This window comes from Juglans microcarpa x Juglans regia, chromosome 8D (genome assembly GCF_004785595.1).
Source record: "Juglans microcarpa x Juglans regia isolate MS1-56 chromosome 8D, Jm3101_v1.0, whole genome shotgun sequence".
In the NCBI taxonomy this organism is placed as follows: domain Eukaryota; kingdom Viridiplantae; phylum Streptophyta; class Magnoliopsida; order Fagales; family Juglandaceae; genus Juglans; species Juglans microcarpa x Juglans regia.
In genome coordinates this window covers 19,599,249-19,671,337 of record NC_054608.1, presented here as the reverse complement: position 1 = coordinate 19,671,337, position 72,089 = coordinate 19,599,249, and the positions used below count along the sequence as shown (strand labels likewise).

General features: G+C 35.5%; 1 protein-coding gene, 1 long non-coding RNA gene and 1 pseudogene across 2 annotated transcripts; all 3 read left to right on the top strand.

Moving 5' to 3' along the window:
- Positions 1–13,057: 13,057 nt before the first annotated feature.
- LOC121241890 lies at positions 13,058–16,715 on the top strand. The gene is made up of 3 exons (XR_005935833.1): positions 13,058–13,219; positions 14,602–14,607; positions 16,557–16,715. It is a non-coding gene; the product is annotated as an uncharacterized LOC121241890 (long non-coding RNA).
- Positions 16,716–43,255: 26,540 nt separating this feature from the next.
- LOC121242262 lies at positions 43,256–47,271 on the top strand. Its single transcript, XM_041140152.1, has 4 exons — positions 43,256–43,372; positions 43,569–43,709; positions 45,668–45,929; positions 47,124–47,271. Exons 1-4 carry the CDS (start codon positions 43,256–43,258, stop codon positions 47,261–47,263), a joined length of 660 nt encoding a protein of 219 aa, XP_040996086.1. The 3' UTR covers positions 47,264–47,271.
- A 9,487-nt stretch (positions 47,272–56,758) lies between these two features.
- On the top strand, positions 56,759–70,070 carry LOC121242260 (annotated as a pseudogene).
- Positions 70,071–72,089: the final 2,019 nt, after the last annotated feature.

The window sequence follows — 72,089 nt, the reverse complement described above, 5'->3', positions numbered from 1 at the left end:
CGCTATATCTTCCTATTTCCATTATGGGATTGGTAGGGGCTGCAAATTCCCAGCGGATCTTTGGTGTTCCGTTTTTACTTGCCAACACTTGGGACACCTATCGATGAAATAAGCTATGCCCGCTTCATCCCTTCCCACCAAAACGTTTTATTTAGATCTTTGTACATCTTTTACTTCTTGGATGTACCAAGTAAGGTGTTGCATAGACTTTGGCGAGAATCTTTTTCTTGATCCCCGAATCTGCAAAGATCACTCTACGATCCTTATACAGTAGTGTTGCCTAGATAACTAACACAAGAGGGGGGGTGAATTGGATTGTATTTAAAAATCTGAAATTATAAACCAAATACACAATATAAAATATGAACAAAATACGAAGCAATAGTAAATATAAAGAGTAAGGGTAAGAGGAAGCAAACTCAGTATTTTTGACGACGTTCAGCCCCACTGCTTACGTCCTCGTCTCAAGCTACCACTTGAGGATTCCCAAATTTACTATTCAACCACATTCAGATGGAGATAGAAACCTATTACATCTTTATGCACTACCGCTACAAAGAATCCGTGTAGAACACCCTCTACACTTACAATCACTTTACACTTGGTGATTCAACTATTCCCTGTGTAGAACACTTTCTATACACACAAAGGTTATTGTAACGACCATGATTTTTAAGTTAAGGATTTTAAATTATTTTATTTTTATTGTTTATATTATTAATACCATTATTATTACTAATTTTAGTTCTTAATTTATTTCCTTTAAAAACCTTTAGATTTTTCAGCCATTGTTTCCATTTCCATTCCTCGAACGATCTCTTCGATTTTCAAACGTTACATAGTAAGAACCGAATTCTTCAATTTATATTCCATATTCTCTGCAATTTCAGCAATGCAGCAAATACCCTACCTCCTTTATTCTTTGTTTACATCCTTTTGCATCAAGCAAGATTTCTCTTGATCTCATCCATCGTGCTACAGATAAAAATATATATATTTTGTCCGTGCTCGACATCTTTTTCCTCTGGTGGTAAGCCTCATTGGTTTGTTCTTTTCTCTTCCTTTGTTCTGTTTTTTTTTTTTCGTGTCTAACAAACAAGTATTTTGCTCACCTTAGTGTTGCTCCACCATGCCTTCAGAAGAGGTAGATCTCTGTCCAGCCGTCGTTACATCGCTTGCCTTCCTCTCGCACAAAGTCGCTTTGTACACGGTGAACCTTCCAGCTTTTCCTTCTCTCGGTTTAGAGAAAGTCAATTTATGACTTTAGATAAGTGCTAATCACTATTCTTATGACTAAGTTTACGTTAATGTCCTTGGTGTAAGGCTTATCCTTGTTTCTTTTTTCAGAAAATTCCATCCTTGGACTTATCTCTTATAGTAAAAGTTATGCATAGTTTTTATATTTAGAGAAAGTCAATTTATGTATAACTTATTCTTTCCTAGTTGCTTTTTCTTCTCTGTCATTGGACAAGATGTGTACAAAAAGGTGTCTATAAGGTATCATATGTACAGAGAGGTAGATGGTTTTAACTGATTTTACAAATTTTCCCTTATAAACAATACATTTTTAATTGACGTTAGATGTCTCTAGAAGCCTCATGGACTGACAAAACATGTTGGTCTGCAGAATTCTTTTATGTTTTCAGCTTTCGAGAGCATATGACAAACAGGTTTAACTTGTACGTGAGTTTGGGCTTTCGACTGGATTTAATTTAAGCTTAAGTATTTTATTATCAATTTCAGCATAAGATAATAATAGGTTAAAGGTTAACAAAACATTTTAAATTGTTTAAGTTTATGATTTTTCCACTATTTGTTTTGATAGATTTAAATATAAATTGCTACTGGGTTATGATTTAGAAGCATAGATAATTATTTGAATTTAAAATAATAATAGTATTTGTTTTAGACGTAACCAAATAGTTATAAAAGTTATTATTCACTATAGTGTGAGTTCAATTATTAAATGAAACGTCAAAATATGATTCCTAGAATTTTTAGTGACGTATAGTATTTCTTATAGGCAACAAGATACGAGGAGATTATTTGGTATCAATATAGGTAAGTAATTTGATTACAAATTAGGATTAGCATATAGTTAGAATATAACTATTAAAGCCAGTTCTTTGATAGCCATTCTTTTTATGTACCAAGCATGTTACAATCTATATAAGCATATCAATCATCATAGCATATGATCATGTTAACTTTCCGCATCATGCTCAGGTTCAACATTTTATAGTTATTTATATTATTATGAATGTCATGCATATCACATTGCATAAGAAACATAAGTTACCTTAACTTCAAGTGTAAGATAAGATAAGATAAGATCGGTTAATCAGATGACCTTTCAGTTCAGTATTCACTGTGGATGTGAAAGCCACAAACTCATACCGTGGTCCATTGTAGTATGTCAGTATACTACTCTGCGGCTCCCCTTGCTGCAGTGGGATGTGGGGCCCGTGCACAACCTTGCACACAAGGTTAAGTGTGTGGGCTAGTTAGATTAGTCAGTTAATTCAGATAAATCATGCATAGAATGAGCATGAGCATGAGCATGATATGACATGGATTTTATTCAGTATGAAAATTTTATTAAAGCCTTTTAATTATTATGTTTACGTTGTGGTGAGTATTACAGAGTCTACGACTCATTTTAATTTTGTTTCATTTTTTTCACCACTAGGTGAGAAGAATGAGGACTACGAGTAGGCGGGCCAAGTTTAGAAGGAGCGAAGTAATGAAACTGAGACTATATTTATGATTTCTTTTAATTTAATTGGTTTGGAAACTTGGATATGACTATGTTTTTTGGGAAATGGTTTAACTTAAGTTTTCTTTTGGAATGAACAATGTTTTATTTTTTTTAAATTATGCAAGTCTCTTACCTAGCTTTAGTTACGTAAGTACGTGACATTCCTAACCCTAGGAAAGGGGATGTTACAACTCATTGGGTAACCGAATGGCATTGGCCCAATTCAAAAGAACGAACACCTCATAGTTTCAAAGCCCTATTGCACAACATACAATGAGGCTTTATGGGATAATTGGAGGGACATCAATTAATTCCACTGAAAGGGCCCAACGACATCTCGTACAAAAGTCTCATCGCACAATGTGTGATAAGACTTCACGGGATAGTTGGAAGGGTTTTAATACCACTATAAGGGATCCCAGGGTGCCACCATGGGTCTAGGTCATGATGGACGACAAATCACTCCACTCAAGGCTCAAGTCTCTCCGACCCGATAGGGTTCATGCCGGTTTGTTAAAGACAAGAATGCCCGCCTGCTTATCCTAGGACAATTAGGATATTCACTCATTCAAAATAAGTAAATAGCCTGAATGTTTCGGGATTCAAATTTCAAATAATGGGCGAAGCAGTTAATCTGGGTGATTGTAAGCAGTCAAAAGCTCTATTTATATAATCTAGGCACGCTAATGAAACTTTCGAATAAATTGGCTCTAAGAAGATTCCTATCGTTACAGACTTATGCATCGGAAGCGCACCACTAAACCCCCAAAGCCACCTTACTTTTTAGTTGCAGGAGATCAAGAGTGCGTAGCAGTGAAACACATCCTTAACATTACTCGTTTGACATTTATGTCTCGAGTAATAGTAAATATAATCATAAAATACGCAAGCATCGTGAAGGTGGTTTGAAGAAGAGTGAGGTCCACTATTAAAAAATTAATTTTTTTGTGTCCCATATTTATTAACTTTTTTTTAAACAGATTACGTGGCGTTTACACAAACCACGACTGCAAATATAATTTCTCTTATCTCGCGAGTCCTTTGCTTACCTTTCCTTGCCCAAAATTTTGCATACTCCCATTCGTTATCCACTAATCTTTTTCTAATCATTCGCTTTCCTGTCAACGCTTTTGCCTGGGTCTTTGTTCGTGAACCTTTTGCTTGACTGAACCTGAACTATTCGATAGAATTGTACAAATGTCTAAGGCCTCATTTGTGAACACATCTCATCTCATATCAAAATTACTCATAATTTCTTTTTCAAACATCACTCAAATACAAATATTTTTCAATTTTAAATTTTTAACTTTTTCATCTAATCATTACATTATTACAATTTTTCCAAACTTTCAAACAAAATACAAAAAGCAATTCAAAATTTTTAAATTAAAAAACAAAAATTATATTAAAAAAAATTATATTATAACAATATTTTAACTTTATAATATTTTTATTTAATGTTTTTTCTTTTTTTTTTCTAAAATCTATAAAACATCTTAACTCAAATAATTTCACTACTATTCATAAATTTCTCATTACATCTGATTCACCAGACAAACCCTTAGTGCTTGTTTGGAAATAGATCTCATCTTAAAATTCTCATCTTATCACATCTCCTTTCCAAACATAATTTAAATCCAAACATTTTCAAACTAATCATTACAACATTTTTAAGCTAATTATTATAATTTTCCCAAACTTTCAAACAAAAAAAAAATCAACTTATTCAATTTTTCAAACAAATAAAATATTATAAAACTATATTCTAACAATATTTTAATTTTATAATATTTTTTATTCAACTTTTCTTCTCTCCTTTCTCAAAACCTAAAAAATACTAAACTCAAACATCTATCTTACTACTATTCACAAAATTCTCATTTCATCTCACTCCCCAAAAGAACCCGCATGCGTGGGATGTTCATTTCTTCTAAGGGCATAGTTCTTACAATGAGGAAGTATACAATCATCAAACATAATGGATTGTCTCCAAACGATTCGAAAACGTAAACTTTTATGCAGAATCACGTAAGTTTTTATCTCTCTTGTTTTACTTTTTATATGTTTTATTTATTATTTAATTTATGAATAAATATTTGAATACTATGTCAAGACAATTATATTGTTTGAACTCTGGCCATACTCAAAAATTACATTAACTAAGAAGTAAACTATCTCTATCCTTTTGTCTAGCATCCAACTAGGAATCACCGACGGCCTAGGGGCGAGCGATGCTTGTGTACAAAGCATTCTCCGTCAGATTTTAGAGTAATGAAGATGTTGGAAGAGAGAGTCGCTCTTATGTCTCACGCGATTCCTGAATATAAAGATTAGAAATTATTCATCAAGAATAATGCTAAATATAATTATATGTTATACAAGTGTCATGCATTCATTAAAAACAAATAATTTATTATTAATTTTTTTTATTTAAATCTCATATTTATTCACTTTTTAAAAAAATAGTGTACGAAGCTTACGTATTTTATGATTACAAATATCATTTCTCTTTCTTTAAAGCCTTGTTTGGATAGTGTGATGAAATGATATTATAAGTGAATAATAATGAAATTATTTATGAATAGTAGTACTAAATTAGTTTAGATAGTTAAGATGTTTTATAGAGTTTTGAGAAATAAAAGAGAAAAGTTGAATAAAAATATTATCAAAGTGAAAATATTGTTGGAGTAGAATCTTTTAATATAATTTTTGTTTTAAAATTGAAAAAAGTTGAATTATTTTTTATATTTTGTTTAAAAATTTAAAAGGTTGTAATAATTAAATAATAATTAAATTAAAAAATTAAAATTAAAAAATATTTATATCTATTATGTTAAAATATTAAGAGGAAAAAAAGATAGCGATTGATAGCTAGAGTCCCAGATGATAAAATTGGAAGAGGGAAATTGACAGTTATAAATTGAGAGCAGCCTCCAACTGTATTCTTCACTGAAGTTTATACAGTTTTGCAGGTGGCAGTGGAAAACGTACATTAATGCGACAGCGCCACTGATGAAAGATCAGTCACCGAAGAGTGAATTACAGTATGGAAAACTCCGATCTGATGAAAGATCAGTCGCCGAAGAGTGAATTACAGTATGGAAAACTCCGATCTGTACCGACAGTACTCTATCTGATCCATGTCTGAAACTTTCTTTCCATGGCCACTCATGAATCCTCTCCAAACTCAAAACGTTTTAAAAGCTTGAAGTTTACGGTTAAATATTAAAATAGCTCAGCTTTGATCAAATTAATTATTTTTTCGTTATTCAACTGTTAAAAATATTTGGATTGAGTATTTGACACCGTGCATCGATCATAGTTTTAAAATATTTAAAATGAATAATTATATATATATATATTTTTTCGAGAAAGACGTTTTTGACACGTACAGAGGCTTTTTAATTAAGAGTTTGATATTTTTTTAAATAAAAAATTTTATAGGGATTTTTAATTCTGAAATCGCATATTTTGTTACTGCCTTGTAAGAGACTATCTACTCTAAAGCCGGTCTAACTTCAACTCTACACACTAGCTGATGTGACAGGCCCGGTTTAAGTAAACGGTCAAGAAACTCGAAAACTCCCCCCTACGCAATCGTCTCCATCACAAACTCCCCATCTTTGTGCCCTAGCTCCGAAATCTCCTGTAATGCTCATCTTTGTGGTGTGACTTTTTATAAAATAATTTTAGAAAAGACGACGGGAATTACCGTTCGATTTAAAACTTTTTACTTCCATACCCAAGGTGCAAGACTACATTATAAAATAAAATGTACTTTAAGAATAAAAGGGGTTAACAATGGAAAACATCAATCTTACAATAAAATAAAAGCGCCTCTCATGCCTAGACTTCCGTGCTCTTCCCCTTAGGCCATATCTGTCCTGACACGTACTGCTCATTCAATCCCTGTGGGGGGAGGGGCATACATAAAACTAAAATGAGTCGATGACTCATAAGCTTTACTTCATACAGTTAAAATATAATAACATAGGTTTTCATTTATGCATTCATCATTCCATACATACTATACGTACGTGCATACATGTGTTCGTTTGAAAACATTACTGGACGAGATTTTTCTTTAAAAAGGGTTTTCTTTTCGTGAAATGTATCTCCCATCAGTGCCTTCATTTCTTCAAGAGTTCAATGCATTTATGCATTCATACATGATTTCTTATCACTTTCATTGGCCGGTACACATTGTTACGTCCCGTGTGTTGGGGTTAGCAGTGTTTTGGACTCGGACTTCGCCCGTGGCCACGGGTTGAGAATCTTTTTTCCTTCAGGGGGCAGCACTGAGTGCATTACTAGTACTACTTATCCGGCATTGCAATCTGCCAAGTCCTTCGGTACCATTTCCATTCATTCATATGGCCGTTACATATTTTTATGCATTAAACGTTCAGTCCTTCCATTCAGTCCATTCATTTCAGTCATTTCATTCAGTTCAGTCCTTTCCTTTTCAGTCCTTTTTATTTAGCAGTTCATTCATGGAAAAACATCATTTAAAAGCTAGAGTTTAAACATCATCTTTCATGGCATTCATCAAACATTAGTTCATAGGGACGTTTAAAACACTTTCTTCGCGTCAGTCAAAGCATCAGTTAAAGCTCGAGACACAAGCCTCAACATTTTTTTTCGTGAAAAATACATACAATAGATACTTCGTATAATCATCCATTCACATGCATACAATTAATACTTTGGTTGCGTAAGAAGGGGTTGCCAAGAAGGGCTGTACATACGTATACCTTTGAATACTTATACTTAGCACATTTTTCGTAAAACATCTTTCGTGTCGTTTCGTAAGGCATCGTAAAGGAAAAACATTTCGTTTTCATTTCGTATATTTTAGAGAAAACTCTAGAAGAGTATGAACGTAATACTTACCTGGACTCCATGTTACTTTCATATCATGCAATCCATTCATGTGCGTGTCAGATGGCAACCTACATGCATACACATAACCTTGACATCATTCTCTATCTAATGCATAAGCAACTTAAACTAGAAATAGAGCTAAACTTCACTTGGAACACTCTCATTCTATCTCGTACTCTTACGTGCCCTTTACTATGCTAAAACCTTCGGGATCTACTTACGGTCACTATCACTTCCAGACTCAAGGTCTTACCTCGAATGCTCATCCACTAAAGTGAACTCATGATTCACCTTAGGATTAAAACACTAAGACCATCGTCTTACTCTTCCTGTTGACTACATTCTGATGCATGATTCAGATTGATGGAATCACCTATCCCAATCCTAGACAATACACCCGTCACTGCCTTCATGCATCTTAGCCCACACTAAATCCTCATTCCCATCCATACACGCTACACGGCTCTAATCCAACTCTGAGGCTTAAGCATCGTGTAACCATGCTTAGGACAGATTACCCATTACATATGGTGAATTCGTCCGGCACATGTGTCTCACTAGATTATACATGTACCTTACTCCTTTATTACCTAAGATCAACATATAACACGTTGATCACATGCTCATACGGACAAGCATCATACTCCGATACCAACCTTCTCTTAACCCGGCTAGCATGACTCTTCATGCTATCCGTCCCTTTTTACAGTTCATCCCAACACTTAACACGACAAGACTCCATTCATAACTACACCTTACATCACGTCATAGCTCTAGATAACTCTCAAGCTACACTGTGACCTTGTCACGTCACCTGACATCCTGCTACGTCATTTCTACGCCAACTCCTAACTCATCATGAGTACGGTCCCTCACGTACTCTTGTCACATCGTGACATCTCGTCACATTCCTGCTACGCCATTCTTACACTAACTCCTCACCCATCACAAGCACGACTTCTGGTAACCATGTCACTTCGTGGCATTCCCCAGTCATGCTTCTGCTACGCACTCTTACACTTGTTTTATCGCTTCACACATACTCCCAACCATAAGTCAAATAAGGTGACACCTGTCAGCTAAGACTACAGGCTACATCACAGCTACTTCAGGATACTGTTCCACAATTCCCGACATTACTCACCATGCTTTACACCCATCAATTACGCAATCATCCTTATCTTCGCGACACGCCACATGGTGTATCGCTTCGCCTCATGGAGTACACTCCACGTGTACTCCCTTCACACACGCTATGCCACATCACCACTATGGCATATACGCCATATGGTGTATCACTCCACCACATGGAGTGCACTCCACGTGTACACACAGGTTATGTCACCACTACAACATGCACGTCATATGGTGCATCACTCCACCACATGGAGTACACTCCACGTGTACTCTCTTCACACATGCTATGCCACATCACCACTATGACATACACGCCATATGGTGCATCACTCCACCTTCATACATGCGATGCCACATCACCACTATGGCATACACGCCATATGATGCATCATTCCACCACATGGAGTACACTCTACGTGTACTCCTTTCACACACGCTACGCCACACAGAGTACACTCCACGTGTACTCTTCCCCATCCACACTTCACAACACAATCCACAACACTACACAACACAGTTCCCAACTACGCCCAACACTTCCCATATACAACACATCACATCACCATATTACACAGCGAACTCCACAATTACTAACAGTATAGTCTACAACCTAACCAACCAACTAACATAAATAACTAGGGATAGAGGGTTATACCATTGTGGGGGTTAACCTGTGCGTTGCTCGCTGACCGTCACAGTTGATGATGTAGGAATGGTTGTAACTGGCGGCTAACCCACGTACGGTGGCTGTCCACCATGTATGGTGGTTGTCCACCACGTAAAGTAGCCGTTTGGGCTCAAGGTTAGGCTAGGGGAGGTCAAGGGAGGCTGTGGGTGGCCTCATGGTGGCTGCTGTGGCGGAACACGGCAGAGTCGTCGGTTTCTAAGGGGAACCCGTGCGTCCCAAAGCATGGAAATGGATGGGGAGCTTGGCTGGTCGTGGCTGGCCATGGAGGAGCTTAGGAGGTTGCTGGTGGAGCTATGGTGGCGAGGTGGAGGCAGCACGGCAGCCTACAGTGGTGCATCTAGACCATGGGTGAGGGAGAGTTCGTGAGAGAGTAGGAAAAGCTAGGTGGCTCGGGTGGACATAGGGGTGGCTAGGGGAGGTCGTATGTGGGAGGAGAAGCCTCTGGTGGTGGTGCGGTGGCCGTGGGAGGAGGAGCTCAACCGTGGGTATGGAGAACACGTGCGTGGAGGAGCTGCATACGTGCGGTCTAAAGAGAGCCTACCAACTTCGGGTCAAGGGGAGAAGGAAGGGGGAGCTCGTGGTGGTGCTCGATGGCCTAGGTGGCCACGTACGGCTGCGCAAGGAGGAGATAAATGGGTGAAATCCATTTTGGTTTGATTACCGTAGGGAGAGAGAGAGGGCTGCATGGGGTTCATCGATGGTGGGAAGGTGCTCGCCGGCATGAGAGGAGGCCGTTGGTGGTGGCGGTGAGGCTGGGACGTGCATGGTGGTGCCAGACTGGGTTGGGTGTTGGGTTATTGAAGTGTTGGATTATTAAAGTGTTGGGTTATTGAAGTATTGAAGTGTTGGGTTATTAAATTGTTGGGTGTTAGGTTATTGAAGTGTTACAGTGTTAGGTTATTAAAGTGTTGGGGGTTGGGTTATTAAAGTGTTGGGTTATTGAAGTGTTGGGTGTTGGGTGTTGGGTTATTGAAGTGTTGGGTTATTGAAGTATTTGGTTATTGAAATATTGATTTTGCCATTATTTAGTGGTTGTTCAAATGCATCATGTGTGTGGAATTGTTTCGATAATTCTTGCTCAATGTTTCATTTAGATAACCTATAGCCTCGAGTCAATCATCATGTGTTGTTGATGAGTTGCAAATCGAAGCACCAACTTGTTGTTGCAGGTTGAAAACTCCATTGAAGACCTCACATACTAACAAAAATTATGGAAGGAAATTTTACGCCTGCCCGAAGTATAACACGGTAAAGCATATTTTTTTAATCATAATTTTGCAGTACTTTTTAACTTGTCATATTTAACGTTTGTCGAATTGACAATTCCTATGCAGGGAGAAGCAAGGTGTCAATTCTTTATATGGGTAGATATACTTCAATTGGTAAAGGAGAAAATACGCACAAGAAAGATTGCAGTTCGAAAATGGGAGGACGATTTACTATTGCGTGAGTATGAAGTTCAGAAAATGAAAGATAAACTAGTTGAGGGAGAGAATGTCCTTTACAAGCAAGAGAAGAAAATTGGAAAGCAGCTCGTAGAGAATAGATGTGAACATATATTATTATGTATTTATTGGGTGTTATCAGTTGTAATAATTTTTGGTTGCCTTGGACGATCAATGTATTTTGAAGAAGTAAATTGTAGATGGATGGTACGGATTAATGTATATTAATTGTACTATTTGTATTAATGTTAAGGCCTGTGTTGGAAATATATTGTTAATTGTACTATTTTGGATCTGCTTTGCGATGACACATATATTGTTAATCAAGGCTAAAATACATCACAACACCCAATATACATCAAAATACATCATAGTCTTCCAAAATCCATAAAAATACAAAACATACCCAAACTACGTCAAAATACATCATAGTCTTCCAACATCCATAAAAATACAAAACAATACCCACACTACATCAAAACACATCACAATCTTCCAAAATCTATAAAAATACATCACATTCATCCAAAATTCATCAAAATACATCACAGTCTTCCAAAATCCATAAAAATACATCTTCGTACCCAAACTATATCAAAATACATCACAGTCTTTCAAAATCCATAAAAATACATCACAATCTTCCTGGAGCAGCTACTCATTGCCCGATGGCATTAGTTGTGTGACAGTATTGCACTGTGTTAAAACCACAAATCATCCTTGGTTGTACTGGGTATCTGCTCCTAATATCAAGTAAAAAAAATCGTCATTAAAAAGTGGTTATGATTGCAGTGGGAAGCAATATAGAATTAATACACATAAAATTTTTTTACCTCAACACTTTCTGGAGCTTCTGACACCTCACAATCCTGGTTCGTATCATCAAATATTTTTCTGCGTGTCTAAATAAATTTCAAATACAAAAATATAGAAATATGCATCCAGTGGGAAGCAATGCACATAACAAATGCTTGTCAAAAATTTATTACTTGTTTCTTCTTTCGCTTCATCGCAGCCTTCTAAACAGGCAGAACCTTCCTTTTTGTTGGCGGCCTCCATTTCCTTCTGACAACGTATGGGCTTAATATTTTCTTACTCTTGTCCGTGACAACAGTCTCTGTTACCTCGTTGAACCGGACTCAAGTGTTAATCCTTTAAATTGCTTCTCAAAATCATCCAATTGGCGAATGAATGCAGTAACATGGGCATCACTTGACAATACTCAGGTAGCTAATTTCACACATCGTTTCACCACAAACTCATACCTCCGTGAATCCGCATTTTGCCGCATGTCATCGTAGCTACTTTTTACCACTATGTATCTCCTATTTAAGTCCTTCCTCCATCGATCCAAGATATACTTATCTGGTAGCTCATGAATCTTATTCATCTAACAAACGTTCAATGCATACCTACAGACGATCCGTCTCATCTCAAACAATGCACATGTGCATTTCACATCAATCTCCTCATCGTTAAAGTAAAATGTGTACTTTATGCTCTTGACATGGTCATCATCTGTCATTATTTCATGTAAAACATCATAGGTGGAAATGCAACCCTTCTTACTGATAAGTATGCAGTTACATAAAATTATACCCCATACCTCTCTTTGGACCTCTTTAAATTTTGCGTTCGTATATACCGCTTGAAACTGCTTTTCAATGCGGAACGTGGATGAACATGAGATGGTTTGGTTGGAGGAATTGAAATCAGCTGTCATCTCGACCTCCACCTTCTTCCTAAGCGCATTGTCAAATTGATCGATGAATTCTTTCAACGTCGTACCAGAATGCACGAACCCATCGAAGAAAGCATTCATGCTCTCAGAACGCTGTGTTGTGCTCATGGCAGCCCAAAAAACTCCCTTAAGGTAAATCGGTACCTAGAACGACTTCTTATTGTACAACCCTTGTAGCTATGCATTTTCATCTAGCTCATACTTCTGAATAAGTTGCCCCCACTTCTCCTCAAACTCATCACATGTCCATGAATCATATAGGGCACTCTGGATGACAATCTTCAACCTTGCGTGGAAGGTAGCGTGAGATCCCAATTTCTCAGGCAGCTTTCACATTATATGCCATAAACAATATCTATGACAAGAGTCTGGGAAGACCAACGCAATAGCAGCCTTCATTGCTATTAGAGCCTGACCATTCATGCACTCCAACCATATTTGAAACAACCACACAAAAGTACTTGTGTCCTCGCTTGAAATCAAGCCAGCCCCTAACAGTATAGACTGCCCATGATGATTTACACCAACAAATGGAGCAAACGACATACTATATCTATTTGTTAGGTGTGACGCCCTGACTCCCACGTACAGAAACGCGAGAATTGTGACGACGGGATGATGACAACACGGTCATGCATCCCAACAATAGTGTCAAGTGTGTGTACATGCAACAATGTATAATAAACAACGCAGCGGATAAATTAAGTAAGTCAACTAAGTACCAGAATTTTTAATACCAATTTACATAAGCAAAACGTTTAAAAAGAGTTATACAGTTATCCCAAGATAAAATATAATACAAGTCAAATACAAATACGAGTGATCCCAAATCACCCTTGAGCGGAGCCGAATCCTCAGGCTCACCCTCAGCTTCATATCGAAATCTGCATTACCATAAAACGGTACTGCAGGTAAGTATATTCCAAAATCCTTCGAGATAAAAACACATTAATGCAACCAACAAACAAATCCCAAACCTCATTTTTTTCGAAAATGATTATTTTCCAACACACGCCAAAAACCTCATTTGACCATAAACACACCATAAATAATATCCATCATTTTTCTAGAAAATATGCTCGTAACCATTAAATCATGAACCGAAAACAAAATCATTTATCGGACACTGTAGGTGGGCATCGTAGGCGGGACTCTACTACCATCCCTGCTTACCACCATTCCTACCGCATGCACCGTAGGCGGGAATCAAAGGCGGGATACCACCATCCCTACCGCTTGCACCTAGGTGGGAATCACATGCGGGACTATACCACCATCCCTGCTTACCACCATCCCTACAATTCCTTTTCACACAAGAGGTACTTATCAGAGCACTGTAGAAGGGAATCACAGGCAGGACTCTACCACCATCCCTGCTTACCACCATCCCTACCGGGTGCACCGTAGGCGGGACTATACCACCATCCCTGCTTACCACCATCTCTACAGTCGCTTTTCCTTATTCTCAAACCAGTCAATCCAATCATTTCAAACATACTTAAAATCATTTCTCACATGAAAACCCAGTTTTCAAATAAACACATGAACATGAATGCAATTACACGAAAACCCAGTTTCATTTACAAACATGATCATGCATGCAAACATGCAATGTACATGAAACGTCTCATTACCCAACAACCAACAATTCACAACACAGTCCCAAAACACAAACAATTCCATCCGACCCCCTACTCCTCGGACTCAGTCCGGCATAACCAACCAGTTCACCGTAAAATAAGTTAGTGCAAAATTACATTTAAATCACAAAAGTTATTTGAGAAAATACTTACAGTGCTATATAATAATTTCTGAAAGATCACAGAGGTGCAAGAAGTGGCAACACAGCTACAGAACAGTGCAAAATGCACTGTGGCCGTGGGTCTCAAAAACTCACTTTCGAACGAGGACAAACCAAGACCCGAAATTGATAGGGTAGGGCTTAGAGATGTCGGTGAAGCTAATGGTGGTGGTGGCTGGCCGTGGGTGGCAGCGTAGAAGGTGGTTAAAGGCTAAAATACCCAAAATGGAAATGTTGATGAATGTGCTTCACTGGTGGTAAATTGGGGCTGAGGATGGGTGCATTAGGTTGCTATGAGGTCGATGATGAAGTGGTGAAGAAATGGTGGCCGGAGGTAGCGCGACAGCACGCTGGAGAAAACGGAGGCCGCGGCTTTAAGCTGATCGTGGGAGCAAATGGTGGCGCGAGAGTGGATGAGATTGGAGGGTGGTGGTTGCCAGCAGGTGGGGAAGGGAAGGAGAGGGGCGGTGAGGCACACGATGGCGTGCGGCGGTGGCTGGGTGGAGGAGAAGAAACGCATGGGGAGAGAGAAAGAGAGGGGCTTTGCATGCTGGAAGAGCAGCGAAGAGAAATGGAAAGAAAGAAAAAAGAAGAAAAGAAAAAGGGGAAAAAGAAAAGTGAGGGAAAAGAAATGAGGTCCAATCCTCACATCTTAGGTCACAAATATGATCCAACGAAAATAATTTCAAAACAACAAATAAAATAAAATAATTTAAACGTAATGATAAAATGAAAATAAAATAATTAAATCCAACAATAAATTAATTTAAATGCATAACAATAATTAATATTAAGGAAACCTATCAAATTATATTTTCACAAATTAAAAATCATAAAAATAAACCCACTAAAAATTTGACAATTTTAAAACAAGAGAATAAATTTTTGAATTAATAAAAATAATCATTCAATAAAAATACACTAAAATACGGGGTGTTACATTAGGTATGTCATATTGAATAGGGCTGCAACCCGACCAAATCGCTTGGTATATGGGCCCGATCCAACCCGACCCGCATGCTTTGTTGCGGGGACGCAGCCCGACCCGACCCGATATCGGGCCAACCCGTTCTTAATGTTTGAAAGAAAAAGGTTGCAACAAATGTACGCTCCAACAAGGAGCAAACAAGTCAGAAGCTATTGAAAGGGAAAAAATGCAATATCAGGTGAAGAACATCAAGTCAGAGAGCAAAATGAAGAAATCCAAAATCAAAATGAAGAAGAGGAAGATGAAGAGGAGGGAGGGTTTGTAACGATTGTTGGGTTCACGGAGGAAAACCCAACTAGAAGAGCAACGGTTGGAGCTGGAGATTGGGATTCTCATCCTTCTTCATATTCCTCCTCTTTTTCTTCACCTTATCTTCAACCTTGGTACGAGAATGCCAAGGTAGTACTGGATTTATCCTTTAATAATTCATTATATTATAGTAATTTCTCTATAGTTTAATGGTGTTCTTCTTGTTTCAATATCGGGCCCGTCCCACTTTGTACATAACAGAAAGTACCACATACCTGGAATTTTCCTTGTCATGACTCATTTGATCTCTAAATTATAAAGGCATGCTGAAGAGTGGAGATCAGAACCGAACCCCCTTAGTTGCAGAGATTACCCACTTTACTCATCACAGTCACTTCTCTACCGGCCACCCTAAACAATGATCTTTTGGGTTTTCTTGGCCCTCTTTCTACATGCGCCGGCACCATTGTGGTGTACCTACTCTGCATCTGTCTCTTCTGGTACGTAAAGAATTCCAAGAACGAGCCGCAATGTCTAGTTTGTAGGTCCAAGCTCGAGTCCCCGTTCTTCAATGCCGCATCCATGACCATCTCGTGCTGCTTCAGCTTATCGCTGTAATTTATTCTTCCTCTACAATCACGTATCGATCTTCAGTGGTGGATCTGAGTTTTTTCGAATCGTTTTTGCAGAAGAAGTAGCGGAAGACCTTGGAAGTTCGTTTTGACAGTGACATTAATTGGGTTGAGATTTAGCGGGTTGGATGGGTCTAATCCGAGTATCAATACAAACTGGGTTTTTCCGTTCGGTTCGGGTCGGGTCGGGTCAATCGGACGGGACGGTTGAACGGTTTGTTGCACAGGCCTAGTATTGAAGGTGATAACATCTCTGAAATACTCATACGCTACCCTATTACGTGCGTTAGCCCAGAACACATTTCTCAGTCTCAGCTCGTCATCCACATCAATCACATAAACAAAACCATCATTCTGCAACCTCATCCTCTTGAAGTACTCAGTGAGTGCTTTGCCACCACCTTTATCCAGCCTTAATTGTCGAGCTTTGTCAATAAAATTTTGATAGTCTTTTTCTTGAAACTGCAGATTCTCGAACCCCCCGTATCAACAACAAGTGCTCCAAAATTCTTGTTCATTTGAATACCTGCTTTGTCATTCAAATAAAGCATCCTCTAACTGTATTCATCTAAATACTTGTGCGATCTAAAGAATCTAGACTTTTGTGGGCTGACAATACTATGATTATAGGCAATCTCAACAGTGGTCACCACCCAAGTACCCTCCACCAAGTGAGCATTTATCCTTGCCTTACAATCCGTTTTAATAGTTGGATGTGGCCTCGAGATATTACTATGGCTAGGATGATACTTGCTGCCACGTGCACACCCAATCGTCAAATACTTCACCCTCTCATTAGCCTTTCTCTTCGTCCTTTGTTTAATAACAGCAAAATCTTTTTGCTTAGCATATCGCATGTAATAGGCCATAAGCTTGTGATCAGTGGCAAACTTCATACCAGGTTTGGGCTCCTCCTCAACTCGATCATGATCAGAATTTTCTTCATTTATCTCCTCGGCTTCTGTCTCTACGTCTAATGAAGCACCTCCAACATTATTTTCACTTTCAGATATAAATGGCACAATCTCCGGATTACTTGTGGTCTTTTCAAAACTTGTCAAGTCTTCTCCGGTACTCGATGGGGTGCATGGCATTTGTTGAAGAAGTCCCGAACCCTCCGCATCAGTCGACAGGAACATTGTTGAAAAATATGGCATTGGTGGGGGCTGCAGTGAGGCACAGTGTTAGAACGGGTAACAACGCACACATCCAAAAAATAAAATATTATAAAGGAATCTACCTGGTTCGTTTGTTGAACACGACCTGACTCTTCCGCATTAGTCAACGGAGGGTAGATGAGCGTTGTTGGAAACAATGGCATTTGTGGGCCTATAATCCGACTCGGTGTTAGAACGGGTATCAATGCACATAAGGAAAAAATTTGAAAGGTTAGAAAGGAATCTACCTAGATTGTTTGTTGAAGATGACCCGACTCCTCCACATTATTTGACGGAGGGTAGATGAACATTGTTGGAAAATGTGACATTGGTGAGGGCTGCAATCAGGCATGGTGTTAGAATGAGTAACAATGCACGCATCCAAAAAAATAAAATATTATAAAGGAATCTACCTGGTTCGTTTGTTGAACACAACCCGACTCCTCCGCATTAGACGACAGAGAGTAGATGAACGTTGTTGGAAACAATGGCATTGGTGGGGCCTGTAATCCGACTTGGTGCTAGAACAGGTAACAATGTACTTAAGGAAAAAATTTGAAAGGTTAGAAAGGAATCTACCTAGATCGTTTGTTGAAGATGACCTGACTCCTCTGCATTAGTCGACAGAAGGTAGATGAACGTTGTTGGAAAATTTGGGGGCTGCAATCAGGCACAGTGTTAGAACAAGTAACAATGCACGCTTCGAAAAATATAATGTCAGAAAGGAATCTACCTGGTTCATTTTTTGAACATGGCCCGACTCCTCCACATTACTCGACGGAAGATAGATGAACGTTGTTGAAAAATGTGGCATTGGTGGGGGCTATACTCGGCCATGATGTTATAACGGGTAACAATGAACTTAAGGGAAAAAATTGAAAATTGAAAATGGAATGTACCTGGCTACCCCATGTGTATGTATATGAATTCGGATATGCATTTGGATGAATCATAAATGGCGGGTAGTAAGCATTTCTTGGATAGAGAGAGACCTACAATACACAAATAAAAATACATTAACTATTGGAATCGAGACACCTTCCTTTTGTGAATGACCAATATATCATACCTAAGTCGGTGGAACTAGTGTAGAAGGGTTGGGTGGCCTTCTATCTTCCTCTTTGTCCATCATGCTATTTCAACTGTGTTTTTAGATCAACATTACAAGAAAAAAACCCTTAGTCCATTATCATAATATTAAATCGACATTACAAGAAAAAAACCATTAGTTACTGCTACATTTGTGACTTTTCTATACTCTGTAGCATAGCTTATTGTTATGTTATTTTTGTAAGCTTTAGTTGGTTTTCTTAGTGTGTCAGATTTCGGCTGTTGGAATCAATCGTGCCTTAAGATTTGCCTCTGACTTGTGCATTTTATATTGAACATTGTTAGTTTAATTATTTTGGGAGTTTTAAGGTTGGAAAATTGTGTTTAAAACTAACCTCTAGTTTACTTTGAACTTTGCAATTCAGTTAGTACCTTAGCCCATTTAGCATAACATGGTATTTGATTTTCTTTTGAGTATTGCATATCATTTTCACTTGCTAAATTAACTAAATGTAAATTGAAAGTTGCTTGGAAAACTCTTTAATACCCTAGAACAAGCTTTCAAGATTTAGGAGCATTGCATACCTTGCAAGAATAGCACAATGCAGACGACGGAAGGCAAGCGGCAGAAGGCAGACGGCACACGGATGACGGCAGATGGCACAAGGACGATGGCAGAAGAGCGGTAGGAACCAAGCGGGAGGGACGAGGTTGCAGGAACCAAGCAGGAGAGAGAAATTTCCAATTTCCAATTTCATTTTTGTGTAATTTCTTCTTTGTGGGCACTGATGAACCTTGTATGATGGTTTATTTGAGCCATATATTTACTAGGGACCTTAGTGATAACTTATTTGAGCCATCACAAGCTCCAACATGGTTCTCAACCTTTTCATCACTCACCACACTGTAAGTCTTCAATCTTTCACAAATGAAAATTCTACAAACTTCCTCAATATTAATGGTATAGGTTCATAAGAATATTCTAAAATAAAGAGAAATTAATTGTTAGTTTGATAACTCATGATACTCGAATTCATTTCTCAGGAAATTGAGAGATAACAAATTTAGTGACACATTGGACATGCCTGAGGAGATCAGCCAACAACTGAAGCTTGTTGATTTACAAAACAACGACATTTCTTATCTTGTACCAGTGGGCACTAAATACTATAATTCCTTAATGTGAGTGAATTCATGGCCTTAATTAAATGTTCAATTCGAAAATAAATATGTTGTGTATTTTCCTCTGACCATCAACATTCTTTGTCAATTTGATGTACTTTAGACTAAAAGGAAACCCAGTGTGTAACGACTCTGCTATGTTGGATACTAATTACTACCAGCAAAATCACCAACCACCAAAGCCCTATTCTACTCACTACAACACAATTTGTCTTTTGTGACAGAGGAAACTGTCACAAAAAATTACCAAATTGTTACTAAAGATATTTGGTGACAGTTTGTCAACACGATCGTCACCTAATGTGCGTCATGGAAAATAATTGGTGACGGTTTACCATTGAATCATCACTAAAAGTATTTTTAGTGACGGTTGGAGGTGTTCCATTTGGTGTAACGTTCGAATGTCCAATTGAATGTTCGAGCGGCAACCCAACCAATTGGAGTTCGAATGACAGAAGTTGACATTCGTTGATTCTAGTTCGAACGTATCATATTTACGTTTGAACGTTTATACGTCCGAACGTTAATTTCAATAAACATTTGAATTTCCGTTTGAACATTAACGGACCAATGTTCAAACGTAACAGGTTTAACGTTCACACATTATTTCGAATGTTAACGAACAAGCATTCGAACTCAAGTGGTACATTCAGAGGTTTATTCAAACGTTAATCGTTTAATCATTCGAACATTTTATTCTTTTGAGGGTGAATACGTTCGAACGTTGATGCCTACGTTCGAATGTTACTATATAATTTTGTGCATTCACGTTCGAACATTGTGAACCAATGTTCGAATGTTTTAATTTACATTCGAACGTACAGATCAAAAATAATATTTTTATAAAATTTAAAAACATATCAATTGTATCATATTACATACCATCAATTAACAACTAATAATGTCTTATAAAATTTTAAAATTAGATATTAAAATTAGTTATATACCCTGATAAAATTGATAAAATTCATTTCTTCTTCTTTCCCCGCCCATCGCGATTCTGTTGTAACGACATAACACGCTCCATTTGCACCATCATCTCCAGCTGCACTTGCTCTTGGACTTCACTGCATTTCTTTCCTCCTGATCTCTCTGTTGGTCCTGCAAACGCGTCTTTAAATGAGACTGTCGCTCTAAGAGAGACTCTAACTCTTGCTGTCTCGACCTCATATTCTCATTCTCACGCCGTGTAACTTTTAAATCTTTGTTAAGAATATTAATTTGTGAAGTAGATAAGGTTGAGGAGGATGAACATCTATGCTTGAAATATCATCCCAAACCTCTTGCCATACTAGACTACGGCCCAAGCACTTGCTTGAATATGTCTATGTCAGTAGGACAGGATTCCCCAGAAGCTTACTGCATCTGCATCATTTTTTCCTACATTTTGAAAGAAAATACATCGTTAAAAAGATACATCGTTAAAAAGTAACGTATTAAAAGAAATAAAAATAAAAAATAAATTATCCACATGTTGTATAATTTATTTAACAAAATTAACATTGCTTACATAATTATCTGCAGCACCAGGATCCATCCACTCACTACACTCATTAGTGTGAGTAGCAGCATAGACATGAATGAGAGAAAAGTTTTCAGGATCATCACATTTCTAACAAAACGACATTAACAATTTTAAAAAGATAATGTTAGTACTTATTAAATAAAAGAATATCAGAAAAATAAATGAATTCTATAATTTTTTAATTACCATTTTTTCAGCAAGACAGTGGAATGACTTTGAACCAGCACGATGGTGGATAGTTAGAGCCGATCTATTATGTGCATTTGTAGAACTCAAGTGCTACACAATTAATTAAGAATGTTAATTGTAATATGTATACATATAATATAAAGAATGACTATGAATGTAAATAATTAAAAGATATAAATGTAAAATACTTTGATAATCTGGAGATGTGAAAAGATCACAGTATTTTCTCCAATCATTTAACTTCATCTGTTGGAAAGGGGACTGCGCAGCCTCTTCCAACGTCTCAAACTTCTTGAAGTGGTCATGACATCGTCCTTTGTGACGTCAGAATAGTGTAGCCATCAACCCATTCACGGTTCTCAAATCCTCGCTATGGCCAAAGTCGAGGTCGAATTCATCCTAATAAGTGAATCTGGTAAAAAATATGATATACTAAACTAGGTGAAAAAAATATACTCTCAAAGTAAACTCACCAGCACACGACTTCAAATGTGCTCCTTAATCTCATTCGGAACATCTTGCCATGAGTGCACATAAAATGGAGCATAAGGTCGAACTACTATTCCAATATAGGAGGACAGCACTGCTGCACTATCATCTACTCCTCCAGTGGAATTATCAGGAATGATGATCTTGAGTTTTCCATGCCCTCTATTTTTCTCAAGAGAGATGCCACGTGTATAGCCATAACCGCGACGTGCAGATGCATCAACTATATGATAATAGTATAATTATAGTTATATAGTTATTGAGACAAAAGTATTAACTGTATAATTAATTATCAATGACAATATTTCCTTACTGGTTGGTGTCGACTGGCTGTTGGCCTTTTACGTGTTAACTTGATCTTTAGGAGAAGATTTCTCAGGTGGGGAGTCCTCAATCGGTTTAGGACTTGGACTTGGCGGAGACACATTTCTTCGTTGTCGTTTTGGTGGCATCCTTGAAAATGATTAATTATATAAAAAAAATTAATTAGAAGAAATTATGAAAGTATAATATTTTTTAGTCACCTATATGAATAAAATATTTAGTATTTTTATTCTTCATTTTCGAATGTATTTGCCGTGCTTGTTTCAGAAGCTCCCTCAATAACATATTCATCATCATCAACCTCTTCTTCGTCCTCCTTATCCACCTCCTGCCCGGATTTTGATTCATTTTTATCTTTTGACTCTTCTTTTTCTTCTTCCTCCACACTTATTTGAATCGAATGATCATTTAATGCAAACGGGTGGAGATTGACGGGTGGGAAATCATCTCTACACAAGGAGAGCAACTCGAGTGCACTGAGGTCAACAAACAAGTTAATAGCCTCTCCATTTTCCTGGTATGCCTCTACAATCGGAGTGTCATCTTCATCTCTATTATTCTCGTAATCTGCACTCGATCCTGCTTCATATATATTTCGAGGGACAAATTTTTGTACGACTCACCAAGTTATCTCTCCACTATCTTCATCAGCACTTTTCACTGGATTAATCAAGTAATAGACTTAGGTAGCTTCACAAGCCAATACGAGTGGATCATTTTCGTACCATTTAGATGCAGTATTGATACTCGTAAAGTGATTATCCCTATGTATCGAAACCCGACCATAGCCTAGATCTCACCAATCACATTTAAAGACATGTTATAGACCCACCCAGATATTTCAATCCAATAATATCACGTATGACATCATAATAGTCAATATCATCTGCTTCATGACTCCCATCAACCAACACACCAGAGTTTTGAGTCTTTCTATTACGTTCACGGTCCACAGTATGGAATCTATAATCTCGAATCGTGCATGTAGTGTATTGAAGTGCTCTATTTGAGGGACCACAAGCCAATGCATACAATTCAAGAGAAATTGATCGGAGATCACGAGCACGTTGTTCCAAAATCTAACAATTGAAATAGTATATATTTATTAAAAGTTACCCAAAGTTAAAAGTTTCAAAATGTAACATATATATAATTTTAGTTCATACACGTTCTTCAAACCATCTGGGAAATTCGTCCTCGTGTCTTGCCTATATATTCTCTATGCTTCCATCTTACGTTTGTCCATATGCTCACTGTATATAAGTGTAAAAGAAGTATATTTTGAGCATAACAGTTATAGTTAAACTTCAAGAAAACTAGAATTATTCGAAGCATGTAACGACATACCTGAGATAGTCATCAATCTCCCGGCAATTATTTATCACATATTACCTAACTTTACCCAACTCTCCATCAATTAAATCATAACCCGATTATGCACCCAAAGGTCGTACATTCTGGAAAAACACTGATAGCTCACGAGGAGGAGGAGCAGAAAGATCAGCATTTCACTCTTGACGATTAAATCGAGTCTCAACACCACGAAGATATAGAGAGCAAAATATTAACCATTCATCGTGTATATAGGTCTCTGCTATTGAACCCTCATCTCTGGCTTTATTCCCAACAGTGTGCTTCAGTCAACCCAAATATCTTTCAACTGAATACATCCAACGAAACTGCACCAGTCCACCCAATAGTACCTCCTGAGGTAAATGTATAGCTAAATGGACCATGACATAAAAAAATGATGCTGGAAAGATCTGCTCAAATTTACATAGTATAGTAGCAATGTCTTCTTCCAGTTTTCACAACATATCTCGATTTACTAACCGAGAGCACAAATACTTAAAAAACATACAGAGTTTCGATATGGCAACACGTACATTAGATGTTAGCTTCCCACGAATTTCCACAGGTAATAACTTCTGTAAAAATACGTGATAGTCACAACTTTTCAATCCACTGATTTTCCAATTATCAGGGCTTACACATCTACCAATATTTAAAGTATAACCATCTAACAACTTCATACCTTGCAATCATTTGCAGAAGTCCATCCTCTCCTCCCTCGTCATCGTAAAACATGCATGCGGCATGACCACCCTATTGCCTTCCACCCGCAAATGTAGATTATGTTTAATTCCCATTCTCTCAAGATCTTTCCTCGTCTTGATCGTGTTCTTCATCGTTTTGTTAATGTTTATCAATATACCCAGTATATTATCACAGATATTCTTCTCTATGTGCATTACATCCAAACTATGTCGCAACATGCAGGATGACCAATACGACAAGTCAAAAAAATACTACGCTTTGTCCAATTCAATTCTGTTGCGCCTCGTTTTCTCTTGTTCTTTTCCCAACCTTTGCCAAAATTGTTCGCTGTAACATGTACCAGTTGTTCCACTATCTCTTCCCCAAACAACTCATTGGTGCAATTATGTCCTCTACTCTCCCATCAAACTTAGCACATTCTCTTCTCCATGCATGATTTGCTAGTAGATAACGTCGTTGACCTATGAAACACAACTTCTAAGAATATTTCAACCGCTCACTAGCAATTTCTTTATTACACGTCGAACATGCTAACTTTCCTTGCATACTCCAATTGGAAAGATTCCCATATGCTAGAAATTCATTTATCGTCCACATTACCGTAACATGCATCTGAAAAGATGTTGACGTGGATGCATCATAAGTGCTGACGCCTGTTTCTCATAACTCTTTCAGCTCTTCAATCAACGGCTACATGAATACGTCAATGTCATTCTGAGGTGATCTTGATCCGAGGATAAGTAAAGTTAACAAAAAGTCGGGCGCCTTCATGCACCTCCATGGTGGAAGATTGTATGAAATCAACACTACGGGCCAAGTGCTATAACTTGTACTCATATTCTCAAAAAAGTTGAATCCATCAGTTGTGAATCCTAGGTGCACGTTCCGAGCTTCAATCCCAAACTCTAGATATTGATTATCGAAAGATTTCGACGCAAATGAGTCAGCCAAGTGCCTCATATATGTGTCATCCTTAACTCCTTTCTCCTCGTGCCATCTCATATTGTGAGCTGTTTTCTTACACATATATAGTTTTTGCAACTTAGGTCTCAAGCGAAAATACTACAACACCTTAACTGACATGCTTTTCTTACCCTTCCACCTCGACTCTCCTCATACAGGACATGCTTGTTTCTCCTTGTTTTCCTTCCAAAACGAAACACAATCATTCTTGCATGCATGTATGAACTTGTACTCAAATCCTAATCCCTTTCTCAACTGTTTCGCTTCATAAAAGTTCTTAGGCAATGCAAACCCTTCGGGAAGCACCTCGAAAAATAAGTCCAATACCATGTTTATTGCTTTCTTCGACATCCCACACAATGACTTAATGTGAAGCAATCGCACAATAAACGACATTTTGGAATGTTTTGTACAACCTGAATAAAGCTCGCGCTTTGCATCTTCCTACATTGCAGTGACATTTTCACAATCAGTCCCTCGACCACTTGAGGCATTGTCGTCAACCTCATCCATAAACATCCGAACTCCAATGTCACCCAACATCTCTTCCATCTCATCCTACTCATAATCATCATCCATGTGCCGCAAATAATTTGGATGATCGACCAATATATCGGCTGACAGTTCATATGGCTCACCATGCAGTACCCATCGGGTATACCCCAGATCCATACCGGTCACAAATATATGACTTTCAACTTCATCCAACCCTATCGCACACATATTTTTATACCCTCAACAAGGACACTTAATGTAACCACGACTATCAACAGAGACCCGTGCAAAATCAATGAAAGGTTATTACTCCACACGCATAGGATACGTAATCATTTCCAAGTCAATCGCCTAGATGCATTCAACTTTTATCCATTTCTAAAAACATCTATCTATTAATAACACATACATAGAAAATTCACATGCATGTCATGCTCCAATTCTCATTGCTTTTTTTTATAAGGTAGTTGGTCTTATCCTATTCGAGATTATATTATCCATATTGCACAAATCTCGTCACTCTACTACTTTCTACATTAGTAGAAATTTTGGCAGTACCTCCCCGTAGTTCTCCAAATTTACATGTTCAAATAGAGGGATTGTGACCCTACGAACTGTATACCCGAAGAACAGTAGAGGAAGATACCAAAACTTCATATTAAACGTGGAGAGTATGAGTAACAAAAATGTACAATATAGATAAGATAATTTCAAACTGTCCACACTAGACAATTCAAGAATTAGTGGACAAACAAATTTACAGTAATTCCCAAACGGGACTAAGGTTATTTATGCAATGTTACATCATATCTATCAAAAAATACTACAAACAATATCTTTATGTTGTTTGAATTAATAATGTCAAACAAATACTAGTGCATGTTATATTGTTAAACTAGAGAGAAATGGAAGAATATGTTCACAAGTTTCCTATCATGAGTAGATAACGAGGGAGAATGATTTTAAAAAAATGTCTAAATTTTAGTCTAACTACTTAACTGTCATAAACTCTTCGGCCTTGACAACTCTCAAGGTCGGAGAGATTACGACAATCAAGCAATTAGACTAAAATTTAATCAATCATTTACTATTATTATTCCTAAATTATATTTTTAATTGTTATTATATATCTTAGGACATTGTTAATTGATACCTATGTAATTTGAATTGTTATTATATAATTTTAAACGCTATTATATAATTTTAATTATTATCATTCCTAAATTATAATTTTAATTGTTATACTTAATTGAGTGAGTTATTTATTTATATAGACAATAAATATATAATTTCTAAATAAGCATTTATTTGATCCTTATTTATTTACTCTCTAGTTTATTTTAGATAAGTATATTTATTTATTCCAACTCTCTACTTATTTGATAGGTTCAAGACTTTTTCTTGAAGATTACTTTACTTTCTTTATATATATATATATATATATATATATATATATATATTTATATATCTATTTAATAATAAAATGGTTTGGAACCTCACAATGGTAAGAATATTTAATAAGTAATTATTAATTATAGTTATTATATTTATATTATACTTTATATATAGTTAGGTTACATACTTTTTTTTTCTTTTTTTTTTAAATTAAGTTTTATACCATACTTATAATTTGCATAATAATCATATTCTAACTAAATTATTACAACTCTTAACAAAAAAGGCTATTGATCATCACAAAAAATAAAATTATTCTTTTATTTATATTGGACTAGTACAGGTAGCTATAAAGCCACTCACTCGAAATGGCTTAAATACCTCAGTATTGCTTTGTTTAAGAGACGGAAGACATTATAACTTTCATGATTCATTACTTGGAATTGTAGAATCCAGCTTGTTCCAAGGACCTGTCTATTTTAATTGTTATCCCAATTATTCTTTATCATTATTTGATGGTAATATTTTACACGCCTTAACACTAAATATTAAGACAAATGGCTATCAAATGATGAAAGGGTCACATGCTTTAACAGTAGTTTATAGGATTCATTATAAATTAATGAAAACAACATTAGAACCATAAGCTCTAATTACTAGCCCTAAAGGATATACATTATTATTACAATCTAGTACACAAAATTCTAGTATACAAATTCCTAAACAAATCAATTGGAATCAAGTCACACTTCTTAATGAATGGCAATTAGAGAATATTACCTCAACACCCAAGATAGAAAATAATTCTAAAGATAATCTCGAATATATAGATAAAAAAACGGATGGGGCGGTTCAAATAGCTTTTCAGCCTTTTACAAGATCTTTCTCACATTATTCCTCTCCAGCACCCTCTAGTTATCATACACCCAGATCTATTCTTACATCAATTTCTAGAAATAAATCCCAAAATTTTGACACCAGATCTTTTGATACTAGATCCCAAAATCTTGACACCTAGATTCGACGGATCATTCCTGGAAACATTATTGATACACCAGTATATGATATTAGCCATCCTGATAGAGCATCTACCTCCCATAATTCTGAAAAAGAACCCTTTTCTCGGACGTATTCTCAAGTAGTTGGAGATGATGCCCAAATATATACTCTGAATAAAGAAGAATTTAAAATTAACAAAGAATATCTCAAATAAGATTATATGAAAAAAGAAAATAGTCATAAAAGAATAATATTTTTTTCAACCTTTACAAAAATAGAAAGAGATTATATTCAAGAAAAATATTACGAAGATTTAGAAAAAATACAGATCAATATACCTTTCTTTACATGGTTTGAGATATATAAATCAAACCAATTATCTACCATAAACAGGACTACTAATCAACGGATTAAAGGAGAAAATAACCAAATTATTTATGAAGAATATCCCCCTTCTGAAGCCATCAAGTACAATCAGAGGAATACTCAAATTTTAGCTACACCAATAAAAAAACATAATATTGCAAATACTGAAAAAAAACCTTGATAATATAATACAACAAAACAATTATACTAATTTAAATTTAAAAATCATAGGTAAGCAATTAGAAATGATTGAAACCCAAATATCTCCTATAAAACCCACTATTAAAGAAATAGAAGAAACTCTCTTATTTGTTCCCCACGAAATTCCTTCCCATTTAAAATCGATTTTTTCCAAAACAAAAATGATTTATTGGAACAGATCTCTAGTAAATTAGAAAAATTAACTATTAGTAACACTGCTACTACCTCAAAACAACCACATATTAATGTATTAAGCAAAATAGACTCACTCGTAATATCTGACTCTGAAATTAGTAATATTGAAAACCAATTTAAAAATTTAAATCTACAGATAAACAATATTAGAGGAGATCATGTTAATAATTTTTCGGCTAGAGATTCAAAACAGCATGTCTCTATTACTCGTAATTGGTAACCCAGACCTATTCCATCGGATATGCAATTCGAGGAAAAAGAACATATAGTAAGATCAGCCTTCGCACCAGATGTATTATACGAATGGAATATAGACGGATTATCTGAATATGAAATACTAAATCATTTTCAAAAAATGATTATGGTAGCCAACGTCTATAAAAGTAACAGAAAAACTGATCATCAGGTAGCACACATTATTGTTACAGGATTTACTGGCCAACTAAAGGGTTGGTGGGATCATTATCTTTCATATGATGTAAGGTCACGTATATTAACAGCTTATAAATACGATGAAAATATGCAAATAATTAAAACAGAAAATGATTTACCCCTAGAAGATGTTGTCAACACATTAATATATGCATTAACTAAACACTTTGTTGGTGATCCCGTTCAATTTAAAGAAAGAACTAGTGATTTATTGATTAATCTTAAATGTCCTCAATTATCTGATTTCCGTTGGTATAAAGATGTATTTCTAACTTAAGTTATGATAAAAAATGATTGCCAACAGCCATACTGGAAGGAAAAGTTCATAGCCGGACTTCCATATTACTTTGCCCAAAAGGTACGAGAATCATTATTAAGATCAGACGGTTCTATTGATTTTCATAATCTCACATATGGTGATATAATAAGTAAGATTAACAGAACTGGATTAACTATGTGCAACGATTTAAGATTAAAAAAGTAAATGGAGAAAGAAAAGAAGTTTGCTAGAAAAGAATTAGGTACATTTTGTGAACAATTTGGTTATACTCCTTTATTAGCCCCCTCAAGAAGACACAAAAAGGGAAAAAGTGTTTATAAGAATTATTCAAATAAAAAATGAAAATACAAAAAACCTTATAAAAAGACAAAAGACAAACCAATATATAATAAGCCACTAAAAAGTCCTAAAAAGAATAATAAAAAGAAAAATCAGATTGTTTGTTATAAATGCGAAAAAGTAGGACATTATAAATCAAACTGTAAAATCAAACAACAAATTAATGAATTAGATATATCCGAAACATTAAAAGACAAATTAATGGACATTTTTATAATACATTCAAGTGATGATGAGGATAGTTCTTCAGAAGAAGAAGAAATTTATCAATTAAAAGAATTAAGTTTTTCAAAACAATCTTCCGATAGTGAATTAGAAGAAGATGAAGTACATATTTGTAATTGTCTAAATAAGGATAATTGTATTTGTAACAAAACCATCAATGTACTTTCAAAACAAGAAGACATTATACTAGAATTAATAGACAAAATCAACAACCCTCAAGAAAGAAAAGATTATTTAGAAAAATTAAAAGATATATTTAATAATCAAAATACTACAATAACTTCATCCTCAACACCTTATAATTTTTCAGAAATAATAGGTAGATTTAAAACTGAGAAACAGAAAATTACGATTCAAGATATACAACAAGAAATCAATGAGATAAAACAAGAAATTAGAAATTTAAAATCATCCAATCTTAAATTAGAAGTTTCAAATGAACAACTATTACAAGAAATTATATTATTAAAAATAGAGAAAAATGGGAAAAATCTTCATGAAGAAAAACATAATATTGAACAGGGAGAATGTTCAACATTAGATGAAATGGACAATTTCATTAATATTCTTAATAAGATAAATTTTCAAAAATGTTATGTTGAAGTAACAGTTTCAATTAATCAAGAATTCTCTTTTACTACAATTGCCCTATTAGATACAGGAGAGGACCTAAATTGTATACAAGAGGGATTAATACCTTCTAAATATTTTGAAAAAACAAAAGAAACATTATCCCAAGCCAATGGAACAAAATTGAATATAAATTATAAATTATCCAATGCACATATCTGTAATAATGGACTTCGCTTTAAAACAACATTCATTTTAGTAAAAAATATTAATACTAAAGTAATCTTAGGAAATCCCTTTCTTGCACTACTTTACCCTTTCTCTGTAACAGAAGAAAGAATTTCTACTAAAATACTTGGATAAGAGATAAAATTTAAATTCATATTTCCCCCGGTACCAAAAGAAATTAACTCTTTAAAGAAAATTTCATTAACCAAATAAATTAATTTTTTAACAAAAAATAGAATTAGAAGAAAGGAAAACCAAATAAACTTCTTAAAACAAGAATTAAAATATAAAAGAATTCGAGAATAGTTAAAAGACCCATTATTAACCCAAAAAATTGATAATTTCAATTGAAAATTAAATATGCTTTAACCTACCCAATGCCTTTTGGAACAGAAAACAACACATAGTAGAATTACCCTATGAAAAAGAATTTTCTGAGAAAAACATTCCAACCAAGGCTAGACCTATCCAAATGAATAACGAATTACTAGAATATTGTAAAAAAGAAATTAATGATTTAAAAACAAAAGGATTAATAAGGAAAAGTATGTCACTATGGAGTTGTGATGCCTTTTATGTCAAAAAACAGACAGAATTAGAAAGAGGAGTTCCTCGTTTAGTAATAAATTATAACCTTTAAATAAGGTACTACAATGGATTAGATAATCAATTCCTAATAAAAAATATTTATTATCCCGATTATATAATGCTACAGTATTCTCAAAATTCGACATGAAAAGTGGGTTTTGACAAATGCAAATCGCTGAAAAAAATCGATATAAAACAGCTTTCACAGTCCCCTTTGGACATTTTGAATGGAATGTTATGCCATTTGGATTAAAAAATGCCCCTAGTGAATTTCAAAATATTATGAACGAAATATTTACTCCATTCACTTATTTTTCAATAGTATATATAGATGATGTATTAATATTTTCCTCATCTATTGAACAACATTGGAAATATTTAAATATTTTTGTTTAAGTTATCAAACAAAATGGATTAGTTGTTTCCTCATCAAAAAGAAAACTATTTCAAGAAAAAATTAGATTCCTTGGACATGAAATTTATCAAGAAACTATTACACCAATTAGTAGAGCAATAGAATTTGCTGATAAATTTTCAGATGAAATAAAAGAAAAAAATCAATTACAGAGATTTCTAGGAAGTCTCAACTATGTTACAGATTTTTACCAATCTCTCAGACCATTATGTAAACCATTATTTAAAAGATTAAAAAAGAATCCACCTGCTTGGACAGAAAAACATACTAATATCATAAAACAAATTAAAGCCCATATTAAGAAATTACCATGCTTAGGGCTTCCATCTCCTCATACTTTTAAAATTGTTGAAACAGATACCTCTGATATTGGATACGGAGGAATTATGAAACAAAAATTATCATCCAACTCGGAACAGATAGTTCGATTCCATTCAGGATGTTGGAATCCTACTCAAAAGAATTATAGTACTATTAAAAAAGAAATTTTAGCTATTGTATTATGTATTTCTAAATTTCAAGATGATTTGTTGAATCAAAAATTTTTACTTAGAATAGATTGCAAATCAGCCAAGGAAGTTTTAATTAAAGATGTGAAAAACCTGGCTGCTAAGCAAATATTTGGCAGATGGTAAGCTATATTAAGTATTTTTTATTTTGATATTGAGCATATTAAAGGAGAATCTAATTCTCTTCCTGATTTTCTATCCCGAGAATTCTTACAGGAAAAATCATGTCATCTTTAAAGTCCAAATCCTCATACGCACGGCCGCCATCTCCTCCCTATCCTTCATCTTGTCCTTCTGCAACTCCAAGACCTTATACGGTATTGGGGTCATTACCACAAAATATTAGACCCTCTTACAATCCATTTTTCCCATTATCCTCTCCAAAATTACCAACCTATTCCAAAACTGTTTCTCCTTCTTCTCTTTCTCCTTCCCAAATTATTAATCCCCCATTATTATCTCAACCTTCTTCATCTCCTATTATTATCAAATCTCATTGGCATCCAGTCTTTCCTATTGAATCTGAAATTCAACATCTGTCTGACCCTCAGAAATTACTTGATGCATTTCTCCTACCAGACTGACATTATGTTCCACAAAACATTAAGAAAACCCAGCATTTTTATGAATTTATATTAGTAGATACTGACTCAATTATTCTCTCAGAAATTCCTTGTTCCCTTCAAACTCAACCTTCTCCACCAGCGTCTCCAATTATTGATTTTCATAAAGTCACTATCAAACAAGTTCTCACCTTGGAACAATGGGGAAAAAATCCCTATTTAACAAGAAAATTCTCTCATCCCTATGATCCTCCTTATTATGATTATTACGATTACCAGCATGCATGGACAAAAATGTTTTTAAAAGAAAACAAAAATTTGCATCATTCATGGTTCCTTCATTTTGATAAACTACAGGAAATTAAAACACTCCAGAAATGGTTCTCACTATGGTGGGAATATTATGGACCCGAGCCTCTTCTCCTTCCTCTTCCCCTTCAGGAAAGTCTCCAAAATTTCATTTCACAAAATGACAGCCCACCAGCATTAAACCATTGCTCACCCCTCTTGCTCTTCTTTCTCAAAACAAAATTAAATTGGATTATGAAATGGGAATATGTTATCAAACCTCATCCCTCTCTCAAAACCATTATGTTCCTAGCCCGTCAAGTTTCCATCAAATGGTGGAAAAAATACAATTATGATCATGTATTGAAGATGTTTTCAAAAGTTACCAAAGCTCCGGAAGTCCTAGTCCAACGGAGCAGATTTCAAGCACAATTAGCATCCATTACAAACAAGAAGGATTTGAAAAAACTAGCTGAAGTGATGTCACAAATATCAGCCAGTGACGATGAAGAAGAAGCACAGCCCTGATTATCTCTACTACAACAATCCGCATTATCACCAGCCCATCAGGCCTCTCTTTCTCAACAGGTCTCTCAATTTCAGGGCAACCAAACTACATCTCCTTCTCAAGATTATTCACCTTACCATCCAGTACAACTGATGGATTCTCAAGATCCGTTTGAACTAGAATTAGCAAATTATGATCCTCAGAATATGTGACTCCAAAAAATTATTATCTGACTAACCAGCATGACATGCAGAAATTGTCAAAATATTATCCCTCTAGAAAGTTATTCATGACAGATTATTGCCCAGCAAAGTGACAAATAATTTTGTACAAGATTACGTGTTCTGTACTATGTTTGTTTTTAGCATCAGCTGACACTGTTCTTGTCTTTAATGTCGGCCGGTACTGTGTTTGTCTTTAGCGTCGGCTGATACTGTTCTTATAACGGCCTGTACTGTTCATGTATTATTAGAGTTACTGTTTTAGTGTCTATATAAATGGGTTCACGAGGCAAGAAGGGCATTCAGAATTTCTAACCTGAAATCCCTTCCTCTCTCGTCCAAACCTCTCCAGTCTAGTCTTGTCCTCCTCTCTTTGTAAATCTTTCAATCGTCCTTCCCTCATGTCTTCAGCTCCCAACTCATTTGAGAATTAATCTCCTTGTAAGTATTATATTCTTAATGAAGAAGTTTATTTCATATCTCTTTTATTCAATATTTATTTCCTCATGCATATGGTCGGTTATACCGCATGCCTTCATTGCTATCATGCATATGGCCGGTCTTACTGCTTTTAATTTTTATTAATACATTTTCTTTTATTAATATCTTATTATTCTACCTGGGATATACGCATTTGGTATCAAAGCCATTGGTGATAGTATTGTTATTACTATTTCACTTATTGTTCTTACTATCTTATTTTTCCTGACATTTACGATGGATTTCTATTATGCTCATAGTATTGGCTTTCGCGATTTGTATGAGTTAAAATGCACAAAATATAATTTATGAATGGAACTACAAATCTTGATGGATAATATAAAAGATCTTAAAAGACAACAACAATTAATGAGGTAAAATTATACATTAATGATGTCTAAATATCATGTATATCAAAGTAGACAATCTGCGATAGAATACTATGAAGCTGACTGCACTTTCTTAAGAAACGAAATTAATAGCATAAGAAACCATCTGAAAATACTTGCTTTATAAAAAAAAAAAAAAAGTAAGGAATCACTGATACAAATTTTACAAAGATAACCCATAACTAGAGAGAAAAATGTATATTGGGAAGCTTGTGTTGGTAAGCCAAGAAAAACCGATGGTCAGCCCATTCAAGCCAGAAGGCTCTAAGGGTGGTCCTGGTGCTGTTCCCTCAAGTTCTTAATCTACTTATTTCTCCTTGGAAATAGGAAATTTTTGTTTAAAATCTGTCTCAATGAATTCTTTATTCAAACCTAATGAATCTACCATTAGCATCCCTATAGAATCTGATAATATTAACCAAGAAGACTACAGTATATTAGATATAGAAAGAAATCTACAAGACTGGACAATTCCTGATGTTCCAAAAAATCAATTATACAAAATCTCAACTTCTTCTTCTAAATTATCATTCCTTACAAATTATACAATTAAAACAGTAGAGAAAAACAATTAGTTTAAATAATGACTATGAATCATTACAACTATTAACAAAAAAGGCTATTGATCATCATAAAAAATAAAATTATTCTTTTATTCATATTGGACTAGCACAAGTAGCTATAAAGCTACTCATTCGAAATGGCTTAAATATCTCAATATTGCTTTGTTTAAGAGACGGAAGACATTATAACTTTCATGATTCATTACTTGGAATGGTAGAATCCAGCTTGTTCCAAGGACCGGTGTATTTTAATTGTTATCCCAATTATTCTTTATCATTATTTTATGGTAATATTTTACACGCCTTAACACTAAATATTAAGACAAATGGCTATCAAATGATGAAAGGGTCACATGCTTTAACAGTAGTTTATAGGATTCATTATAAATTAATGAGAACAACATTAGAACCACAAGCTCTAATTACTAGCCCTAAAGGATATACATTATTATTACAATCTAGTACACAAAATTCTAGTATACAAATTCCTAAACAAATCAATTGGAATTAAGTCACACTTCCTAATGAATGGCAATTAGAGAATATTACCCCAACACCTAAGATAGAAAATAATTCTAAAGATAATCTAGAATATATAGATCAAAAAACGGATGGGACGGTTCAAATAGCTTTTCAGCCTTTTAGAAGATCTTTCTCACATTATTCCTCTCCAGCACCCTCCAGTTATCATACACCCAGATCTATTCTTACATCAATTTCTAGAAATAAATCCCAAAATTTTGACACCAGATCTTTTGATACTAGATCCCAAAATCTTGACACCCAGATTTGAGGGATCATTCCTGGAAACATTATTGATACACCAGTATAAGCTATTAGCCATCCTGATAGAGCATCTACCTCCTATAATCCTGAAAAAGAACCCTCTTCTCTGACGTATTCTCAAGTAGTTAGAGATGATGCCCAAATATATACCCTGAATAAAGAAGAATTTAAAATTAACAAAGAATATCTTAAACAAGATTATATGAAAAAATAAAATAGTCATAAAAGAATAACATTTTTCTCAACCTTTACAAAAATAGAAAGAGATTATATTCAAGAAAAATATTACGAAGAATTAGAAAAAATACAGATCAACATACCTTTTTTTACATGGTTTGAGATATATAAATCAAACCAATTATCTACCATAAACAGGACTACTAATCAATGGATTAAAGGAGAAAAAAACCAAATTATTTATGAAGAATATCTCCATTTTGAAGCCATCAAGTACAATCAGAGAAATACTCAAATTTTAGCTACACCAATAAAAAAACATAATATTACAAATACTGAAAAAAAAAACCTTGATAATATAATACAACAAAACAATTATACTAATTTATAATTAAAAATCATGGGTAAGCAATTAGAAATGATTGAAACCCAAATATCTCCTATAAAACCCACTATTAAAGAAATAGAAGAAACTCCCTTATTTGTTCCCCACGAAATTCCTTCCCATTTAAAATCGATTTTTTCCAAAAACAAAAATTATTTATTGGAACAGATCTCTAGTAAATTAGAAAAATTAACTATTAGTAACACTGCTACCACCTCAAAACAACCACATATTAAGGTATTAAGCAAAATAGACTCACCCGTAATATCTGACTCTGAAATTAGTAATATTGAAAACCAATTTAAAAATCTAGATCTACAGATAAACAAGATTAGAGGAGATCATGTTAATAATTTTTCGGCTAGAGATTCAAAACAGCATGTCTCTATTACTCGTAATTGGTATCTCAGACCTACTCCACCGGATATGCAATTCGAGGAAAGAGAAAATATAGTAAGATCAGCCTTTGTACCAGATGTATTATACGAATGGAATATAGACGGATTATCTGAATATGAAATACTAAATCATTTTCAAGAAATGATTATGGTAGCCAACGTCTATAAAAGTAACAGAAAAACTGATCATCAGGTAGCACACATTATTGTTACAGGATTTACTAGCCAACTAAAGGGTTGGTGGGATCATTATCTTTCAAATGATGAAAGGTCACGTATATTAACAGCTTATAAATATGATAAAAATATGCAAATAATTAAAACAGAAAATGATTTACCCCTAGAAGATGTTGTCAACACATTAATATATGCATTAACTAAACACTTTGTTGGTGATCCCGTTCAATTTAAAGAAAGAACTAGTGATTTATTGATTAATCTTAAATGCCCTCAATTATCTGATTTCCATTGGTATAAAGATGTATTTCTAACTAAAGTTATGATCAGAAATGATTGCCAACAGCCATACTGGAAGGAAAAGTTCATAGCCGGACTTCCATATTACTTCGCCCAAAAGGTACGAGAATCATTATTAAGATCAGACGGTACTATTGATTTTCATAATCTCACATATGGTGATATAATAAGTAAGATTAACAGAACTGGATTAACTATATGCAACGATTTAATATTAAAAAAGCAAATGGAGAAAGAAAATAAGTTTGCTAGAAAAGAATTAGGTACTTTTTGTGAACAATTTGGTTATACTCCTTTATTAGCCCCCTCAAGAAGACACAAAAAGGGAAAAAGAGTTTATAAGAATTATTCCAATAAAAAATAAAAATACAGAAAACCTTATAGAAAGACAAAAGACAAACCAATATATAATAAGCCACTAAAAAGTCCTAAAAAAACTAATAAAAAGAAAAAGCAGATTGTTTGTTATAAATGCGGAAAAGTATGACATTATAAATCAAACTGTAAAGTCAAACAACAAATTAATGATTTAGATATATCCGAAATATTAAAAGACAAATTAATGGACATTTTTGTAATACATTCAAGTGAAGATGAGGATAGGTCTTCAGAAGAAGAAGAAATTTATCAATTAAAAGAATCAAGTTTTTCAAAACAATCTTCCGATAGTGAATTAGAAGAAGATGAAGTACATATTTGTAATTGTCTAAATAAGGATAATTGCATTTGTAACAAAACCATCAATGTACTTTCAAAACAAGAAGACATTATACTATAATTAATAGACAAAATCAACAACCCTCAAGAAAGAAAATATTTTTTAGAAAAATTAAAGGATACATTTAATAATCAAAATACTATAATAACTTCATCCTCAACACCTTACAATTTTTCAGAAATAATAGGTAGATTTAAAACTGACAGACAAAAAATTACGATTCAAGATATACAACAAGAAATCAATGAGATAAAACAAGAAATTAGAAATTTAAAAACATCCAATCTTAAATTAGAAGTTTCATTAATTATAGTTATTATATTTATATTATACTTTATATATAGTTAAGTTAAATACTTTTTTTTCTTTTTTTTAAAATTAAGTTTTATACGATACTTATAATTTGCATAATAATCATATTCTAACTAAATTAGTATGAATATATTATATATACTTATTAAATATTAAATATTAATTTTCATATTAAATGTATATTAAATTTTTTTAATCTTTACTTAAATTAAGTTCCTAAACTTATAATTTTCTTGTTAAAAAATAAATTCAAAAAACACCAAAAAATATTATATAAAAAAATTCATATAATTTCACAAATAAAACACAATATATTTCTAACCATATAAACATATTCAATAAAATTCCACAAACAATAATCACAATATTTCAAATTTATATCATAGCATATTCATAATATTCTCACAACAATATTTCTACACATATTAATTCAGCAATGAGCACCATAAACTCACAAACAATAATCACAATATTTCAAGAGTAAGTATAAAATTACAACACAATGTATAAACATATTTCTAAAATACAACAAAATGTATAAACATATTGCTAAAGTTTAGAAATATACTTCGCGCTCACAATATCCTCTTACAAATCAAAAGCTTTCAACTTGCCAAAACAACCAATCCTTCAAAAAAATACAACAATAACTTATTAGAAGCATATATATATAAAAAGAACACGAGATAAATATCATAAAATTCAAAAAAATATAAAAGAAAAATAGTTTTTTCTTACCAAAATCAATGGAACTATAGTTCCAAAATATTAACCCTCTCTCACTCTACTCTTTCTCACCCTAACCCTCTCTTACTCTAACTCTCTCTCTCTAACCCACGACCCTCTCTCACTCAACTCTCTCTAACCCATGACCCTCTCCCACCGTCTCTCTCTCTCGGTTATTTGCGCGCAAGGGAGAAGTAGCAAAAATCAGTCTGCTTCCTCTCGTGCGTGTATTCATGCAAAAACTAAATCATTGGATGTAACATTCGAACGTTAAAGATGTAACGTTCAAACATTAAAATATCCTACCCAATTTTCAGATGACGCCCGAACGTTAAAAGAATTCAGCAAAATTTTCTGCAGATAACGTTCAGAGTTTAAATATACACGTTCGAATGTATCTTCCAATGAAAGAGCCCGAAATTTAGCGGAAAATTTGCCGTACTTTTATTTTCATATTTGAATGTATGAAAATTTGATGTTCGAACGTTTATAAATTCTCTGTAAATTTCATCGACTAACGTTCAAATGAAAAATTTTAACGTCTGAACGTTTCAGATCATCACAGAGGTGCTAAAATCGAATGGAAAACTTCTCGCATTTTTCTTTTCATATTCAAACGTATTATAATATAACGTTCGAACGTCAATCGATTTCCTCTCATATATCTCAATTCATGTTTGCACGTTAAACTGAAACGTTCGAATATGGAAGATCATCACAAATCTGAGGAAATCGAGCGGGAAAATACCCGCATTTTTTTAACGTTTGAACGTTACTTTTGGACGTTATTCAGTATTTAGTATTTATTAATATAATAGTTATATATATATATGTATTTTTCTAGATACTCATAATATTTTTCTTGAATATAATCTCTTTTTATTTTTGAAAAGTTGAGAAAAATACTAACCTTTTGTGACTATTTTCTTCTTTCATATAATCTTATTTGAGATATTCTTTGTTAATTTTAAATTATTGTTTATTTAAGGTGTATATTTGGGCAGCATCTCCAATCACTTGTAAATATGTTGGAGAAAAATGTTCATTTTCAGGATTATAAGAGGTGGATGCCAGAGTGAGTAATCTTGAGAAGGAGAGACGACATTTGAAAAGTAATGATCCCACCAGCCTTTTAGTTGGCCAATTGGCCGCCTATAATAATAATATGTGATATAACAATAATATAACAAAATAATCGCACATGAATTTGATACCAAATACGTAAATCCCAACTAATAAATAGCTACTAATAATATTATATGATGATAATAATAATAATAATAATAATAATAGGCGGTATAACCAGCCATATGCATGAAAGCATGTAAAATAGGCGATATAACCGACCATATGCAATACTAATATATGTTAATGTTGTTAGTAATATTCTAACTCATACTCAATAAAATATGGTCTACGAAAAGATTATAAGAATGATTGTATGTCTTGTTATGAATGCATATAATCCTTTACTTATACTGTGAATTGTTTTTCCATTATATATATAGTATTAGTGTATAGTATTAGTATATATCTAATAGTATTAGGATAATGTTATATATTATAACATTATACCATATAATATATTAGTATAGTGTTAGTTTAATATTATATGTTATATACTAATAGCATTACTATATATTATTACTATACTATATAGCAATACTATATATTATTTTATTAGTATTATATATTATGTAATTACTATTTTAATATTAGTACTATGTACTAATATAGTAATACTAATATTAATATTAGAGAGCTAACCGAGACTTAGGATTTGCTAATGGCAAAAATGACATAATTAATTGTATTAGTATATAGTATTAGTATATATGATATTTAAACATCATTATATATGATACGAAAAGACAATCGTTTCTTAGGAAATTGCAATCAGCTTCCCATTCCTCTATTACCGCTTATCTACTTTGATATATATGATATTTAGACATTTTGGAATGTATAGTCTTATCTTATTAATTATTGTTTTCTCTTAAGATGTTTTATATTATTCATCAAATGTTCTAATTCAAGCCTTAAATTATAATCTAGACATTTTAATGAATTAGAATTATTATATATAGTTATTATTGTATTAGACTATAATATATATAATACTTAATATATTATGTTATATACCATAACATTATACCGTATAATATATTAGTATAGTATTAGTTTAATATTATATGTTATATACTAATAGCATTACTATATAGTATTACAATACTAACAACAACAATATACTATATATAGTAGATAGTATTATATATAGTGTATATATAATATTATATATATATAGTATAGTATATAAAATATTATATATATAATACACTGTATTCTATATATATAGAATATATACTATAAAATATAATATTTTATATACTATTATATTGTATATTATATATATAACGTATATCTCTTTTCTTTAATTTTTATTTCCTCATGCATATGGTCAGTTATACCGCCTGCCTACTTTGCTATCATGCATATGACCGGTCTTACCGCCTTTAATTCTTATTAATACATTATTATTTTGTTAATACCTTATTATTTTGTTAATATACGTTATATATATAATATACAATATAATATAGTATATAAAATATTATATATATATATATAATACAATGTATTCTAATATTAATATATTTTTGGGAATTAAATCGATTAATGTTCGAATGTTTCGTGTATTTAAGCCCAAAACCAAAACGGGAAACATCATTCTCAAAACTAAACTGTTATCTCTCTATTGTTGCACGCCACCGTCAAACCGTCGCCTCGCCGTCAAACCCCATAACAACCGTCACAAAAAGGTAGGCATCCTTCTTTTGTCCTCTTACTTGTTTTTTTGTTTTTAAGATTTAATAGAATTTTGTGTAAACTGATAGTTAGTGGTGGCCAAATTTTTAACTCCATTTTTCGGCCACCACGGGTTGCCATTGGCCCAATGGTCACCGTAGAAAAGTTTCTTGAAGTGTATACTTCATTTCTATGGTGGCATTTGGCTGCTTAGACCTGTGGTATATGATTTTCGATAATGGCTGAGTCGACTCAACCATTCTGTGTCGAAATGTTCAAACGTTCGAACATATGACATTACAATTGCATAGCCCTCCCACATTCGAACGTATCTTTTCTACATTTGAATATTACTTTTTGATGCACTTCCGTTCAAACATACAACTTTTTAATTTATCTGTCATTTTGCCTTTCACGTTGCAGAAATCAATAATTTACGTTCGAACGTAAAAAACATACGTGCAAACGTAAAAACATACGTTCGAACTAAAATACATACGTTCAAATCTAAAAAACATAGGTGCGAACGTAAAAACATACGTTCGAACTAAAAAAAAAATCGTTTGAACTAGAAAAATATACGTTCGAACGTAACTTATTAACGTTCGAACGTAAAAATCATACGGTCAAACTGGAAGGCATTATGTTCGAATGCAACTGAATTCAAAATTCTTATTAGTTATGCCCTTAACGTTCAAACGTGTATATTATATTATGTTCAAACGTTAATATAATTTTTATCTAATAAATGTGCATCTTTAGATAAAACGTTCAAACATATGTTATATTATGTTTGAACATTAATGTGGAGCAGTTTAAAATTAATACGAAAGATATATCAATAGCACTAATAATTTTTTTTCCTTTTTTATTTTCAGGATATGGCTCATCCTTTGCATACCTGGAAATGAGGGAGGGAAGGCGCCACTTCGGACACTGCTCGGATTGGGGCTAGTACTGTTATGGTGGAGCGAGAGGTCCTGATCAATGAGTTCGACGAGCTCAGATGGGAGCAGATGAACCTCGGAGATGTGTTCATCAATAGAGGCTGGGGAAATATCTGCACATTGAGGGGGAAGGTATAAACCTCGATGGTTCGGGAGTTCTATATGGGGATGTGCTCCATGTGATCGCCGAGCTACTCGGGATTCGTCGAGTATTTGAGATATCGACTACAACTGACTCTTAGACTGGCAACACAGCCGTCGTTCACATATCTACATTTGCACACGGCACACTCGATGCAGATGTAGGTACTTCTGCATCATCTACTAGCCCAACTGGGCCATAGATGATGCCAGAGATGCAGATCGGTCAAAGGCTAAGGGTACTGATCGTGAGGGTTGGGATGATGACCGAAACGAGGATTTCTACATCCTCATCAAGAGTGACAGTACACAGATCGAGAGGAAGAACGCATTCAACCAAATACATCTACTACATTTCTTTTGCATGTTGCAGCTTATTGTTGCAACAAACCTGGATCCTGTGGCACATAAAACCACATTTAGTCAGACTTGGGCACAGTTTTTTATACGAGTGGCACGTGGAGATCCCATCGATTTGTCACTACATCTTTGAGAGGATCCGTTACGAGGCGAGTATCGTCTCCATGGACAACCTCCCATATAGTGTCATCATTAGTCGGCTATTAATTGCTCGGAGAGTGCCACTCCAGCCAGAGGAGCGGGTCACAGATCAGATGAGCTCCCTCGACATGAGCACCTATCGACGTAGCATTGGACAAGCGACGGGGTATCCTTAACGTCAGCCACCCCTATGACGGATCTAGCTCTTCGAAAGCAGCCCGGGCCCGTTGTGGAGAGTAGTAGTCAGCAGCTGACGAGTACATTTGCAGGAGATGCGCGACTTGATTGGGTTGATGTTGTGATCTCATAATTGACTGCACATATCGATCGACAAATCGTGGTTGTAGAGGAGTCTGTCGCCGAGATAGCCCATCGTGTAGGTATCCTTAACGAGAAGATTGATTGCTTGACTGAGGAGATACGGAGTACAAATGTTGTGAACAATGCGTTCATGTGAGTGTTGTTTACAAAATTCTATCATATTTTATATTTTGGTTTTAATATATGTAAGGAACAATATTATTTAATATATCTATTGTTTTTTAATTTCAATTCTCAATTTTTTTTAATGTTAGATTTTTCAACTTTAATACTAAATCACTGCACTTCAAATATATATAAATATAAATATATTTATATATGTATATATAAATATATATTTATATATATAAACATAAATATATTTATACATATAAATATATAATTATATTTTACAAATTATGTGTATATAAATATGCACTATAAAAACAACATCATGTTTAAATTAGAGTCATATTTAATTTAAATTTACAATTAACGTTCGAATGTTACTTACTAACGTTTGAACGTGGGCGCCAAAACATTTCACGTTCGCATGTAGGTAGCCACAGTGTTCGAACATATATGTGACGTTCGAACGTAAATTTGCTCTTCGTTTGAGCGTAAAAAAAGAAAAAAAAAAAAAAAAAAAACCTCATCTGTCTTTAATGACGGTTTCAAAAAACCGTCACAGAAAATGATTTTTAGTGACAGTTTGGGGATTGTCACAAGTTCTCAACCGTTACTAAAAAGTAATTATGTTGTAGTGACTACCGATGAGATGAGATTATAAGTGAATAGTAGTGAAATTTTTTTGAATAGTAGTACTAAAATAGTTTGAGTTAAGATATTTTATGGAGTTTTGAGATATAAGAGAGAAAAAGATGAATAAAAATATTATTAAAATGAAAATATTGTTATAATAGAGTTTTTTAATATAATTTTTGTTTTGAAATTAAAAAAATTTGAATTATTTTTTATATTTTATTCAAAAATTTAAAAAAGTTGTAATAATTAAATAACAATTAAATTAAAGAATTAAAAATTAAAAAATATTTATATCTATTATGTTAAAATATTAAGATAAGAAGAGGGAAAAGAGATCGCGATTGATAGGGGTTCCAGGTGATAAATTGGGAAAGAGAAATTGACAGTTATAAATTGAGAGCGGCCTCCAACTGTCTAAAGATTGCCACTTTAAACTAAGTAATAATCGATGATGACGATGATATTCTTCACTGAAGTTTATACAGTTTTGCAGGTGGCTGAGGAAAACGTACATTAATGCGACAGCGCCACTGATGAAAGATCAGTCACCGACAGTACTCTGATATAAAGGAAACGTTTTTATTTTTTAATAACACAAATGATTTAAACAAAAAAAGTTTAAAACGTCGATACCATTATTTCTCTTAATGAGTAGCGCCATCCTTACAGTATTATGCATTAGTTTAGTATTGACCAACGGGATGACTTTGTCAAACACAGCTTGCTTTGTCGTCCTCCACGAACAAGACGAAGAGGAAGACGTCCTATACGCGTATACGCAGACTTATCTGTGGTGAGATACTTATTAAGCGCACCCGCAAACAGGGACAGAAGAGACATATCATCGAGCTGAGAGAGAGAGAGAGAGAGATAGAGAGATTAATGTGCAGGAAGTCGGTCGGCATGAAGTTGCAGCTGCTCTTTCTGGCATTGTTTCTCTCAGGAATTCACTTCATCGACTCATTTACTGATCCTAATGATGGTATGTAACAGACCACGCCACCATATAATATATATATATATATATATATGTTCTTCATCTGGTTCAACGTACAATTAATGTTTGTGTTTTTTTTATAGGGTTTTTTAATTTTGAAATCGCTTATTTTATTTTCTTATGTTACTTCGATACATGTTTTTTTTTTTTAATTTCTAAAATAAAAATAAAAATATTTATTGGCTTTAGCCAGCTTTCTGTTCATGTGCGTCGACGAATATCTAGCTTGTTTTGTTTTTGGGTTAATGGTAAATAATATATATAATACATATATTTTTATAAATTCAATTGGTCAGGTCCCGTCAGGGGTGGGAAACTCCTAGACCAGGACCGGGCTGAAAAGTCTCGATTGGTCTCTGTCTTGGGTTGGTCCAGTCGGTTTCTCTGATCTGGATCGACCAACTTTTACCCCTAGCTTTGTAGCTTGTTTTAATTTTGGGTTAATGCTAAAGGATGCTGCTAGTGGCAAAGTTTTAAAAATCGTTTTGTACCGGCCGGTACAGCTGATATTTGCCGTACTGGCCACTGGGCCGGTACAGATACTACTTGTATTTCGTACCAGCTTAAATACCGGCCGTACCGGCCGGTACCGACCGTTTCGGCCTAAATTTCGGCCTTCATTTTTTTTTTTTTCATTTTTTCAAACTACAAGTTCATTTTTTGGCCCCCAATTTAGACTAGACTATTTATAATTTATATATATGTATGTATTTATATATAATTTATTCATATATAAACTATTATTTTAGAATATAATTGTTATATATATTTATATATATAATTTATTCATATATTGACTATCCCGAAACGGTACACGAAACAGTACTGGTACCGAAATATTTCGTTCCAGTGCCTTGACCGGTACGCCATCCGGTACGGTATTCAAAACATTGGCTAGTGGGCCGCCCAGCTTTCGTTGGGTGTACTGCTAGCTGAAATTTTTTATACTTTTTTTTTATAAATTTTTGTTAAATATTTTTTTAACATTTTTAATTATTAAAAAAATACAAAAAATACAAAACTTTATTAATATCCCATTCTTTAATTATTAAATAAAAATAAAATAAAATACATGATCAGCAAGTAAACTAGTCCATTTATCATTTTCCTAATGCTAAAAGTGATCCATCTGGAGATCATTAGTTGATGATTAAACATTTTACTGGTGCATGAATGCAGTTGCAGTACTCAGCGCCCTGAAGGCCGCGTGGAAAAACACACCACCAAGCTGGGGGCATTCAGATGATCCATGTGGATTACATGGACGTTGGGAAGGAGTTACTTGCAACAATAGTACTTTCAGGGTTACTGCCTTGTAAACATCTTCCCCTTATTACTGTCATTATTCATGTTCTTCCCGTAGAAAGATTTTACACACCATCTTTACACCATACATCACATACTATATATATGTAATGTGGGCCAACATCTACATCTATGACCTAAGTTGCAAGTAAATATAAAGCATGTATGGATTTATGGATAATTAAATTATCTATGCTTGTTGATTCATATACAAAATGTATAAAGTCGTGTATAACTCACTATGCATTAACTTAGAACTATCATAAATTATAATATATTGACATGCTCTAAGTTAGTAACAAAGTAACAATTAACATCATCAACATAATTATAACTAAACTAAATCACTATAACTATAATTATAAATTTATAACTAAATCAATGTAAGTCTATAATTATAAGTCTATAATTAATTATAAGTCTATATATAGTATTAATATCACTATGACTAATGAGTATTACTAATGACTATATCACTATGACTCTATGAGTCTATGACCATATAAAACTATTAGTATAGTATAGTCCATAATTTAGTATCAATGTATTATTATATAATATATAATATATATTCCATAATATATCTAACCTACCCCATTTACAATATAAAATTTTTAAAATGTAATTACAAATTTACAAATTAATATTCTCTTAATTGTATATTAGATAAGCATGTAGCGATCATACTACCAGAGCAACTCACCATGTAAAGAAAGAACCTTTTTGTAATACATTTAACTTCATATTTTCAAATTTTGTTGCTTCATTTCCCAGCTCAAGTGAAGATAAAACTCGAGGGCAACTCACTAGGCCGAATGGACCGAATGGGACCCACCGAACCGGACTGTCCCGAATGGACCGGACCAAATCGGTCCTTATGCATTTTGGTCCGATCTAGGGTTTTTCAACCCTGGACCAAATAGGTTCGGTCCGGTCCACAAAACCTCCTCAGGACCGACCGGACCCGACCGAGTTCACTCCTAATTATGCCAAGATTATGAATCCTGATCTTGATCTGTCCACTTCATTCTTTGGTGTTTATGATGGTCACAGAGGTAAGGTGGTTGCAAATTTTTGTGCTAAGTATCTTCCCCAACATATGCTCAAGAGTGAGGCATATGCTACTGGAGATGTAGGAACCTCGGTTAAGAAAGCCTTTTTCATAATGGATGAAGTCCCTACCCTGAGGTTCACAGAAACTGTGAGATCTAGGATTATGGGTAAGAAACTTTTTGCTCACTATCTTCTTGATGTATTACTACTTAAAGTGGTTTTTGAACCCTTTGATAGAGGAAGAGATTATCTGGCTGAACTGAAATTTGATATTGTGGGCAAGATTAGACTTACAAAATGGGCATGCATTACTTACAACATAACTTATATTCTAAGATGCATCACTATACGTTATCATAAGTACAAAGTTTTAGTGTTGGGATGTATATTGGGAAGCCTCACCACTCTTCTATTTTCAAACTTTGAGTCTGGGCTTGTTGCATAACACAATAAGAGGGGCTTTCTCCTTGCTGCAAGTAGTCTTTTGTTTCTTTACGTTGCCATTAAATTTTTTAAGCCTTGCTATGGTGATTTTGGAAGAGTTGTAAAAAATTTGGGACCCTTCTGGCACGTGGGTGTTGGTAGTTGGGTTGGACTTATTATTGGATTTGTAACTTAGTGCTACTCTAGCCACGCATGCAATCTTGTTAAAGACGTTGTTGATTCCTACTAGCCTGGGGTTGCTATTAAGGCCATTTTTGGCCTTGTTGTGGGTTACAAATATGTTAATATTCCTATATTTTCAATGTCTGTTAGCACCTATGTTAGTTTCAATTTTGCTACTATGCATGGTATTGCAATGGCTGACTTTGGAATGTTGAGTAAGCTACTGGATTGGGCATGGATGTATATGGTCCAATTAGTGATAATGTTCAAGACATTGCTTTGGAGATCCAGGTATCTACTGTCATGTGCAAGGACTTTGGAGATCCAGGTATCTATTGTCATGTCCAAGGAGCTAGTGTACACATCTGACATGTTTCATATATTAGAAAAGATTGATGGCATCTCTTTTGAGACAAAGTTATCGTGGTGGAACATGAAGGAGAAGCATCATTGATTTTCAAAATTCAAGATTTATTTTGATGTGCTGCCAAAAAGGTTCAATACAAGCTTGAGCTTGGGATTAGCTGCAATCATAGCTTTACACAGTACCTTGCGGTTCGAGGAGATAATGTGAGCAAAAGAGCACTTGCATGGTCAATATGGGGAGTTACTTCCCTCACTGTGTGATGCTCTTCCAAACATATTTCCACAAGAGCTATACACATTGGAGTATTTCTTATGGGCTGGAAAACTTTGGTACTCTAATAGCATGAAGAAGCACATTTGCACCTTATGGGCAAAGTGCTTTGAATGGGGAGGGTAATTTGTTATACGCCAGTACATCTACAAGACCAGACAGAATCCATTGTGGGCTTTAGGTTGGAGTAATAAAGACTTGGGCTCAATGGCTTTATGGGTTAGGATTTACTTAGTTTTATTGAATCCCTTTATATGGGCCAAGATTGTGTTAGTTAAGCCCAATTGCTTATATCATATGTAGTTGCTGCTAGTTTGAACTTAAAAGACTCATGGTCTCTATCTAGTAGCCTTACGTAGAATCTCTATATGTAGGGAGTTGGAGAGTGTAAAAGGATATTCTAGAAAATCCCGAGTGTCTTGATTGTTCTTCTTGGAGGTTGGGGTACCTCAAATACCCTCTGTACAAACACAGTAGTATGAATGAAATGAATCTTGTTTTCATCACAATCTACCTTAGTATTCTGTTCTATTCCTATTGGGTTCATAACAGAAAACGTCGATACCATTTTTTCTCATAGGGGCGCTACCTACACCAATATTGGGTCCAAATTATAATATAATTTAAATTATAAATTGAAATTTATACATTCAAAAAAAGTATAAATTCATTAGAGTTGTATTTTGGATTGCCTTGATCTCTTGACCAACCTTTATACAGGAGGTCAAGGCAATACAATAGTCACACTTAAGCAATGTGAGACTAAAGTAGAAATAGATTGCCTCCCCACTATAAGAAAAAGTTGTTTATGCGGCCAAAGAAAATTGCGGAGAGCGAGAATTAGACGGCAGAGGCCAATTGTCACTATAGCTGTGTTTTTCTTGTGAAGAGCAAGAGAATCACTGCTAAAAAGACTATTTGCGACGATAATTTGTCGTCGCAAATAGAATAGCCTGACATAGCACGTTATCGGTCTTTGACAGAGACATTTTGGCTATATTTGTGGCGATTACAAATCACCGTAAAATGTCATGATAAAATCCTTCTTGAATCCTCCTTCTTTCTTTTTTCCCCTCTTTTCCTTCTCCCCCTGTTTATTTTCCCCCAGCTCGATACTCACTCTCTATTCTCTGAGTTTGCTACCACCCTTCCCAAGTCGTGCCTGCTGCCATGCCATCGCCACCTCGCCGAGGAGGTGAGTCTCTCAATCGTCTGTATGTTTCTTTTTCTATCTTCTTCTCTGTGTGCGCGCGTTTCTCTCTCTCTCTCCCTCTCATTTATCTCTCTCCGTCCGTTTCTCCCACTCTCTATTTCGCCCTGATTATCTCTCTCTCTCAATTTCATCATCGTATATGGGGGATCTCGACCGGAGCGTGGACGAGGGGCTTCTGCTCAATGAATGGGTCTGTGTTTTTCAAAATTTTCCCTTCCCGTTTTAGGTATATGTATTGCAAGCATTTCATCTGAGCATAGTGCTAATGCGTTCATCTCTGTTTGTTTTGATTTCGTAGATTTGGAGTTCCTATGTACTGTTTGGGTAAATGGGGGCTCTTTGGGAACTCGATTGTCATAGTTCAGGTCTGAATGGAAGCGTCTTTGTTCCCTCTCCGTAAGCATCTCTGGATACTTTGCCCTCTCTGCAAGCGTTTCAGATTTTTATGTTGAATTCTTGCTGATCACAGGCATCAACTTTGTTGGTAAGGTTTTGCCTCTTCGTATTGTGGGCTTCTTCTTCTCTTTTTCTCATGCAACTGTACTTGATTTTTCTCTCTGGGTTTGGTCTTGGATGTGAATGAAAGAGTGGGTTGATCTTATTTTTCTACAAAATTCAAGTCTTCATCTGGTTTGTGAATTTTGAAGGGTTATGTTGTGGGAGGTTTTAGTATATTCAGGTCCATGCCTTTCCTTTTACCAAATTTCTTATACTTATTTTTTTTTCCTATATGTTTCTGAATTCCTCTTGGTTGTTTGTAGTTGTATCATGATTAACCCTTTTATGGAGGCTTTTTTCTTTTATGCAAGTAAAATATGGGTCCGAAATATTTTTTCTACATCTCTCAAGTTTCTATTTTTTTCTTTAAACATTTTGCTCTTTGAATGGTCTTTAACAGATTGATTGGATCTGAACAGAATCTGGCTCTAATAGAGAGTTTTAGAGTCATATTATATTCTTAGAAATTGTACGTCCTTAGAAATTGAGGCATGTGTTGGAATTATTAAGGGTAAAACCCTATGCCACAAGCTAGGCTGGTTGCACAGCCCACATTATCATCTCATAAAACTCTTTCCAAAGAAAATGAGATGAATTCTAATAAGTAATTCCCTTTAACATTTGACAAATCGTTTGATGCCACTTGACACTTCCCACATTTTTATAGCTTAGACAAAGGTTTGTAGCCAAACTAGCCTCTTGCGCTACCCTAATCATGGGGCACCACAAATGACAAATAATGATGCTTTCACTACCTCCCAAAAGCAGAACATGATCTTGAGCTAAGGAGGTGAGTCTCTCAATCTGATTTTGCTGGTTTGGTATCTTGAGACTTTCATTTCACTTTTGTTTTCTCTTGTAATTCTTGTATAATTTTGAGGATCTTGAGTCTCTCAATCTCTTGTTTTTACTTTTGTTTGGTATAATTTTGTTTTCTCTCAGACTTGTTCATCCAAGAATCCTAAACAAGAGGTTCAACTAAGAAAGCATGCAGAGCAGATACTTGATGCATCAACTAATACAAAGCCAAATTCTATATGATGTTTGCATTGTCAACTTTTATATGATGTTTACCTTTTAGAGGACATTTATTTGTATTCTTTTGGTTAAGTTTTATTGATTTTCCTTTAAATATAAAATTAGTGCATGGCTTGGATTTTGATGAATACCGTTTTATGCATTTATATTTCTTTGGGAGATAATTGTTCTTTGCGGCGAATTAGGATTTGCAGCAGATATTTTTTTAATGTTTATCATTATTTGCGGCGAAGATTACTCGCCGAAAATAATTGTTCTTGAAGAGCTATGCTAGCGGCAAAAATGCTTCTCCTCACGTGAAAAGTATTATTTTTGACCAAATATTTTCGCAAGAAAAGATATCCTATACGACGAAATCCAAAGCTATCGAAATTGATCAATCCAGACCATTTATTTTCGACCAATTTGCAGCTAATGAACTTCGGTTGGGTGAAGCAATTTGCGGTGAATACTAATCGCCCCACCAAAAGGTCAGATTTTTTGTTGTGTCATGCAGGGGCGGGGCGGCCCCCGCTGCCCACTTTGTCGTCCATACATATCTAATCAACGGGATGACAATATACCATCTAATCAAACACGTGCTTTGTCGTCCTTACAGATCTAATCAAACACGTTGTCGTCCTCCACGTACCAGACGAAAAAGAAGACCTGTGTACGTAGACCTGTATCTTCTAATTTGATATAGGAACGTTTGGTGAGATACTTATTAAGCGCACGCGCACACAGAGAGAGGAGAGATAGATCATCGAGCTGGGAGAGAAATTAAGAGGGAGATTAATGTGGAGGAAGTCGATCGGCATGAAGTTGCAGCTGCTCTTTCTGGCTTTGTTTCTTTCAGGAATTCACTTCATCTACTCACTTACTGATCCTCAGGATGGTATGTAACAGACCACGCCGCCGTATATATGCATGTGTATATATATGTTCTTCATCTGGTTTAACGTACAATTAATGTTTGTTGTCCTGAAAAAGGCTTTCACCAAACTTCCTCGTTATTGTGTTTTTTTTTTCTTTTTTTTCATGATAATATCATCAGTGCTCTGATACATAATCTAGGAATACTGGGTTGTCTCGCATCAGTGTCAAGTTGTCAACGTCGATCGGCCCAAAAATTGGTTTCATGATATCTATTTTTAATCCTCTCCAAACTGATCAATTAGTTTTAGAAGCTTAAAGTTTACGGTTAATTAATATTAAAATAGGTCAGCTTTGATCAAATTAATTATCTTTTCGTTATTCAACAGTTAAAAGTTTCAACTAATCTCTAGTGAGTATTTGACACCGTGCATCGATCGATCACAGTTTTAAAATATTTAAAATGAATAATTATATTTTTTATTTAAAGAAAGACGTGTCAACAGAGGCTTTTTAGAAGTTTGCTAATTTCTATATTGAAAACATTTTTAGAGTTTTTTTAAAATTTAAATCCTAAAAAGATTAAATATTTCTAGCTGATTTTTTTTTTTTACTTTTTTTTATAATTTTTATTAAATATTTTTTTAACATCTTTAATTATAAAAAAAATACACAACTTTATTAATATCCAATTCTTTAATTATTAAATAAAAATATATAAAACACATGATCAGCAAGTTAACTAGTCCATTTATCCGCGCATTCAATTGCGCAGTGGGCTGCCTCCAAAAACATGTTCTGAAATATTTCACTTATTGCAATTCCACCATCTTTAGTAAGTTTTCATAGTGGAAAGCACCTTGTAATTTGGCTTGGCTGCTTAATGCAGCAGACTTTCTTTTTATATATACTAGATGCTGTTTCCAAAAAAAAAAAACTAGTCGATTTATCATTTTCCAAATGCTAAAAGTGATCCATCTTGAGATCATTAGTCGATGATATATTAAACATTTTACTGGTGCATGAATGCAGTTGCAGTACTCAACGCCCTGAAGGCAGCGTGGAAAAACACACCACCAAGCTGGGGTCATTCAGAGGATCCATGTGGATTACCCATTTGGGATGGAGTTACTTGCAACAATTTTTCTAGGGTTACTGCCTTGAAAACATCTTCCACATATTACTGTCCTTATTCATGTTTTTTTTTTTTTTTTTTTTTTTAAATCCTACTCCTCATCCTTACGCTTGCACCACAGGCATACACTACATATTAAATAAATAAATAAATAAATAATCAAGTGTAATATGTGATACTGTAGGGATAATGATGAGTAGAATGACTCTTTTTCCTGTATTGTAGTCCTCTTTCTTGCAAATCGATTTAGAAAACACACTAATATTAATCTGCAGTACTCTTGACACAACATATGTACTTTATATAATTTGTAAAAGAAGTTTAAGATTACTTCTACTTGCAAATCAGATTTTTTTCATATAATCGGTAGTTTAGAGTGTCTTTCGTAACAGCTTGCAAACAATATTTTCTTATCTACTTTCTTATTATTTCCTTTGCCGTTTGTCATTTTTTTTCCTTCTTTCTCTTGTGGTAAGTCTTTATATATTCTTATTTTGTGGATTCCGTTGTTTTTAAACCTCTTCAGGAAATTATCAACGATGGACCTTGAAGGGAAGCTTGAAGGTGACATTGGGGAACTCACTGAATTGACATCATTGTAAGCATTATTCTAATTTCTTTTTCTTTAAATGAAAACATATATATATTCTTAGTGAAAAAAAAAAAGGTTTGCTACTTGTAAAATTGGTTTGTCAACAAACCACTTGCTATAGGATTCATTATAGTTCTAGTTCTTTTTTTTCTTTTCTTTTTTTATGAAAAGGATGGTATTCCAATTTTATTATTAACTTTCACTTATGGCAGATGAATACCGTGGTTACAATCGGATACTTGGTAGTTACAATAAATCATAAAATTCAAACCTACGCATAAAGAAAAAACAACTATATAAATAACTAAGCACTATACAAGATAATAAAATAAGCATTAAAAAAAAATAGAAAACAAGATGCATACATTAATAAAATAAAACTAACCAAACCTATTATTTATGACAAATTACATGTAAACTAGTTTGATTCATACGAATAGCTCCCAGGATGTCGGTAGGCAAACTGTTTTTATTCTCATAGAATACTTCCTTGCCACTAGAACCCAACTTGGCTAATCTGTCTACGACGTGATTCATTTCTCTAAAAGAGTGGAAAATCCAAACCACCATCGAATGCGCCATCAATTTAGCTTCATTACAGTACTTCTGACTCCTCCAAGGAACAAGTCCACCCTTCTCCCACTAGTTTGCCATAAGTTGAGAATCAGTTTCCACTTCAACATGAGTTATATTCATCTGTGCACAAAGATTCAAACGATCCAAAAGGGCTCAGATCTTAGCGATATTGTTAGAACTGATACCATAATATTTGACAAAAGCAAATATCATGTGACCCTTCTTATCTCTAATAATTCCTCCACCTCCACTTCTTCCAGGATTCTCGATACTACTCTCATCCACATTAAACTTAACAAAATTATGTGCTGGGCGCATCCATTTCAAATTTTGAATTTGCTTATGTTTGACAGGCGTATATAGTCAATAACCCGAGTTGCTTTAAAATTCCATCATCTGAAGTCTTGATGAAAGGTTTAGTCATGTTGATATGAATAGTCTTGATGAAAGGTTTAGTCAAGTTTAGCACACTTGCTCCCCTATTTCAACAACCCCCTCCATGCAGGCTTTACATCTGTATAGCCACAGGAACTAGCTGATAATAGAATGGAGAATTCCAAACACAACAATTATTTGAGATACCGCCTGAGCCTTGGACAACCACTATTGTATTTTCCCCCACCACATAGTAGTAGGCCCAAAATTCAGCCCCAGGATTGATCCAAATGACTTCCAAACATAATTAGGCATCTCTCCCATTAGAAGCGAGTGATTTAAGGACTCACAAGCAGCCATTTTACAACATTCACATTTTGAGGCCATATAGATATTTAACTTCATAATTTTCTAGTCAAAAGGCAAGCTTTTATACATACCCTCCACCTAAAAGTAGAAATTTTACAGGGCAATAAGTTATGCTAGATCCATTTAGCCCAATCCACTTTGTCTTTGCGATCCTAGGTGAATTGCCAAGTTGAAAGTGTAGAGAAATTTCCGTTTTGTTCAGCTCTCCATATAGGAATATCAGGACCTGTGAAAATCTCGATACTTTGAATTTTCAGTTCTTCACAGAGGTTACTCCCCACTAGCTCTTGCATTGTCTCCCAATTACCTCCCGTCTCAGACTATACATAAGCTACTTTCAGAGAGGGATCTGTACTATTCAAGAGTTTTCCCAGAATCCCCAAAGACGATCAATTTTCAAACCAAAAGGATATCTTACCTTCATTAATAGTTCATCCCAAGCCCCTAATAGCCAATTTCAACATTGGTTTTAAGGCCTTTCAAAAATTTGATTCGTAGGGGAAATGATCAAGGAGGAAAGAGTGGTGTTGATTTCTATATTTGGCTTGGAAAAAGCTATTAACCTCCATGGCCCCAGGCTTGGACCTTCTTTTGAAGGCTAAACACTTGTGAGTTTTTAATCTTTTTCTTTATCTAATCTTGGGTTCAATCTATTATTAAGATGAATTCAAGAATTTGAATATGTTAAGGATACAAAACGTTGATTATTGCATCCATAAAAGAATAATAATGTGATGTATTCAAACTTGCAGCCATTTCAATAAGAACAAGCTTTCAGGTCCCATTCCAGGCAAACTATTCAGCTCTAATATGAAAGTGATACACATGTAAGTTGATACCAACTATTAGTTTATTTTCATGCATGCTTTCAATTCTTCTAATTCTAAATGCTTTCTTCAAAGACAGATTTTTTTAATGGAAATCAACTTTCTGGAAGTATCCCACCAACACTAGGACTTGTACAAAGTCTTGAAGTTCTGTGAGTAAAATGCACCCTAATTTAATGACACATTGGTGTTATTCAACTAACCTTAATTTTCAGTACATGTCCACACTCTGGTACTGTTCTTGAGAATTAAAACTATTCCAATTTGCAACAGTCGGCTAGACAGAAATGCTCTGACAGGAAGGGTCCCGGATCTCAGCAACCTATCAAATATCGTTGATTTGTGGGTACCTTTTCACAACATTTATATAGTGGTGGTGTTTTTTTAGTATAATCATATATACTGGTGGTTACCAGCTTTCTCCTTCTTGATATCGTCTTAGGAATTTAGCAAAAAATAATCTGACGGGCGCTTTACCAGACTTAACTCAAATGAAGAATCTCAATTACTTGTAAGTAGATGCATGGTGCTGCTTGCAATTGCCAATTTCATTTTTGAGTAATTGCTTCTTTGTATGCACTGATGAACCTTGTATGATGGTTTATTTTACCAGGGACCTTAGTAATAACTCATTTGAGCCATCAGAAGCTCCAACGTGGTTCTCAACCTTATCATCACTCACGACACTGTAAGTCTTCAATCTTTCACAGATGAAAATTGTACAAACTTCCTCAAATTTTAGCAATACCTTTATGCGATTGGTGCGCAGGATTATGGAATATGGATCACTTCAAGGGCCTGTACCACGAGAACTGTTTAGCTTTCCACAAATACAGCAAGTGTAAGTTGATATCTTATTGGTATATCAAATAAACTGACAGTTTGATAACTCATACTTGATTTCAATTCTCAGGAAATTGAGAAACAACAAATTTAATGACTCATTGGACGTGGGTGAAAACATCAGCCCACAACTAAAGCTTGTTGATTTACATAACAACCACATTTCTTCTGTAAATGTGAGCAATAATTACAGTAAATCCTTAATGTGAGTGAACTCATGCCTCTAAATTGTTCAATTTGCAAAATGTGTTGGGTATTTTATTCTGACCATCAACCTTCTTTGTCAATTGGATGTACTTCAGACTAGTAGGAAACCCAGTGTGTCACTCTACTATCTTGGAGGATTCTTACTGCCATCAACAGCAACAACCAACAAAGCCCTATTCTACTGGCCTGGCTAAATGTGAAAGTACATCATGTCCACTTGACCAAAATTGCAACCCTCGGAATTGTGAATGTGCCTATCCATATAAAGGGACATTATACGTTGGTGGATCACTTTTCAGTGAATTGTCCAATGCAACTGTGTTTAATTTACTTTGGAATATAGCTTGTGGATGAACCTGAGTCTCCTTCCAAGTTCAGTTTCTATTCTAAGTACCGGATTCGATTTTGATGACTATCTTCAAGTGCAACTGGCACTCTTTCCCTCAACCGGAAAACACTTGAATCGATCAGAGATTCAGAGAATTGGGTTCGCCATGACTACTCAAGAACATTGGCTACCTCAACAACTTGGAGCCTATTTTTTTATTGCAGACCCTTATGCTTTCCCAGGTTCAAATCATATCTTTACTCTGTGTGTGTGAGAGTGAAAATTATATCTCTACCTGACAATATTGAAAATGTTCTACAGCCAAATATGGAGGATCTTCTACTGGCACTCGTGTAATAATTAAGATAGCAATTACTTGTTGTGCCATTTTGGTTCTGGGACTCCTGGGAGTAGGGATATATGCGGTTCGACAAAAGAGACGTGCAGAAGAAGCCATTGGATTTAGTAACCCGTTTGGTAAATAATTAGTAAAATTAATTTTCTTGTGATTGATTGTAGTTCAAATTCAAGACCATGTATCTAAGGAAGATGGAACGTCATGCATGCAATTGTTGTCTTATATGGTTAATTTTCTCCATATCTCAGCTTCTTGGAAATCAAGTGGCAATGATAGCAATGGGGCAGCACCACAATTAAAAGGTGTAAGATTGTTCTCTTATGATGAACTCCGAAAGTGCACAAATAATTTCGCTGAGGGAAATGAGATAGGTTCTGGAGCATATGGCAGGGTACTTAAATCTCTCAGTATTTAGTCAAACTTTTGTAAAATCCACTTCCAAAAAATGTTTGCTGATGCTTTCATGTTATCTCCAGGTTTATAGAGGGTTGCTTTCTGATGGACTAGTTGTTGCTATTAAAAGAGCTCAGCAAGGATCAACGCAGGGTTTACTTGAGTTCGAGACTAAAATTGAAATGCTTTCCCGAGTTCATCACAAGAATCTTGTTGGCCTTGTGGGTTTTTGCTTTGAACAAGGAGAGCAGATGCTGATCTACGAATTTATGCCTAATGGAACAATTAGAGATAGCTTATCAGGTAAATACGTACAGTTATATCAATTTAATTAATTACCTCTGTGCAAATATCTAACATATAGGAAACTATTTGCCTAAATATGAACTGTAGGGAAATCTGGCATTTATCTTGATTGGAACAGAAGACTCTACGTTGCTCTTGGTTCAGCCAGAGGACTAGCTTACCTACATGAGCTTGCCAATCCTCCTATTATCCATAGAGATGTTAAGTCCATGAATATTCTGTTGGATGAAAATTTGACTGCAAAGGTTGCAGATTTTGGCTTGTCTAAGCTAATAACTGATGTTTTGAAAGGCTACGTTTCAACTCAAGTCAAAGGCACGATGGTAAGTCATGTTATAATAATATCTCTACCTGATCTCTCAAGGGTAGAGAATATTAATAAAAGAGTCATAAATATTATTAATAAAAGTTAAAAACCTACTTTTATCTGTGAAAATTATTTTCATGTCATGATATATAGAATATATGCAGAATTCGAAGGTAAAAAACAACTCAGTCACAGTCAATGATAGAGTCTGCATAATTTTTTAATAGATAGTTAGTAAAGGTAAAAAATTCTTTAATCTCTAGACTTTCTACTTTTGCTAATCTCCCCTAAGTTTTGTGGCGCCCCCAATCCCCCTTATATAAATACACAGGGATCGAGACGCCAAGATGGTGACAACACGGTCATACATCTCAACGAAGTGCCAGTCTGTGTACATGCAACAGTGTACAAATAAAATAACGCAGCGGATAGTCAACTAAGTACCAGAATTTATTTACAATCAAACATCAATAAAAATTTAAATAGCAGTTATACAGTCATCCATAAAATAATTTTACAATAGTTTTGAAATAAACAAACGAGTGATCCCAGATCACTCCTCAGGCAGAGCCGTCTCCTCAGGCTCGCTCTCCTCCTCCTCATCTGCATCAAAATCTGCGTTACCACAAAATGGTATCACAGGTAAGTATGACCTCAAATAACAACGTAATATAAAATGTATTAAATGCAACTAACATGCATGCACATGATGAAATATGCATTTTTCCACAAAACATCATTTTTCCCGAAAATGATAATTTTCCAACACACGCCAAAATCCTATTTGGCCCAAAATATCCGTAAAACATTTTCCCAGAAAATGATTTACCCAAAAACCAACTCGCACTATTTTCCCAGAAAATAGTGCATTAATTCCAAATGCACCATGCATTATTTCCATATGCACCATGGCCTCCCCTATGGACCATCCGCACGTCCTGGCTTCGTAGCGGTGCTCAGTTCCGCGCCCAGCGCGTACATGGCCAAGCACCCACACTACGCAACGAGCGATGCCCAGTTCCGCGCCCAGCGCGTACGTGGCCAGACATCCTCTAGTCCCCGCCAGCAGAAGGACCACGGAGTCGGCACGAGACCATCTCGTCCGATCCCATTGTCGCCCGGCGACAATCCAGGGGACGTTACTCAGTATATTCCGCTCCCGATTAACCAGAGGAGCTCCACCGAGTTAATACCCCATCTCGGCTTGGGGTCGTGATACACACGCACCAAAAATATTATCACATAAAATCATAGCTTTTCAAATCACATGAACATGAATGCAATACACGAAAACCCAGTTTTCTTTTACAAACATGATCATGCATGAAATAATGAAATGCACATGTACCAACACAATATTTAACATCCATCAATGAACAATACCAACAAATCCAACCAACCCATCAACAACCAATATCCACTTCAACCAAATCAACCAAACAACTCCAATCACAAATCCATCCGACCCCCGAACTCCTCGGACTCAGTCCGGCATGCCAAAAATACAGTGAAATGGGTTAGTGCAAAAATATATTTAAATTACGAAAGTTCTTTGGAGAAATACTTACAGTGCAATATAATAATTTTTCGAGGATCACAAAGTTGAAAAATGCGACATTTGAGCAACACCACAGTGTAAAATACACTGTGGCCGTGGGTCACAGATATCCACTTTTCAAAGAGGACAAACGAAGACCCAAAAATAGTAGGGTAGGGCCTAGGGAGGTCGGTGAAGCTAGTGGTGGTGGTGGTTTGCCGTGGGTGGCGGCGCAAGGGGTGGTTTTAGGCCAAAATGCACAAATCGGAAATGGGCTTGGTGGGGCTTCACCGGTGACAGATCGGAGGTGGGGTTGGGTCCAATGGGTTGCTAAGAGGTCGAGAATGAAGTGGTAGGAAGATGGTGGCCAATGGCGGTGCGACGGCGGCGCAACGGCGGAAAGAGTGTCGCGGCTTCGAAGGGCTACTGGTGGTTAACGGCGGCACGGATGGAGGTGAGGTTGGTGGGGTGAGGTCGCCGGCGGCTGGGGAAGCTAGCGGGCTGGGCGGTGAAGGCCACCGCCGGCTCACGGCGGCGCTGGCGTGAAGGTGGCCCGCGGCTTCGTGGGGTGCGTGTGGGCTACCGGCGGCGAGGTAGGGGCTGAGATTTGGGGAGTGAGGTCGCCGGAGGGAGGGGGAGCTGGTCGGCCGGGCGGTGTCGCGCACGGCGGCGCGACGGCGGCGGGCTGGGCGGTGAGGAAGAACGGACGGAGAGAGGGAGAGAGAGAGAGGGAAAGGGAGAGTCGCGCACCGGGGAGGAAGCCAGGGAGAAGAAAAAGAAAAAGAAAAAAAGAAAAGAAGAAAAGAAAAAGAAAAGGAAAAGAAAAATAGAGGGAAAAGAAATGAGGTCCAATCCTCATAACTTGGGTCACAAAAATGATCCAACGGAAACGATTTCAAAACCTCAAGTTAAATAAAATAATTTAAACGTAATGGTAAAGTCAAATTGAAATAATTAAATCCCACAGTAATTAATTTAAATATTAAAAGCAATTTAGATGCATAACAATAAATAAATATTTGGAAAGCACATAAAAATAATTTTCACCAAATTAAAATCATAGAAATAAACTTACTAAAAATCCAACCAATTTAAAATAAGAGAATAAATTTTAATTACATAAAAATAATTCCTTCAGTAAAAATACACTAAAATACGGGGTGTTACATCCTCCCCCCCTTAAAAAAAATTTCGTCCTCGAAATTGGCAAGGTCAACATTAAGACTAAGACAGGAATAAGATTCAACTAAGAGCAGACTAAGAACATACCGCCAAAATAGTCCGGCAATGCCACTCTATAAGCAACAAGCGCAACCTTCTCTACGATCTGAAAATGACCAACATATCTTGGACTAAGCTTTCCTTTCTTACCAAAGAGCTTAACTCCTTTCATAGGAGAGACTTTAAGATAAACTCAATCACCTACTTCAAAGGATAAGTCTCTTCTTCTTGTATCTGCATAACTCTTCTGGCGATTTTGCGCTTCCGCCATTTTAGTCCTTATAAACTGAACTTGATCCTTCATTCCTTGAACTATCTCCTTGACATATAACCGAGTCAACTTACCCAACGAGTCAGTATTATTAACAGGCAAGAAATGGGCACTCTTGGTCAACCGATCCACAATCACCCAAATTGAGTTCTTCCCACTAGGAGTCCTCGGCAACCCTACCACAAAATCCATAGAAATATCATCCCACTTCCACTCTGGAATAGGGAGAGGTTGAAGTCTACCTTGATGCTCAACCTTAACTAGACGGCACGAGGTACATTTCTCAATGAACATGGGCAATATCCAATATACTCGTTTTAGTCCCCCAATGACACATCACGACCAGTATTCCTAGAGTGACTGCTATCCAAAAATCTCATTTCCTCGAGAACCTTAATACAACATCCAATAAATTCCAATGATCAATAGATCCATACAATAATATGTGCCAACCTCAATCAATTCCTATGCTCCAACTTCTAAACCTTCATGGAATTCTACTATTGGAAACCTAATAGCCACTTCCAATGTTAACCATCAATAACAAATTGCACAACCAAATGATTAATCTCCAATTACAAGTATCTTCTCAAAATTCAAGTCACCATTAATTCTTCAAATCAGCACAATTTGAACTCCTGACTACAACAAAAATACCACGCTTCTGCTGCGCACTCTGATATTCGCCACATGCATAAAACTTACGTCCTCATGAAACTAACACCAAGAGTACAAGGTGGCTCCATTCCTACTAACCAAAACCCTTATCACAATTTGGTAGAAAAACACTCTCTCTCCCAAAACCACGAGTTATAACTCAAATTCCTCAATTAACTTCTGCTGCCTTGATCAAAATCAAATTCTATAAAATACAACCATGATCAAAGACAGAAACCCAATATCAAACAACCTCAGCATCCCAAATTGAAAATAAACAACCTCAACCCAAAATACACTCATCTCCTCTAAGATAAGAAACATACTTTAAAAGACTCAATTCCAACCTAGCGAATCAAAAAGAGTGCCTAGAGACTTCTACCTAACAACCTAAACCCGAAAGCTCACCATCTACATTCTAAACATCATCTAATCTAACGGTGACTAAACTCACAACGAACCACCATTGACTTCACCAAAACATTAACAAAACCTCCTTGGTAACTCGCCCACCTATTTCTACTCCAATAAGCTAGTATTAACACAACTAGTTCCTTCAATAGCACATCACTATTAAACCTCAGGGTAAACCATACTGATCAAATCTTCAATCTACCAAAAGCCATTGCAAAGCACCCAGGGATCCTAATGCTTTATTAACTCACATACTTGATCATATCATTCATCGCTAACGTCTAAACTTCAACTTCCAAGATCTTATCATATACCATACGTGACATCCTATCAATCTCTCTTCAAGTTAAATAACAATGTCCTTCATTCAACCAACTAGATGCTCAAACTCCAAAAGAAAGTATAACCTTAAAATTTAAATTCCTAGGTAACCTCAAGTCACAATTAATTCCTGAAGATAATCACAATAACTATTCCCAACCATGATTCATTGAGTAACCCACTTCAATTGCACACTTTGATCAACTCCCCAAAAACTCCAAGCCAAAGTCTCTTGAATTACTACTATTGTGTCGACTCCTCTTCCACACCTACCAAAACCACTTCTTTCAAACCAAAATGAAACTAGGACCTGAACTCTTCGAAATGTGCATAAATACTCACCACTACCATGCATCGATCACATGCACTCTTAGCCAAGACCAAAAAATGCTCCAAATGTGCAAGTGATCATCATTACCATTTCCATCACTAAACCTATATCCTCGAAATCAATAAGAATCATTTCTTAAATCGTCACCATCTATTATCCTTAAAATTGATATAAATTAAATCCTCAACCTGACACTGTAACCTCATGCTAAAAATAATTATTAACCGAACTAGATCAATATCTTCCATCTCCAAAGAAATTCTCACCTAAAAATTCTCATATCAGTAACTTAACTCAGATCAATCCTATTTTAATTCAGCCGTTCAACTCTGCAATTCTAAAACCTTAACCCAGATATAAATCATTTCCTGAAATCCTCAAGATCGATGAACTCAAATCTAAAACATTCTCCTTATAAAACTTGTAAATTCTAAAACCCCAAATATTATCAAATTGCTTATCGAGGTTGGCAAAATCAAAAACTTCTAGTCTAAATAATCTCTTAATTGCTTGTTGAACCTACCAGCTTAAATCCCATTAACTTATTTTCTAAAAAACTATGGGGCCACAAACCTTAGATGAACTTCTCATAAATCTAACATTGACATTCGTTGAACTTACAACCTCCTACCTCAAAGACTCATTACCTAAATTCTACGGAACCTAAATCCTCAATTATCCTAAGCAATTAAAAACTATTCCCCTCCTTAGCAGCAACTTGAGTACCTAATCCAAAGAGTTCTCCCAGACCCTGATGTTCAAGCCTCGATATTAAAACAACCAATCACCAAGAGTTCAGGCCTACTATACCAATGTTTAAGCCTAACAATGGCCTTCTCAGTCGTACCATCTTCCTGTCATAACATAACCCTTAACCCGCCTTTCAATTTCGAACAAAACAAAATAAAATAAAATTCCATAAATAAAATAACATACAAATAAATAAATAAATAACAAAATTATTATACAATAAAATAAATAAACACCAAAATTATTATACATTAAAATAAATAAACAACAGAATTATTATACAATAAAATAAATAAAGCCAATAAAACCATACTCAACCAAAGGTAAACACTAATTAAAACAATAAAATCAAATAAATCAAATAACATCAATTAACATAAAATAAAATAGTAATAAACTCATAATATAAAATAAATAACTTAACTTACACCACTTAAACAAAAATTTTATTATTTTAAAATAATAAAAATAATTTTCTGGTACTATCCTAAGGGACATGTGGTTTTACCCAGAGCCGAACTGCTCTGATACCACCTGTGGCGCCCCCAATCCCCCTTATATAAATACACAGGGATCGAGACGCCAGGATGGTGATAACACGGTCACACATCCCAACGAAGTGCCAGTGTGTGTACATGCAACAGTGTACAAATAAAATAACGTTGCGGATAGTCAACTAAGTACCAGAATTTATTTACAATCAAACATAAATAAAAATTTAAATAGCAGTTATACAGTCATCTATAAAATAATTTTACAATAGTTTTGAAATAAACAAACGAGTGATCCCAGATCACTCCTCAGGCGGAGCCGTCTTCTCAGGCTCGCCCTCCTCCTCCTCATCTGCATCAAAATCTGCGTTACAACAAAATGGTATCGCAGGTAAGTATGACCTCAAATAACAACGTAATATAAAATGTATTAAATGCAACTAACATGCATGCACATGATGAAATATGCATTTTTCCACAAAACATCATTTTCCCTGAAAATGATAATTTTCCAACACACGCCAAAATCCCATTTGGCCCAAAATATCCGTAAAACATTTTCCCAGAAAATGATTTACCCAAAAATCAACTCGCACTATTTTCCCAGAAAATAGTGCATTAATTCCAAATGCACCATGCATTATTTCCATATGCACCATGGCCTCCCCTATGGACCATCCGCACGTCCTGGCTTCGTAGCGGTGCTCAGTTCCGCGCCCAGCGCGTACATGGCCAAGCACCCACACTACGCAACGAGCGATGCCCAGTTCCGCGCCCAGCGCGTACGTGGCCAGACATCTTCTAGTCCCCGCCAGCAGAAGGACCACGAAGTCGGCACGAGACCATCTCGTCCGATCCCATTGTCGCCCGGCGACAATCCAGGGGACGTTACTCAGTATATTCCGCTCCCGAGTAACCAGAGGAGCTCCACCGAGTTAATACCCCATCTCGGCTTGGGGTCGTGATACACACGCACCAAAAATATTATCACATAAAATCATAGCTTTTCAAATCACATGAACATGAATGCAATACACGAAAACCCAGTTTTCTTTTACAAACATGATCATGCATGAAATAATGAAATGCACATGTACCAACACAATATCTAACATCCATCAATGAACAATACCAACAAATCCAACCAACCCATCAACAACCAATATCCAATTCAACCAAATCAACCAAACAACTCCAATCACAAATCCATCCGACTCCCGAACTCCTCGGACTCAGTCCGGCATGCCAAAAACACAGTGAAATGGGTTAGTGCAAAAATATATTTAAATTACGAAAGTTCTTTGGAGAAATACTTACAGTGCAATATAATAATTTTCCGAGGATCACAAAGTTGAAAAATGCGACGTTTGAGCAACACCACAGTGTAAAATACACTGTGGCCGTGGGTCACAGATACCCACTTTTCAACGAGGACAAACGAAGACCCAAAAATGGTAGGGTAGGGCCTAGGGAGGTCGGTGAAGCTAGTGGTGGTGGTGGTTTGCAGTGGGTGGCGACGCAAGGGGTGGTTTTAGGCCAAAATGCACAAATCGGAAATGGGCTTAGTGGGGCTTCACCAGTGACAGATCGGAGGTGGGGTTGGGTCCAATGGGTTGCTAAGAGGTCGAGAATGAAGTGGTAGGAAGATGGTGGCCAATGGCGGTGCGACGGCGGCGCAACGGCGGTGCGACGGCGGCGCAACGGCGGAAAGAGTGCCGCGGCTTCGAAGGGCTACTGGTGGTTAACGGCGGCACGGATGGAGGTGAGGTTGGTGGGGTGAGGTCGCCGGCGGCTGGGGAAGCTAGCGGGCTGGGCGGTGAAGGCCACCGCTGGCTCACGGCGGCGCTGGCGTGAAGGTGGCCCGCGGCTTCGGGGGGTGCGTGTGGGCTACCGGCGGCGAGGTAGGGGCTGAGATTTGGGGAGTGAGGTCGCCGGAGGGAGGGGAGCTGGTCGGCCGGGCGGTGTCGCGCACGGCGGCGCGACGGCGGCGGGCTGGGCGGTGAGGAAGAACGGACGGAGAGAGAGAGAGAGAGAGGGAGAGGGAGAGTCGCGCACCGGGAGGAAGCCAGGGAGAAGAAAAAGAAAAAGAAAAAAAAGAAAAGAAGAAAAGAAAAAGAAAAGGAAAAGAAAAATAGAGGGAAAAGAAATGAGGTCCAATCCTCATAACTTGGGTCACAAAAATGATCCAACGGAAACGATTTCAAAACCTCAAGTTAAATAAAATAATTTAAACGTAATGGTAAAGTCAAATTGAAATAATTAAATCCAACAGTAATTAATTTAAATATTAAAAGCAATTTAGATGCATAACAATAAATAAATATTTGGAAAGCACATAAAAATAATTTTCACCAAATTAAAATCATAGAAATAAACTTACTAAAAATCCAACCAATTTAAAATAAGAGAATAAATTTTAATTACATAAAAATAATTCCTTCAGTAATAATACACTAAAATACGGGGTGTTACAAGTTCTATATACATTTTGACCTAATAAACACATCAAACATCACCAAGTTTTTAATGCCACAGTGTAAGATTCAACCTAATAAACTAAAACCACCTAAGACTTTATTTCCTTCCTAAATAAACACATGCATTTTTTATTCCACCTTTAATTAATACACACTTTTCTTATGCTCGGCTGAAACCCTTTATGAGACATACCTCGGCATTTGTTCCTAAATGAACATGCATGCCTCTAGAGTTCCAGCTTCTATGTGCATGCAAGTTTAAAACATATTAAAATTGAACTAAAAAGATTAAACACGAAGCTTTTTCTTCACCTCTTCTAATCTAGCAAGATTCTCATATATACGTGACTGGCTTATTCAAGATTAAACTTATGCTGCCAACATTAAAAGATACATGCATGTCGATTCAATGACCTCAAACCTTCTTATCATGTGATGGGTGAAACATGTGATCTAAAAAGTTAGACTTTCAACTCATTTTCATCAACTTCTCCTTTATACTGCAAGATTCAAGCTTATGTACTAGTTTATACAGATGCATGCACAAGATCACATTATACATGCCATGGCTAAAACTCTATGGCATTAATTTTTTTTTCTGCATTGTCAATGTTATAAATCACTTCAATATCAAAAGCCCATGTTTAGAAAACAACTTAAGCCATGTGCTTGCAAGATTTCACTTTGTTCATGAAGTGACAACGCGCTATGCAAGAGTCAGGAAATCTTTATGTTTTTGTCTCAAAACTTGAATCTCATGCTCTGAACACAAAACGTCACCAAAACATGCATGGCCAAGTTTCCTAGTGGGGAGGGTTTAAGGTTGTTCTTGTTTTTTTCTAGTGTGGCTAAGTTTCCTAGCGTTCCTATTATCACTAGGATTTTTCCGTATGTCAAGAAATGCAACCCTTTAGGGCTTTCATCTAAAATGGATGATTGTGTAAGTCTCCTCTTGGTGGAAAATTTCCCTTTTGTGATTCCAAGGCTTGAGTGTTACATATTATTAAGGTCTTCAATCTGATATATTGAAAGAAACAACAACTTTTTTATTTTTGCATTTTATGTAGAGGCCAAAGAAAAAGTTGTTTTTTATTTATTAACCTGATACTCTAGGGTTTATGCTACTGTTGAGGCAACCAGATTGGCAGATTAACATATATCAAAACAAATTTTTATTATTTCATTTTCTTGTTCATACATGGTATTGTAAAATTCAAAGTACTTGCAAATCCTTCCAATCCTACAACAAAATTAAAAATGTCTTATTTAATATAATTTAGACTTTGCATTCGTTGGAATACTCTTTTGATTTTAATTTTTGCAAAATGCCTTCTACTTGTAGGGTTATCTGGATCTTGCATATTACCAAACTCAACAATTAACTGAGAAGAGTGATATTTATAGCTTTGGAGTGTTTATGTTTGAATTGCTAACATCCAAGCGACCGATTGAGAGGGGAATGTACATCGTTCGTCAGGTGAGAATAGCGATGAACAAGGACGATGAAGAGCACTATGGCTTGTGGGATATGATTGATTCATCTATTAGAGACGCAACAAATCTTATGGGGTTTGGGCAATTCTTGGAAATTACTATGCAATGCATTGAAGATTCGCCTAAAGACCGTCCAACAATGAGTGAAGTGGTAAAGGCATTTGAAACAATATTACAAAACAATGGGATGGCTTCAAACACATCTGCGTTGTCTTTTACAAGTGACCTTGGAGCTTCAAGTCTAGGTGCTTCTAAGCATTCCTTCTAAGGATGTTAGTAGCATCGATACCTTTGGTCATTGTGGTGCATACACAGTCTCAACAAGAGCTGAACCCAAGTAGCCAATCCTCCCCTATATTCTATATTTCTATATTTTTCTTTTCCTTTTGTTTTTGGCTTTAAAGGGGGAAAATAGTAATTTTTTACAGAGAGAGTTGTTTCTAATTGTCAACAATATCTGACTATGTGTTGATAGTAGAAAGATCTAGCTAGACATAAACGTTTGCTATGTTACTACTACTTGAGTACATTTCAAATGGAAGATAATTTCCTTATGACTAGGAATAATATAGGAGTATGCATGTCCCTTAGGTAGCGCCAAGCTGGCCAAACTTGCAGCTTGTAGATTCTTATTGTGACACAATACTTTTATAAATTGAAAATATTTTAGTCATAAAAGAATTATATAAAAGTAAACTTACAAATTTATGACAAATGTGTTTTAATGTGATACATCAGATTGTAAAATTACTTTTATTGTAAAGTAAATCTAACGGATCCCATGAATCCATGTGACTTTGTGTATTTACTTTTGTGTAATCTTTTTGTGTTTGTATGAAACAATAATTTTCTTTACAAATATCCGTAAATTGAGCAGTACATTCTAATAGCTCATGTATTATAACACTTTTACTTCACTTTTACTAATAAACAAATAAAACCAAATAGACAAAAGGAAGAAACCTTGATAATGGTTTGTTTGTCCAATGAGGAAGGAAAGAAAAAATGCATCAAAACCGTGAAGTGCAAGTGCAGGGCTTGTCTTGGCGAGGCAGGCGGGAGATGGACTCAACCGCGTAGAGCGAGAGCTCATAGTTTGGCTATGGCAAGAGATGAACTCGACCATGTAAACCGCGAGCTCGTAGCTTGGCTATGGTGGGAGACGAACTAGACCACATAAAGTGTGAGTTCGTAGCTCAGCTATGGCAGGAGATGAACTTAATCGCGTGAAGTTCGAGCGCAAAACTCAGATGTGGCGGGAGGTGTACCTTACCACGTAAGATGTGAGCATGGAACTCGAGTGTGGCGGGAGACGTACTTGACCGCATAAGATGCGATCACGGAGCTCGGCTGTGGCGGGAGATGTACTCGACCGCGTAAGATGCGAGTAGCCGTGGTGAGAGGAATGCTCGACTGCGTAATGTGCGTAGTTTGGCATTGCGTCTGCATGCATGCTCGTCGTTATTGGAAAGTGTATGTTCACCCAACGTTCCCATTTTCAATTTACTGTTAGTGTTGGAGTTTGTATGAAGTAACCCACGCAAAGTGGTCAGAGGACTAGTCAACCCCCTGGGTCCACCTTAGGCTGTTACCGACTCAGTTGGCTCATTTTCGAAGGTAACCCACGCAAGGCAGTTGTGAAGCTTTGTGGCCTGTTAACTTCGAAGACTCGTTCCCAAAGGTAACCCACTGACAGCGGTTATGGCTTGAGTGTGACACTCGGCGCGAGTCTAGGGACTCATGTCAATGCGAAAGTCGACAAGTCAAGGGACTTGTGACCAAATGACCTTCGGACATGTCCTGGGAATAGTGTCTGCCCTAAACTTTGCGGTGAGTCTAGGGACTCAGTTATTTGGCATGAAGTAGGGCTAAGCTCCGATTTCATCGTCGGAGTTGTTGTTTCCGACCACCGACTCTGGAGCCAAATTGTTCCTCCGACTCCGACTCCGAACTGGAGTTGAAGTTCGACTCCAAACGGAGGTCGGAGCTCCAACCTTCGATCGAAACTCTGGCCTTCAATCTGAACTCAGAACAGAGGTCGAAACTCAAAACGGAGGTCGGAACCTCCGTTCGGAGTCGGACCGTTTGTTTCTCTACGTTTCTTACAAATCGAGTTGTACGTCGGCTTAAGGCATTTCTTTTGTGTATATAGGATGTTGTGGAGACAAATTAAAATGCCTTTGGGGCGCCAGTACTACCATATATATCAAAATATTCAAAACTTTACTACCGGCAAAAGAATGAAGAATCTGATACTAATAAAAGTTTTAAGCAACATGACTCAATTGGCCAAAATCCTAATTGCAAAGAAGATAATTAATATTGGAGAATATGAAAAAGAAAAAGACAAAAATCAATGC

Excerpts from the sequence above, each read along its gene's own strand:
- LOC121242262 (XM_041140152.1), top strand. The coding sequence starts at position 43,256 with ATGGTGGAGCGAGAGGTCCTGATCAATGAGTTCGACGAGCTCAGATGG. Across the intron at positions 43,710-45,667 it reads CACAGATCGAGAGGAAGAAC|CTTGCTTTGTCGTCCTCCAC; the intron begins GCATTCAACCAA and ends TGTCAAACACAG. Across the intron at positions 45,930-47,123 it reads ATTTACTGATCCTAATGATG|TTGCAGTACTCAGCGCCCTG; the intron begins GTATGTAACAGA and ends GCATGAATGCAG.